The 71,469-nt window shown below is 48.9% G+C and overlaps 1 protein-coding gene across 2 annotated transcripts; it reads right to left on the minus strand.

Moving 5' to 3' along the window:
• Positions 1-1,490: 1,490 nt before the first annotated feature.
• On the minus strand, positions 1,491-42,990 carry PPP1R16B (protein phosphatase 1 regulatory subunit 16B). 2 transcript variants are annotated; one of them, XM_059827318.1, is made up of 10 exons: positions 42,744-42,990; positions 12,165-12,235; positions 10,075-10,220; positions 7,769-7,872; positions 7,334-7,458; positions 5,168-5,293; positions 4,740-4,815; positions 3,563-3,692; positions 2,618-2,786; positions 1,491-2,012 (listed from the first exon to the last, which is right to left on the minus strand). In XM_059827318.1, the coding sequence occupies exons 1-10, from the start codon at positions 42,988-42,990 to the stop codon at positions 1,491-1,493; spliced, it is 1,716 nt and encodes a 571-aa protein (XP_059683301.1). The 2 variants fall into 2 exon arrangements, with proteins under 2 accessions (XP_059683301.1, XP_059683302.1); XM_059827319.1 differs by lacking the exon at positions 5,168-5,293.
• Positions 42,991-71,469: the final 28,479 nt, after the last annotated feature.

The following is a 71,469-nucleotide window of genomic DNA, read 5'->3' on the forward strand; positions in this document are numbered from 1 at the left end:
ACAACTTGTTACCTCAACTGTGGCCAGTTCCTCAGAGCTGTCTCCCACGGGGCACTCTCCTTTCACCTCCCCCAGGTATGCAAAGCCTTAACTTGCTGAAGAGCCAGTGCCAAACACCCAGGTTATACCGTGCTGGTGTTTCTCGGGTAGTTTCTCAGAGCTAACATGAACTACACTAAAACACTGGTGTTGGTGCGCCAACCGCTCTACAGCAGAGAGGCTTTGCTAAGTACTGCATGGCGCTAGGCGATTCCCTTATACATACAGGCATTCAAGTCTTCTTCTGACAGCTACTAACCACTGCTGATGACTTCAGCATGGGAGCTGGAAAAACAGACAAAAAAATAATCTCCTGCCCTGCTACAACGTTCAACTACCAAAGCAATGATTTAGCATTTATTTATCAGCCAAAGACTGCAGGTTAACGCAAGTGTCGCTACACCTAGGGAGATCAGAAACACTTTCATGACATTTCTACATTAGTGTCGGCAAGCCTTTCCTCCTCATCCCTCCCGAGCCCCGTCGTTCTGGAAATCCAGAAAAATCAGAACGCAAAGCATACTGCCCCTAGTATCTGTGTTGAGCATACAGAGTAAATAAACAGAATCAATAGGAAAGTGAGATCAGCAAAAGTCTTTTCAGTTTTAACAAATTAAGAGTCTAAATAGTACAAATAAGTTTTTTAAATTACTTATCCCAATATAGACCTTTGTCAGTATTTTATTGCAGGAAAATTCTATTGCCGGGGCCCCTTATTGCAACATCAGTTTTAAAGCCAGTTGAGTGAAGCCTGTTCCAGGAAAAGTTCTGCTTAAAACCTGATGGCAGACTGCAGTGACGAGTTTGCATGAGCAGAACAGGACCCAGCCAGTGCACAGTTTTTGATGGTGAACTGTCATTGCAAGGAGATAACACCTTGCAAACTTCTAAAGCAAGCGCTGCATCTACACTTGCTTGTTGCTCAGGCCCTGTAAGTGTTGGATCCAGCTGTATGGAAAACAGCTCTGTCCACTCTTGCAAACCCCGTGTGGGGGTTGATCTCCCCTCCACAATATATGCATCACCCAAGAGCAAAAATTCAGGTCTGAACTGTCACCTTCCAGAAGCGTGGTGACTTACAGCAAGAGGCTCAGATGCGAAGACTTTAATTCAGATCCTTTCTTCATTCCAAGGCATCTCATGACTTCCCAAGGATGGGGAGGCAGTGCACCATACCTTCTTCCCCAGGGAGCAAGACTAGGGCGACTCTTTTTACATCATACTGATGCGTATCCCTTCCTCTCCTAAGAGCCTTGCTCCACCTGCATTACTCATTCAACTGCAATGGAAGTAATTGGCAGGGTAAAGTACAATTCAAGATGAACGAGGCCGCCGCAGTCAGGATGTCCATAACCAAATTCTCCCTTTGGAATGCAAACAACCTAGCCGCTACGATGGATCCAACCAGCCCACCCACGTCTTGTTTCCTCTGGGGTGAGAAACAGATGAGACTAGGAAATTCTGCAGCACCCATGCACCTTCTCTTCCATTTCCTCCATCGGAGCTTTGAATTTCAAGAGGGGTGGATCACCACTGGACACTGTGTAATACACTGAGGTCCCATTGGAGCTGTAGGGAGAAGTCCTGGATCCGATTAGGTGTGACTTGGCCTCACCCCCATTCTCAGCAACTCCTCCCATGCCACTGCCAAAGTGGGTGCTGAGGAAAGGGTGATTGAGGAGTTTGGCTGCAGCCCGCTGCCGCTTAAGTTCGGAGAGTGTTTGATGGTTATGCTCCTTGTAGGCATCCCAGAACTGCTGCGTGTCAGGGAGCCCGGGGTTGCCGTAGGGCAACACGTGGCCTGGATTACTGTCAGGGTCAGCGTGCATACTCCAAATGTCCCCGTTGGAAAAGGTGTACTGGTAAGTGCTGGCAGATGCCATAAGTCCATTCTGGAGGGGCATTTCAGAGTCACACTGGGTGCTTTTGTTTGCTAACTCCGGAAGGAGGGAAGAGTTCTCCAGCACTGAATTCTGTAACAAGATGACATGAAAGAAGAGCATCTTCACCTGTCCCTCATAACACAGTTCATCCCTGTGACAGCTTCCTAAGCCTGCTCACACTAAGCCCTTCCACCAGACAGGTACTGCAGCACAAACATTGAATTCACCCACTAATGGGACCCTATAATGCTGTGAGCCCCAACCAGGAGCTGGTTCCCAACCAGGAACATGGAACGTTAACTCAGAAGGACTCGCTTACAAAAGAAAATATATAGAGATAAGCATATTACTGTAACATGACAATAACTGAATTAAAAATGAATAACTGCAAAACAAGATTACATTTTTTTTGCGATTACCAGTTTGTTAGCTGTAAAGAGAAATGCGCACGCTATTTTTTTCTGAACTTCCTGGTTCACTAGGGCCACTTCTCAAAACTATGCAGCCGTGAATCCAAACAATCTTTCCATGTGAGTGGGATATCCCAGTTTATACCAAATGAGAATTTGGTCTTTTGCTTACATCTGATGGATGAGGTATAGGAATTTTTCAGCCATCCCAGGGCACCCTTTGCTATTGAACCTGCGCTACCAGCCCTCCTCGGTGACTCCCATAATACAGAAGAGATTCCTTACGGGGTCTGTATTCTCCTGGTCAGACCGAGTCTCCCCAATTTCTCCAATGAGACCCGAGTTTCTGCCTTCTTCTGCTGCCCCCAGTTGCTGCCAGACGATGGCCTCTTTCTCGCACTCCTTCCTGTAGAGGTTTGTTCGGTCCGAAAGGCTGGCCCTCCTCACCACCTTCCTGCGGGACAGGGAGAAGGGGCATCGAAGCCGTGAGCAGGACATGACATTTCCTCTTACCCTGTAGCTCTTCTCACCTCCTCCTCGCACTTCACAGCCTCTCTCACTGGAACAGAACGTGAATTTAGCTTGCTGGCACCCACGCAAAGCAAAGGCACTAGTGTGGATATTAAAGGTGGGAGGAATTTTAAGGAGTTTTAAAGTAGTACTGCAAATCTGTGTTAGATCTCATGCAGCTCACCTAATGGATCTACCCTGTAACCAGTGGAGTAAATGTAGATGGAAAGGGCCCACAGGCTGTTTAGGGAGTTTTGTGGTCTGCAGGACTGCTTTGGCGTCTAGTCATCATCGTATAAAGACCTGTGCAAACTGTGTCTGAGCCCAGTATCTTGGCCATGAGACATATTATTGAGAAGCTCAAGTTAATCCGTTTTAAGCACTGATTCTCACACACCAGTGGTTTAACAGGGTAAATTCTCACCACTTGGTCCTGTGTTTGGAGCACTTCTTAAACCACAACAGTGCAAAGCTATTTTCCCCCCAAGAAAAAACACCGCTTTCTAATGAAAGAACCACTCTTCAAAGGAGCTCTGCCTTCAGCCACCGAAAGTCAGCTTCTGCCTTTCAGAGTTCATTCAGAAAGGACAGACGGGCTGTTCTCCGCACGCTGGCCACAGGGTGCTCTGCAACCACATCTGGGTGGCCAGGGTGCTCTGCAACCACATCTGGGTGGCCACCCTAACGCACCGAGTGACCTGCAGGGAACAGCGCGCTTACCCCCGGCTGCCAGTGCTGGACGTCCTTCGACTCAGGGAGGATTTATGCCTCATCTGAGACTTCATGATCACATCGTGTTTGTGTTTCAACTCCAGAAGTAATACTTTGAATTCCTCCTCTTCACACAGATCTACAGCACACACAAACCAAGCCATTAATCAAAGGGTTCAAATGTGGTACCATTAACACCATGTTACTAAATGCACCTTCTTAGTACATACAACTACAAATGCTAGGAGGAAGAGAAGGGAGATTTAAGGAGAGCATGCTTAGGCACTTTCAACAAATTAGGGGAGGCAGAATGGTTTGGACACCTAAACCAGAGCAGAAAACAAGAACTACTGATTGTGACGGGGGCTCAGCTTTGCAATGATCCAGATGTTCAGCTAGGTTTTGTCCCATCTCTGCAGCATGTTGTGCCTTTACCCATGAAAGGGAGAGAGATATACTGACCACTGTATCAAAGCTTCAAAATGGGAGGAAAAGAAATTTCTGTAATTACCATACTGCGGCTCCCCTGAATACAGCATTTTTACTTAAGCCTCCAAAATGAAAAAGAATATAGACAAAAGCAAAGCAGATCAGGGTAGAAGACAAGAACTTTCAAAATAAGGATGCACAGATTTTTCAATTAATGCTCAGAAGACCTTTTGCCAAAAGAAAATGTGGCACAAGGTTATACTACACATGGTCAGATGCTAGCACTTTGGCATTTTTATTTCCAATCTGTTCCAAGACTTGTGTGTGCTTGTGCTTTCTCTTTCCTCCCCAACCCCTTATAGCTTACCACACTTCATTGCATCAAAGCAAAATTAAGACACCCAAGTCTTAGGGCTGCATTCAACAGCTGCTCAGGTCCAAGACTACAATGTAAGAGGAGAGAGACTCCCAAGCACAGGTACAGAGGGATAACATGAGTGGAAACACACAGGAGAAAGACTTAGTACTTGAGAAATTTCTTCTCCCTTCTTTTTATGAGCAGGAAGAAGCTTTTTCAGAAGTGACAAAGTAGGCACTTTAAAAACTTCAGTCCCAGTTAAAGTAACTGCAACTTTGATTCTAAAGACACCTGAAAAATAACGTTAATGCTTCTGAAAGCACAATGTGAAGACTCCAGCATGCTTAGGGGGAAAAGCTTTTCTTAGCGATCTCTTTTTTTTAAGCTTAGTAAACTCACCTATTGGCATCTCATCCAAAGATGTCCTGGCACTCAAACTAGCCCCATGGGACACAAGCAACTCAGCCATCTGCATCTAAAGAAAGGGAAAGAAAGGCAAGCTGACAGAGGTGTTTTGGGTAATCGCTTTCCTCCTCAAAGCTGAAAAATTGGAATCAGATAAGAAGCAATGCCATGCACACTCAACTTGCCTCAATTCTGGTACACGTGTGATGTTAAACGTTGTTCCTACCATTCAACTGCATAGACATACTCTCCCCGAACTTTTTTAGCAACAGGTTCTTTTTGGACCCCCAAGGACCTCATCTGACAATGTCCAGAGAGTCCAGCCCTAGTACAGGTTTCTTCCATTTACAGAGTACTCCACAATTTCTCCAGGCAGAAAGAAATGTCACCCTCATACATGACATTTGCAACAAAATCATTACCTGTCCCCAGAAAGCAGCAGCATGAAGAGGTTCCCAGCCGTCCCAGTCCTTAACATCCAGGCTTGCCCCCTGGTCAAGAAGGACTTCAGCTGCATGCAGATAACCATTGGCTGCAGCTATATGCAGCTAGAAGATAAGGAACAGAGCGTGAACCACCTGCAAGGACCATGAATGGTTTTATACACCAAGTTTCAGTAGAATTTCTTGGATAACGTCTGAGTCTAGATCTAGACATTTCACATTTGGCAAATGCCATCGGGTCAAAAGCAGGTTGTTCCTGTTACTAAAACTCAGTATTACCTGCATATAATTCTGTTTGGAGAGGAAAGTGCTTAACAGTTCTTAAAATAACTTACATATATGGGTTAGAAAAATAATGTCTTCATATTTTAAAACAAGGGCTTTTAAGTGCTTCCCAATCTGTAGGGAAACAGCACCATCAAAACACAAGCCTGCAATGGACAACATCATCCACTGTAAACTCTGCATTCCTCATGCCAGAAGAATGTCTCTTCTTCCCACTTAAGTGCCGTGGATGTGATTTTTTTGATCAAATTTTCAGCCTGCTTTAGTCAGGACTCCCTTCGCGCAATCGCACTTCCACTCACACCATAATTGCTTTCACCATTTGAAAATCAAAGCCATTTTAATCCTTGGCTACTTTTAGTTAAGGGAATACAATTTTTCAGATATTGGCTTCCAACTACAAACATCACTTTGGAGACATCAATAATAGTCTCTTTTAGACCCCCACGACACTTCATGTCTGTGAATATTTTCATAATTGTGGTCTGCTGTTGCATCGCTGAGCAAAACATTGACCTATGCACTACTCTGAAGGTATGAACTCCACTCAGAGCTCATCCTATTTCAGCTGTGCTGAAGAGGAGAATTAAAGCTTCTTTTCAAAAATTCCCATGTGGAGTCCACCACACAAAGTTAAACCCTCATCTGGAAATAAATTCTGATGCTTTCTGGCAATTCAGTTAATTTCTATGTAAATATTATGGCACTGGGTCATAACCTCTAGAGGCCATATGAATTAACAAGGAATCACTTGGGGGTGATATAAAAAGGGAAGCCAAGAGGTCTGCTTAAATTTTTGTATATAATCCTTGTTAAAGGGAAAAACGTGTTAAAAAAATAAGCTGCAATAAAAGCTTCAGTCATCCGAGTTTATCTTGGAAGAAGCCTGCTCTCCCTGTACACTTCTGGTATATGCTATAGGTGACAATTTAGATCAAGAAACCTGAATGCACTGCCATGGTCTGGCCATCAAACAAATGACACCAAGTGGTCTGGATATCTGTTATGTCTGGACCCAAGCATCAAATGACCAAGGTTATATGAAAGTCCCAACACGTATGACAGTGTTACTGAACTTCCTGTAAGCTGGGACTGCTGTCCACAGGGGTTTAAGACACACATTTGCAGGTGAAAAAGAAGGGAACAGGGCTAGGATTGCTTAGCCTTCTCGGTCTCTGTCACATCAGATGCCAGCTTGCTTTGCGCTGTAGGTTTGTCCTGAGTGCTTTCCTCTGCCCAGGGGCAGATGCCATCCTACATGAATAAACACAGCACTCCATTGACTCTGTATGAGCCAGATGCTATGCAAAGCAGAAAGAAGAGGAGGCAGAAAGTCTCCAGAGTGCCCAACACCAGATCCTGCTCCCATGAAAACCAGAGCACTCTCACGTCTCCTCCATGGGAGTCAGGTCAGACTACAGGACTAGCGAGAAGCAAAACGTTACTGGGAGGTCTTTCAGTCCCATTTCCTCGGAGGTCAGCATAAGTGCTATGTTCTGCAACTCTTCGTCACAGGATTTCTTGCACCTTTCTTTGGTAACAGCCACTGTCCGACAGGACCCAGGAGCTCAGCAGCCTTGCTGCAGGACCTGAGCTGCTGGACAACTGACAGAGCTCAAATGAACAAGGGCTTCGCTTCAAAAAGGGCAGGGTTAGATACTAAGTTATGTCACCTGTACTCATAGACAGAGCCTGTTCCTACGTGACAATAAACTAAAACAGGGAAAAAGATCAAAATAGTTTCCTCACTCCTCTCGGTGACTTGTACGTGTTGAGTTTGTATAACTCCTGCCACGGGGCAGGTTTCGTGACCTACGGGCTGAAGGAAGGTAAAAGTGAAGCCGCAGCAGTTTCACTCACCAGTGTAGCACCTTGGGCATCAGTCCTGTTCAGGTCTTGTCCAGTTGCAAGTATGTCATGAATGTCACAGATCATGACCTGCTCTGGAGCAGCCCGCATCTCATTGATCCTTTCCTGTGTAATTCCTGTTAAAATTCCAGTTATAGAGAGAAATGTTGGAAAGGGTCTTTGTCTCCAGTGGTTGTGTAAAATTAGACCTATGATTCCTGGTTAAAAAGACCTCACATCCTTTTCAGAGGCTATGTAGCTGAGGGGATTGACAGCTGTTCTTTTATTTAGGAATCAGAGAAACTAGATAGAATCAGGTTCCAAGAAATTATGCCATGCAGCAGCTCTCTGCTTTTCTCCAGAGGCCAATCAAGAACTGAGAAACAAGGTAATTTTTAGTACTATATTGACCCATTTTTGTATTTTACATGAAGTCAGTCTCCTTACCTTGATAGGCCATGCAAGTCTCAATGACATCCAGAGTTGGCTCGTCTTCACAGAGGTCGTACGGCATGTTGCCATCTGCATTCACTGCCAACAAGTCTGCTCCACTGCAAGGAGAAAGCAGAGTTACACAAGAAAGGACCTTAGCCATCCTAGAGCAGACGGTCCAAACACTGGGATAAATGCTTAGCAAAAACTAACTGGGGTTTAACAGTTGCCCAAATGTCACCAACATTTGTGTGAGATGAGAAAAATTTGAAGCAAAGCCAAGGAGCTATGAATGGGGAAGATAAATTCCAGAAGTGGATGAAAGGCAGCACGCTACACCTCCTTCATGGGCTGCAGGGCACATGAGCCACGGAGCCGTTCCTGTCCTCTCCTGATCCTGGCACTGGACAGACTGGCAGCTTCTCAATGATAGAAGTGATTTATTTGCTGAATTTCTGGATAACAATGCCAAGCAACTACCAGGTGCTTGTTATCTGGGCATCTGGCAGTCCTTCAATGAAAAGTTCGCAAGGACCAGAAAAGTTGGGAAAGATAGGGGCTGAATGGTGGAGGGAGCCTTCCATCTAGCCAAGGGCACGTTGGCAAAAAATAGTAATAAACAAAAATCCTGTCAACTGGTGAGTTTTTCTTTCTGATTATCCAAAAGCACTTCTCTAAGTGCTTTAGTGACCTCCGGGAGGTCACTATTTGGAAGTAAAATTGCCAGCTAAATTGATCACTGTCCCCATATTCCCACATATTAGAAAATTTCCAGCACCTTCTGAACTGTGCCATTTTAGCTAGCTGTTAAATAGTTACAGCTGAATTCTGATCTACCTTGACCGTTACCAGCCATGGAAGGGCAGCAGACAGTATCCACTTGCATTTAGATTCCTGTTTCTTTATTTATTTTTTTCCCCTCTGCCTGAGCAGAGCAAACTACATCATTGAAATTCACATTTGCAAAGCACCAGCATTAGTTTAATCAGCAAATAAAAAAGCAAGGAACTGGACATCTTTTGTGGGCTACTCCTTCTGATGGTCTCCAAGGGTTCTGGGTCCCATCACTTGTAACATTGCCTTCAAAGGCAGTGTTTAACCAGTCATTTGATATGTGACACCTCCTGTAAAGGACAACTTTGGTTGTAACAAACAAATTAAATCACCCCATTCCTCAAAAGTCCAGGGGAAGACTCTTTCTGAGCATGGGATCATGACATTAGGCTACTAGAGTCCAAATTTGCTGGCAACTACTCAACACAGGGCAGTCTATGACAACTAGGGCCATAAACTCCAGTTCCTCATCTTGCCACCCATCCCCATGACACTCCCTTATCTTCAATTAAGAGTCAGGAATGCACTATATTGTTCCACATTTGTTTGCTCCATTTTTATGCCCCCCATCCAAAATTTTCCTAATCCAAGTGGGAACGTCCTCCAAGGGATGATTGTTTGCATCCTCTGCTCCACTTCCTTCATTACACGGCCAAAGAAGAAGGGCCAAATTTTCAATGCTAGTCTCCCAGATGACGGCATCACAGGGAGAAGTCTCCCTCCCCGAGGGAGAAGCACACTCTGCTCTCCACACCGTCACTCTGGGAAATGGAGGAGAGGGCTCCACATAGAGTCAGGACTTCACAGCAGGTGCTCATTAAATGCTGCACATGGTACAGCTCAAAACACATCTGGCTTCTTCCTCCTCACCGGCAAGTCTAGGAAAGACTTGAGCTTTAGCGCCTTGGTAAAGGCAAGTGGAAGGTCCAGTGCAAGCACCCTGTGTCACACCGCTGGGCAGCAAATGCATTACAAGCAGCTAACCGGTTATTAATTAAGAGCCAGTAAGACAGGTCATGAAGTTTGCCCAAGTATTTGAGCTATACAAACATGCTGCTGTCCTCCTACATCAGTGTCTCTTTGACTATGGCTGGAAGACCTGAAGTCATGTTTAAGAGCTTGAGGGTGGATCCTGCTGGCTGCTCCTATTTCTACCCATCCAGCAAGCATGGCTCAAGAAGCACAAACACAGACACACACACGCCAGAACACAGTCAAAAAGTGGCAAATTTTGGCCCAGTCTCCAGAAGCTTCATGAAACTGAGTCATGTCACCTAGGGTTTTACTGTGTCTCCTCAGCCTTTCTGCTCTTCCTCCTCCACCCCCTTCTCCCCCAAGCAGGAAGGAGTCCCATGAATAGCCTGAAAGCAGGGAATAATCACCACCTCTGCAATCTCACAAGGTACTAAGCAGTCTCGGTTTCCATCTACAGAAGCTGTGGGTAGAATCAGATCTGCAGAAAGGGATGGACACAAAAAGGCACCTACTGCTGGATGAGGATCTTCACCAGGTTGATATGACCACATGTAGCTGCTGCATGCAACGGAGTCCACAGCTCGTTGTCCTTCGCGTTGACGTTGGCCCCGTGGTTGAGGAGAAGTTTGACTATCTCTTCATAGTTGTCTATGCAGCACTGGTGAGGAAGAAATGCAGACAGATTGGGTCTTTTAAACTTTGGGAAGATGAGGGCTCATACGTCCTCAGTTGTATCAGGGTACCTGGATGTGGAGACATACTTTATCCTGCATTGTTTGGCAACAAGCATCTCCAACAGAGTTAAACACTAAATTGAGCACAACCAGGTCAGAAAGGCACCATGCAGAACACCTACACTGGACAGACTGTTTTACAGGGCCTTCTGGACTGGGGGCAAAACCAGTAGGGAACAAGAGCAAATATGTGCACAGCTTCTGCTCCACTGGGTCTTCCATATTCAAGAGCAAACATAGCAGAAATTCAGCGTAACCAGTATAACCACATACCAAGGGATGAGCTGACAAGCTGACATTCCCTTTTCTTAGCGAAAATCCCACACACTGACATGTGATGAGTAAAAATCTTCCCAGCAGCTCACGCTACCTACCACATTTATCTGAAGAGATGCAAGTTGAATTCCCAGAATTATGAGGTACTTCAGAGGGCACCTTTCATTTCCTGAAAAAAATCAGCATCCTCGATGCATTTACACCACAGTCCCAGAGGCAGCCTGCAAGAAGGGCCTCAACCGCTTTCCTTTGGGGAAGGTGGAATTTGCTCGTTGATCCACCTTGTGCTCAATTCTTGACATGAACGTATGTGTGATAAAGACACTAAAATAAGATTCATTCTTGTGCAGGAAGCCTGTTCGTGGTCTACGCATTATTGCAGACCCACATGGGAGACTCACAGCTCAGCGCTGCAGTATGAGCTTGTAATGGGGCTGAATTACACCCCACAACAAGCATTTTAGCAGCTGAGTGACAAGGACCCTTTATGTATTTCTATTTCTGTTTACTATTTGTATATGGAAGTGAGATTAAAATCATGCCTGTCGCATGATGCAAAGTTCCCATCTCAACTCCCAAATGCACCTTTACAATAACTGATCCTTCAGTGGGGAAGGTGGGATTCTCCATGGCTTCAGCAGCTAGGGGGGAAAGCAATGAGGCTGTCAGCGTTTCTCCGTGTGCAGAATAGCATCTCTTTGGAGAGGTGGTGGTGGGGACCTTTTATTCTTCTAGGAGCCAGTTTGCATTTTTAAGCAAACATCCATCCAGCTTTGAAGAGAGCAAGCGACTTGCAGAAGAATCCAAAAGCCCAAGTCAATGGGAGCATTTACAGCAGGGACTAATGGCGAGAAAACCACGAGTCCCCGTTCCCGTTCCGCCCTCGGAGTGAGTGTGACAACTGCGCCACTGTTTCGCGGCAGCGGAGGCGGCAGCTGCCAGGCACGGCGAGTCCCACGGGCTGACTCTCCTGACGCTTTTGCACTGAAAATCAGGACTCATGAGGAGGGGTGGGGACGGGGGCCTTAGGAAGAAGAATAGAAAATCCCTTATGGGATCAGTGCAGTGGCTTTGAGGAAGGACACAGACTTACACACTACTATGGCAAGTCTATTTTACTGGCGATCAGCTGCTGCCATCTCACACAGCCTTTTGGAAGTCCCTGAGCCTGCAGGGAGCAGCAGCGGGCTCTCCAAGCATCCTGTGCATCATTTATTTAAACCAGTTTCAAATCTCATAGGTTGCCAAAGTCTCTAAATTTGAGTTAACCAGCTTTAAGAGTTTACAGCCCAGCCCTGCAAAGGTTAAAGGGTGGGAGCAATGTTGTTCACGTCTGAAATCCAGCCCCGATTCCTGAGCTCTTATTATCACTGAACAAAGCCGGGATACAGCAAGAGAAGGGTTTGAGCTCAGTTTGCTCCCCAAGAAACAGGATTGCCAGCACAACATGGTGAAGTTTCACTGCATTAACTGAGCAAGAAAATGAAATAGAAGAGCTCTCCCCCTTCACCCCGGCAGGTCTGCTCAGAGGGCAGCGGGACGGTGCGACAGTGCGGAGCGGCAGGGAGCTGCGACCTCTTCCCACGCCTCACCTGATGCAGTGCAGTTAATCCATCTTCATTGCACAGGTCTGGGCTGATGTTGCTCTTCAGCAAGTAACACACTGTACGGGAAGGAGACAGGAGGAAAGGAGTCAGATCAGTAATCCTTACACATCTCGTGCTCTCAGCTAGCCCTGGCCAGTTCAAGCCAAAGGCAACCTGCACGGTCAGGGTGTCCCAGTGCGGGCAGAGCCGCAGGAGACCTCGCAGCCAAGAGCCCAACGCTGGCGTGAACCCGCAGTCACCGCAGCGCCAGTGAGAAAAAGGCCTTCTTGGTTTTATCCAGCAGAGAGCACCAGCATACAATTTTCCCCCAACTTCCTTCCAAAGGAGACTGCTATTACAGCTATCATTTTTATAGGCTTGTGCTGGAACAATCTACATTTTTATCTTGTGCTTTGCAACATCTGAGCGTGACCTCCGCACACTGCAGCCCAGGAGAGCCCAAAGGCAAGCAGGGATTTTGGGGTCCTGAGTTACAACCGTAAGAGAGATCTCACTATGGGAGGGATAAGGTCTTGCCTCAGGAAATTATCGATCTGGGACAAGAAGCTAAATACGTTCAGGGGCCTGGCACATCTAAAATACACCGGGGTTGCTTTGGACACTTCACATGAACTGTTGGGCATTTGAAGAAAGCTTCCCAGAGGCTTTATTTTTTTTATTACTGCTTTGGAGGGGAAGGATAAGATTTATTCCATTAAAAAGCAAATTTCTGAAACACATGGAAAGCCATTAGCCCCTAGGTAAAAGATAAAGTTTGCTCTGAGGTACAGATCTTGCACGGGGTAATAGCCATAAGGCTGGCAGAGGAAGAAAATTAATAGCAACACCAGGAACTCTTCAAAATCAACACTGCTGACAGATCTCGATGATCTATACCCATCTTCTGTTGTTTACTTGCTCATTCCCTGCTTTTTCTCCAGAGATTTCCCTACCTAATGCTTTTCCTGCCTCAAATGTCACTGACAGCACAGGCACAAGCCGGAGGTTCATAATCATCTCCCTGGGGCCAGGGCAGCAACAGATATTCAAGTCCCATCTTATTTGATGGCAAGGATGCAACCATTAAGCGTAACCAGAGCTGCAAAATAAGGAACACTAACAATGCTAAAAAGGGCAATAACCATCTTCAGAGCTGGCAATCGAAAGGACTGCAAGGCCGGTCCCTCCCAAAGCATCCTGCAGCCTCTGCTTCTGCTGCTTTTGCCCGATCGTTGTCCCACTGTTAGAGGGAGTTCTTTCCCCAGCACATCAGGGCTGTCCCTGGGGACAGAGCACTTCTGGCGTCGAAAGTAGAACATGGAAAACATGTCCACAATGACATCAATGTTGACTTACGAAGCTTTGTTCAAAACATCTGGAAAATGCACTCGCAAGAAAGGCAAATAGAAACCAAAGTGAAATTTTGTTTGGAAGCCACCGGTCAGATGTTATCAAAAAGGAAAGCAAAACCAGACAGAAGTGAAATAAAACACTTTATATCACAGGATTGTTTTACCCGATTCAACGTGAATGCTGGAATTTACGTTTGCTGGAAATAATTTCAAGGCATTGACACCTGCTTGATGAAACTCATACAAAAAAGCAGAACACAACAAAGAACAAAACTCATCCCCCACCGCGGCGAGTCCAAAGAGTCTGAGTTTTTTCCAGCTCAAAGGCCAGTGCAGGAAGCCCACGCCTACACTCAGCTCACACCCCCCGACACTTGCATGCTTGACAGTAATAAGAGCGCTGAACCCCAGCCAGTATATCCAATTTAATGACTGTGCTTCTACTGTTCCTGGCCAGCCCCAAGCTCCTGCTCTCCTAATCCAAGCTGAGTGATAGGCGAGTCCTTCACCAGTGGATCTGGTTGTCTCTTATTTACTTTGGATGCTCTGCCATTAGGGTTTTAATTCAATCTCAGTCATTTAAGAGCCATTGTGTACTAATGACATGCAGCTCCATAATCATATTTTGCCTGATTATGGAGATTTGGACAAGTAGACGCTGGCAGATTAACCTTAAAAGTGCTGTCCCTCCATGGGAAGAAGCAGTAGCATAAATCCCAGTTTGTTACGGAGCATTGGGTTTTGTGTTGAAGGCTCTGCGATCATGGCTTGACAGAGCTTCTAAGCGTCCTTGAAGGGTTAAGATTCAGAGGAGGATTTATCTTACCCTAAAGCAGCTTTGAATTCTCCACTATCCCTTGCGGCAGCCCTCATGTTCGCAGTGCACCCCCCTTGGCTCCCATCTGCCCTCGGGACCGGCTGACCACAGCCCTCAAAACATTCCCCAGTATCTCCCAACACACCGAAGACTGACAACCGCAAGACACCAGAAAAGAGCACAGAAAAGCCAGGTAATGAAGCTAGGTATGGATGTGGTACCAATGAGTCCAGGCAAACATGACTTGAAGAAGAGATCAAACTCCTTTCCAACTAGTCCTAAGCTGAAATTTGCACCTCGGGGTTCAGCCAGGGAGCACAGGGCTGGGCAGCAACAAGTCCTGGCTCTTTTCTCTAAAGTCAGAGGGACGTTGCCTTCAGTATTCCTCATGCTCCAGATAACAAATCCCAACAGCTAGGCAGAATTCTCCAAGAACTGCAATTTCCTATTACATATGCCTCCTTTTACAAGTGAGGGAGACCCAGCATCCCACCAAGCTCGTAGCAGAACGCAGCCCCGATTCCTACCCACCACCCCCAGCAGCAGGGCATGGGGTGGCGAAGAGCAGCTTCCTCACCCCCCGCTCCCTGCGGGCAGACCTGCAGAGGGACATGGAGGGAGGACATGGACATCTTCCCTGTGCCCACTACCCAGGAACAGCTCCTTGCACACGGCCGGGAAGAACAAGTCCTCCTTTCTGATAAAATTCAGGAGAAATGTGCATTTGTGGGTTTTCCAGCACCTTAGGAATAGGAAAGTGGGGGCACAACTGTGACAATTGCAGTGCTGGAAGCCGGACCCTCAGCTCCAGCGCTGTGGCACTGCCACCCACCCGCTCCACTGCTTAATGCACAACATCAGGGACTGGGACCTGAGCAAGCACAGTGCTTCTCTTCAAGCCTGCCGCTGCCGCACGCCTCGCTGCAAAGCCCAACACCTTCTCCTCCCACCTCCAGGCATGAATGATGCCATACAGGTAGGAAGCGTACGCTTCAGCTCGCAAGGACGCAGATTAATCACCCGGCGCCAGCTGATCGCCTTCTGTCAGCTCAAGCCTCAGCTCACCGCTCGGGAAAGGAAGATCACACACACGGACAAGGTATAGCGTGGAAATGGGTCCTCTGCAAGCCCCCCTGCGAGCTCAGGTCACTCCCAGCCCAACAGAATGGGCTTTTTTGGGTCACGTCGACGGGTTCAGCAGGCAGCAGCCTCCACTTTAGCACTTACGATTAACTTCTTAAAGAGAGCTCAGCGCCTAAAATGCTGAGCTCTTTAAAATCTGTCCCGCTTCGCATGTAGGCGGGGGGCAGGTGGGGAGGAGAAGGGGCTGGATGCGTGGATATACTTTATTACATGTCAAGCACAAGTTGTGGGAAGCAGTTTCAAACGCATAGCAAATGAAGGAATGAAAATTATTACAATAAGAACTGGGTGAACAAATTGTTGTGAATAATTCATTGCAAATTGTATTAACTGAACAATCACTCAAATGCATTTTCCATTATTCTGCTTGCTCTGCCTATAATTGAACCTCTCACATGCCAAGATGGTGTACATTAATCTTCAATTTATATTTTATCATTCACATCTGTGCTGTGTTAAATGGAAAAAGCTCCCACAACAGCTGTGAAAATACATCCTAGGTTTTAAGTCACACTCCATCACATGTCCTGGGGCAGCCTCAGACAGATTCTCCTCCCCGAACACAACAAACCCACTTCTCAGGAGCTCCCTCTCCTCCCAAGCATGTCCAAGCCTCGCTTATTCTCCCCAAAACCTATAAATCAGGGGGAAGAAAAAAAGCACTTCAAAGGCCCTAAGGAAAATTCAATGTGGGGTAATCAGCTCTCTCACCTGAAGAGGTATGACAGCGCCATTGTTTTTCATCGATGTTACTTCCCACTGAGTTTACACTAGAAACAGCTTTCCCAGAAAAGTTCCTAAACCAGATGAAGACTTTTCCAGGGAGAAAAAATGCCTTTGTCAGTGCAGCTCCCCCTAAGTCAATAAGCTACACCATAAAATTCTGGATGCTATTACACTCCCATCTATACCCAGCATCTGCATACCTCAAGTATTAATAACTCATAAGAGAAAAAGCCAACTGAAACTGATATGGATACCAGGGAGGGGAAAAAAACCCAAACACCTTTCTGGTAGGAGGTCCTGATTCCTCCCAAAAATATGTAGTGGCAAACTGTCCATACTGGCAGGCAGGCTTAGCTGTGTGCTCCAAGTTTACATACACGCACAGGCCATTAGGTTTTAAAAATCCCAGTTTATCTTGATCCTTTGCACTCAACGATTTCTTTTTGAAAATACTTAAACTCTTCTAGTTCACTTTCTGGTTCTCAGGCCACCTTTAAAAGCTACTATTGCACTAAGTAGAATAATTCTTGTATGTTTATACCCGATTTCACTGATTAAAATGAAGTTTCACTTGGATTAAAAGATGCACGCTTTTACACATTGGTAGAAGTCACTTCCACCCAAATGTAGCTTTAGTCAAAAACCCAGCGTAGCGGAAGAAACTCTTCGCAGCATTACTTGTAGTGAGATACCGGTGGTGTCTGTGCCACATGGGTGTGTTGGCAAAGGTCTGGGAAGACTGATCCCCAGCCTGCCAGGCACGGTCCTGTGGACGGGAGCAGCTACTTCAAAGCTGCATTTTTACTGCTACGGTTTTGCAGGGGTATTTATTACACAGGAGAAACACTGCCAGGAAAACAGCATTGAAGCTATGAGCACACTGCCAACAAAGCATCCAGCTCCCTAACACAGCATACTGTGATATTCATATTTAAGAGCATATCTAAACCCTGAGCAATAACAGGATGAACTTACTCAGCCTTATCCTCCGGTCCCTGCAACGTACAACTGAGAGCCCATCCTGGTCCATTGATAAACTCTGCAGCTCCCTAAAGCTTTTTGAAAGACAAAAAAACCCCACAGAAAACACTCCACACTCAGGCAGCTTCAAACATTTAGTACACCTAAAAATAAATATGGTTCAGTTTGCCTGCTGAGCTAGCAGCCGAGACATCTCATCATGACTGATCACCAAGCTTTCTCGGGAAGGTTCAAAGCCTGTTAAGACACTTCCCACCTAGTTTATAGCTGGGCACACACAATCCTTCTAATATACCCACAATATCTGGGACGTTTGGAAAGAGGCCAGCAGAGCCCCATCTGCTTCGTGCCATACTCACACGGGCAGGGACATTTCATGCAGCTACACTCTGCCCAGGTGCTGCTTCTCTCCAGGAAAAACTATTTCTGATTTTGATGCCTCTTGCTTAAGAGGGCATACCCTTCCTTAGCCCCACGGGCCTGCTTCGCACGGCTGGCTCTTCCTGCGGAGCTTGGGGCACAGCTCGTACACAGGTTTTATTCTGACAGCAGGTGAGAGCTGTCAACAACTCATACCTTTATTTAATGCATAGGGTCCAATTCTTCCTCCCCCTCTTTGTGCCTATTTCCATCACTTTTTGCTTTATGCTTTGACCTCTATCCATCACTGCAGTACCAGAGCACCAAGAAGAATACTAGAAGGGGACAGCCGCCTACAGCTGCGTCTTGGGTGAACGGGCCACAGCCAGGCGCCCAACCCCTAGTGCATCCCACATTGTTCCTGTTCTGCATCTACAGGACTTCAAGATCTGATAAGCCACTTAGTGCTAGTGATGCTAAAGCATCTTTCTTCAATAGCTGCCATCCACCTGGGATTACTCAGGTAAGTAACAGTGTGCAAGTTACCCATCTGCAACCAGCAATGCTCAAAGGATGCAGCAGAAACAAAGCCAAAATCATTTCAATAGGGAAAATAAAAATTAGAGGATGCTGCCATATGACAAGCCTTTCTAAGGATGTAGCATCATATTCAAAAGCATCCTCATCCTCTTCTCCTGCTCAGACTAAGAGTGAAATTGCTCCACGCAGGAGGTACCAAAAACATAAAGGAAAACTGAAGTCAGAGATTATTTTCTTGGTTTCCCATTCCTCATCTGTTATTGGAAGAATAAATAAATCATTTTGGTATGGTTTTTAAACAGATGATGGGCTTTAAAAGGGATGAGTGTTTTATATAACCTCTGGGCTCAGCTGCCTTCAGCAGGATTTCTGTGGGCAGGGAGCCAGGAAAGCAGATTCCCCAATATCATTGCGACAGTGACACCTGGGCTGCCAAAGAGCCTCTTCTCTCTTTAAGAGGCATTTTGGAATAGGTATTGGAATGGTACTGATTTAAAAAGCACTAAAAAAAAAATTTAAGTCAGACTTAAGGAGGTATGGATCCAGGAGATGAAGGCCAAGTTTCCCAAGGATGACCCAGAAGCTGTAGCGATGAGCAGAGCAATGCTGGCTTTTAGGACGCGATGGCGCTCAGCAGAAGGCACTGGCAACGCGCAGAGGGAATGGTCCCACTGCAGTCGGAGCCGCACGAGCCAGTGGCCTGAGCAGGGAACACCAACAGAAAGTGAGGGATGAGGGACAGCCACGTCCTCCAGCAGCAGCTCGATAGGAACCTGCATCCCCCAATGTTGGGCACCCAAAATGTTGGGTTTGGTGGGTGCAAGCAGGCAAGCAACACATCTCGCATCCCTTCGTGTTTCAGGCAGAGTTAGACAAAGGGCACCTACAGAGTCAGTAAATGTTTGACCAGGACCTCCTGTTCTCCTACTGCTCTGGCTACTTCCAGCTTTCTTCCTACAAAAACCTCTTCTTGGAAGTCATGACAACACATGCAAATCCATTCAGACAACACAACATCAAAGCCTTTTATCTGAGTAGCACAGAGGATCCCACTTATATACCTGTTCAGAAGCTACTTTTGATGTACTGGACCAAAACCTATCTACTGAGACATGCAGCAGTCATCACCTGTGATGTCTATACTGAGCTTATTAGAAAATAAATCTTTCAGGGTACCAAAAAGGAAATGCAGCAAAAAAATTAATTGGTGTTAATAGAAATTACAGCTTAAGAAGTGTTTAGATAAAAGGGAGCAATGCTGTCAGGAGGTAAACTTTTGCAGCTGTCTGAGTACACGAAGAGCTTCCCCAGTTACATTAACACAATAACATATCAGGTGATCTGAGAAGCAGAACTGCAATACCCCCCAAGCTCCACGCTAGAGCCAGCCTGCCAGGATTTGCAAGAGGTTACTCTAATATGCTCTGTGGAGCATGAAATAGTTCATATTGCCATTTGAAAGTGTTATTAGGTTCCAGAGTCAACAGCCTCTGCCCCAGCTTGTATTTCAGGCATCCTATGGCCTCAGCTAAGCAGCTGTATATTGACCTGAACCACATGAATGTTTTTAAGAGTCTCAATTATAAAACAGGAAACTTTCTATTTAGAGTAACGGAAAAGAGGGCTTGGGGGGGGGGGGGAGGGGGGGGAATACATAGCTGCTTTTCAAGCTGCCCTGAATCAATACCAAACAATTCCCCGCAGTGAGAGCCTGCTGACCGCAGCCCAGGAGCTCACCGGCAGACCAGGCTCTCCCCCTTCTCTGCTCCTCAGCCTGCCCCACTTCAGAGACCCATTTTCGCTGTTGTGCCTCTCTAACCTTGCCCTGGTCTTTAGAGAAGCTCCAGCTGCTCTGGCTGTTTCGGTACCTTCTCCACCCTCAGCAGCATCTACTCTGACCTTGATCAGCACGTTTTGAGGTTTTTTTCCCCCCTCCGACTTTGTCTCCCTTTAGTTTGAGTACATTGGGGATGAAGATCTTTAAGAGGTACAGGACCAAATCACATCCTCGGATGTGTTCCCACGGACCACTGCATTCATGAAACAGGGTGCCACGTAGCCAAGGTCTAAGCGCCTGCATAAGGCAGACGCGCGGTGTGCCGGGACGCGCTCTGCGATGCAGCCCTCTCAAAGCCAGCTCTGTGTGACACGGCCGCAGCAGGAGCCGCTGCCAGCCCCCAGATCGCGCCCAGCCCAGGTGGGTGTCACACCATTACCCCACACGGGAGACCACAGGGGCACACCGGGAGTTAAAGTGTCATCTGCTAAAACATCACCCCCTGATCAACAGCACCGTTTCTTACTGGAAACACTGCGTTGCCGCGCAGTGCTGGAAGGGAAATGTCTATAAAAGCAGAAAGTCCTCCCCTTTCCTTTTTTTTGGTCAAATAAAGAGAGATTGTGGTTTCCTTTTAAAAAGCATACGCTACAGAAAGAAAACTTTCACACAAGTTTAGCAGCGACCTGAACTTTACCAGAGAAGCACCAGCTGATCCTTAGCAGCCCTTCTGTTTTTGCAACCTGTAATTATTCAGCAGCAAATTTTACACGATTCAGAGATTTTAATTTCAACAGAGCCTTTCATCCAGAGATCTCCGCAAGCGCTGCTGCCGTTAGCAGAGCGAGCTCCAGGCTGTCTCCCGGGATTTTACAATCACTATTCGCCTCGTTTCACAGATGTGACATCTCAGCCCAAGTTAGACCAAGACTCTGGAGGCTCAGGTTTCCTTGCCAAGGTCACAGTGACAGTCCATGGCACAGCTGTGACAGTGCCCTTGAGTCCCAGGTCCCAGTGCCGCCCTTTAAGCACAAGAAAACTCTCCTTTCCTCTCCCCCGTCCTCTCGGTTGTTCAGCCGAGAGGAACTGGGCAAAGCAGCTGAAGTCTCGACTCTTAACAGCTTCGACGGCAAACAGACTGCAGAGTGAACCTTGTATTTGACAGAGGTCAGTAACTGTGTCCATGGGTATTTTAAAAAGAGAGACCGAAGCCGTGGCTTGGCAGCACCTCTGAGCTGCTACCGCTCCCTCGGGAAGGTTTGCACCGCTCGGCTCGGACCTGTTTGCTGAGCACATCGAGGAGCTGGGCTGGGCGAGGAGAGCGAGTCGTGAGAGGTGGGGGAGCAAGGTCATCCCGAGGGCTTGCAGTGTGGCAGCACGCTTCGTTTAATTATGAATCAGGAATGATGCCATCACCAGGGTGGAGAATGAGGCACGTTTGGTCGCCAAGCCTGCATTTGACAACCATCCCTGCTCTTCACCGGCAGCCCAGCCAGGACAACCTCTTTTTTATCTCCCCTCTCGCAAGCCCAAGTCCCAGAAGTTTGCAAGTTTTTGGGGCTGATCAAATCCCACTATTCCCCCAGAGTTTCAAACCACTTCTCTTTCAATCTGCATTTCAGCGCCTATCACACACAGACAAACCACACAGTCTAGAACTTCTTTTCTGTATTAACGCAAAAGCGCATTCAATTTGCTCTCTGGGTCAAACACCTCCGATCCCAAAGCAACCCCCGATGCTGAGCGTCACCCCTGTGCATCTGCTGCCTCGCAGCGCCCGCGACAGCCCGACGCCGGCCCAGGGTGCAGAGGCAGCGGGCAGCTGTCACGGGCCACCCAGCGCCAAGTCCCACAGCTGGCGGCACGCTGCCCCTCGGTGGGACCTGGCCCGGAGGCGCGGGCGATCCTTGTACCACCGCACGGCACGCAGGGGCGTTTCCAAGAAATACCTGTGCACCCCAGCTCTCCACGCTGCAAATTTGTTTTCAACATAACCAGATTAGAAAGCCACAGGGACTGCTCTCCCAGCCCTTAGCAACCAACAAACCCTCGTCAGAGAAGTCAAGAGAGTTTATCGCTGAACATCACCATCAAAGGTATTCAGCACTGCATGGAAACCGGTTTAAGAGTTGAATCAGAAGTTAGCACCTGAGCTTGGCAGAAATGCAAGGTTTTCACAGCTACAGTAGTACTTATAATCACTGAGACAGGCCTGACAGAAGGCATATAAAGAAATCTGTGTGACGGCTGCTGTGCGCTGAGGATACTAGTCCCCCCAGCCAGGGGCTGAAGCTGGAGACCATCCACCTCATGGGCCCTGGGCCTGAGCCAGCTGAGGATGGTCTGCTCAGTAAAGATCACAGCATAAACCTGCTGCAGGTTGCTAGTCGTGCAATCCAAATTTAAGACCCGTTATCTTGAGCATCCAAGTTAATAAAAGAAAAGAAAAAAAAAGAATAGCGGACAAAAAGTTGATTTCCTTAACGTTCCCTAATTTCATTGAAGAAGGTTTGAAACCTCCTTCCATGACTCCTCAGAGAGGAGCCCTTTAAATTAGGTCAAAAGCCCTTTAAATTAGGTCAAAACAAGTGGGCACACAGTGATACAACCTGGGTCGGTCTATAAGCTGACTGTCAAGTGCTTTGCATACAGACCACCTTGTTTTAATAGCGATTTCACCTGCCCCACCACACAAAGTTGAAAACTCTCTCAAACTTCTGCTGTCCCAAGTTCTATGTGATTTCTGCTTCCCACCACCTCAAGCGGTGGAAGATGAGTGTTCCCAGGCTGGATGATGCAATACGGCTTCGCGGTTGCCGGGAGGTTAGCCTATGGGGAAGCAGCTTGAGAGCTTGACAGGTCATTTAGGCTTTTCAGAAAGGAAAAAGAAAGTCCAACTTGTTGCTTTCACCCACCCCTGACACCAAAGTGCCAGCCTCAGGTGAACTCAGAAGACAGCTTTTGCTGCCAGCTCTCCCGTGCTGAGCTTCCTGCGCTTTGATGCAGTAAAGAAAGAAACTGCACACGGGGTTGGGAGCACTTTCCTTTTTAGTGTGTGGCTCCTTCCCTTTCAAAAGCCATCTCAGTCAGCTTAAAACTTTCATCTGCAGAATACGGCTTGAATTCGGCAAAACCCTTCAGATCAGAGCTGGGCGGAGAGAGAAAACCAGCTCCCTCTCACAAACGTCGTGGCAGAGGAACAAGGATGCTCCCCACGGAGGGGAGGTCTGGGGTCCAAACCCACGGGCACAGCTCACACCGGGGATGTGAGCTCAGGACCCCCATCACTTACAATGACTGCTCTAACAGCCTTCGGGGTCAGTCTAGGAGTCTTTTACTTAATGTAAAGAGGAAAAGAGCTGAAATGCTCCTCCAGAAAGTGCTTTGCCTTAGTGCTTCAGACCAGGTCACTGATGTTTCATCCTGTTTCTGACGTGAGCACTTTAGTCTCAGCACATACAGTGGGTTTTTTAAAATTTATTTTGCTTTGGATTTACACGCTGAGTTTATCAATACTAACAAAATACATAGTTTAAACCACCAAATTAAAAAACACATAATTCCTACAGCTCTTACGCAGGTTTAAAGCATCCCATTTGTCAAAGCAGTATCTCTGGGCATTGAAGACAACTCCTCAATGCTGGGAACAAGGAGTTGCAGGCAACAGCAGGGAGCAGAGAGCGAGCACTGTATCCCACTTCTCTCCCTTCGACCCTTTGAGAGGTCTCCTGTCCTGAGATGAAAGACCCTGTCCAACTCTCCACATTAGTATTGCAAGTCAAATGCCTCCCATACCCTCTCTTCAGCAAGAGTCAGCTCAGAGGGGTTATACTTCTCCTTTCTGCAACAGTGGAGAAAAGCTCCAGTTTGCCAAAGTATATTGCATTTCCCAAGAAAACGGCAGGTTTCAAAATAACAGCCATTAAAATTCCCCATTAAGTTTTGCCATTAGCAATGGCAGGACCATTCTCCTCTCCACAGCGGTGAAAACTCTGCTCACTTCTGTATTAAAACCAGTTTTGTTAATGAACCATTTTATTCCATCCTGTCTGTTTATAAGAGAGCTCCCCCACCAGCAGATCCCTCACATCAGGGAGTTTTTCATTACATATTTAACACTACAAGAGCCCAAGCATCACGGGCCACCTTTTAGCTGTCACAAAGCAAGAAAGGTGACATCCATCTTCTGGGCTGGAATGGCAGATTGCCCCGTACTCGCTGCATCCCTTACACCTACGTACGAACAAACGGGGAGAGAGCCTCCTTACGCCCTCCTGCCACACTGCCATGGCTGCTTCTGCGCGACGGAGGAGACACGGCTGCGTGATTAAACTGCCTAAAAAACCCCCACACTTTGAACATTAAGACAAGAGGAAAGCCAGGCTCCAGCATCATCTCCCATCGATTCCGCAGTCTAATATTTTGACTCAAAAATTTATAGTAGCAACAAAATGCTTCAGTAGCTAAACCCACCTTAGTAAGTTCATTAAAGTAATTATGCTTAAGTGGCTGCTTACACTGCTCTGCTGACAGCACTAATTACAGGTTGCAGAGGTGGATCCCAGTGACAGCGCAGGAACCAGGAGTCAGTTTGAGACTCGTGCACGGTACCGGGAAGACGCGCAGTCCCATGCAACTGCTTGGGCCAGATCCAGCACTCCCCTACTTTTTCCTGCTACTAAAACCAAAATTCAGTATCTCCAGCACTGAGTATAACTGAGCAACTTTGGCAGCTTCTGGTGAAAGAACACGCATTTTTCTGCTCACCACCATCCAGCAGAAGAGGCCCGCAGCATCTTAACACTCTTTTCGAGAGCAGGTCCTTCAAGGACGGGAGTGGGGCTGCTTAGCCAGGGTGACGGGGCCCTTACAGACCATCGTGAGGACAGGAATCAAAGTGCTCTGGCTCCTGGAGACACCAGGGACCCTTTTTATCCCTTGTGAAATGAAATGGGAGGGTTGCACCCTCACTCACTAACCCAGGGGAATAACCTTCCTCACACAAGCAGTCCTGTCCTTCAAACACGGGCCGAGATCCACATGCTCAGTGGGACTTGTGCCAAGAGCACTTGTACCTGTTTTGGGAGATGCAGGAGATCTGATCCTCATTACTAGATCTCTGATCAGTTACAAGATCCCTCCTCCACTGTTTTTGGTCCTACCTTTGCCTGGAAAAAACACAGTCTTAAAAAAATTGATTTCTTTCCCAGCAGCTATTTGTAACAAATGCTTCTGAGACGTTTCCCACACTTCACAGACTGAAGCAAATCCCACTCCAAGCCTCCATTACCACCCCAGTTAGTGCTACAACAGAGAAATCCTGTTTCTTTCTGTACGTCTCATCATAAAGAATAATTCCCCGGGAAAGGAGCCCGCCAGACTGGGAGCATCCAACGAGGTCTGGATCTCACATGAGCAGCTGCAACCCGTACAGTTGTATAATGGAAACCTGACCTACAAACCTTAAACCAAATTCTAGCTATTCCCCTTTGAAAAGCGAGCACATGAAGGCTGCACGCTGCTTCTGCCCTGGCTGCTGCCAGCTCTTACAGCTGTAACCTCTGGCTTGGCTCCACGCCCCGACGGGACCATTACCTTTCCTCCGTCCGGCACACCTGGGAAGAAGGGGATCACCAGCAAAAAGCGAGTTAAAATGGGCCCTGGTTGCATAAGTTGCATAATCTGTGCAACCTCTTACTAGGGGACGGAGCACATTTTGCTGGCCAAGATCTCCAGGCATCAGCACGTACTTTCGGTTGAGGGAGACGGGAAGGAAGAGCAGGCTCTGGCGCTGCCTCTTCCACTAAACAGGGCATGAGGAGCACTGAAGCGAGGGACGGTTTCCCAACAAACATGCATCCCTCATAGATCAAATGGCCACATACGGTGCTCTGGGGACAGAACAACTGCGGGGGCTAAAAGGAGCGAGATGACGATCAGGCTTGGCATGAGGCACAGATAGTTTTCGGGACAGACCGCATTAACCTCTTCACTGCTGAAGCCTTGCTCCCCCGCAGGGCTGTTCCTCAAGAGGGTTGTTTCTCAAGACAGACCCAATAAACCAGACTGGTTTGAGGTGTTTTGCGCCTGTAATGCACAACAGCGTCAAAGAGATTAAGAAGAACATACGCACCAGGGATTTCTGGTAAATAAAACACCCATAAAAGCAGAGATGAACGCTCAGCACCCACAGGCGAGGTTCAGGCGAGGCCATCCCCACCGCACTGGAGAGGAACAAATCACGGCAGCTGTGGTCTGCAGAGTCACCGTGGGGAGGGGACAAGACGTAAGGCAAAGCCATCTCCTCTACCCCAGCACCAGCCCACCAGCACCAGTCACGAGAGCCCCGGCCAGGTGGGAATTCAGATAGACCTGAGCCGGGCAAGATGTGCAAACCCTCCCTCGGGTTTCTATTCTGCAGTAAAACTCCAAGAGCATTAGGCAGAGGTTCTTCAAGGAACTGTGGGAGGAGCAGGAGCTCTTCTAAGGAGGTCCTTACATTGTCAGCAGTTTTGAGATACTTTGCAGCCATCGGGTCCCTCCTTCCTCCACCCAGCATATTTAAATCAAGGAGTTTCTTCAGATAGTGGACTAGATTTGAACGACAAGGTTTCCCCAACCTCTTGGCCGGCAATCCCTTCCTTTTCAATATTCTCACTGGCAATCAGGAGAAATTTGCTGTTGGTGAAGCACATTCCCCAGGACTAAACCAGCAGTGAGACCCGGGCCAGGCTACGCTGACCCACTGACGGGTCCTATTTGGCCACGTTCCTGGATCAGCTCCCCCATGTCCATGTCACACAGGGTACCCTATCTCCCCTCACAGATAACACTTCCCTTTCACAAGAAAAATAGCTTGATAAAAACCGCTGACCCCTGCTCGACTTATCACAAGAGAAAAACGAAACCAGTTTGGAGTCAGGAAGGGGCTACGTGAGCCTCTTTGGAAGATGCCCCTTCGCCTCCACCTGCCTTCCCAGGCAGTCAGTTCGAGCGCGTTAAAGACAACAGGAGCACGGGGAGATACAGTTTCAACACCAGACGCAACTGCAGCGGAGAATAACTCACCAAAAACCTGATTTACTTAACGACCGTACCAGCAGCTTTGCAAAACCCGGGTGATTTCCGAGGAAGCCGGTGCCGCTCTGAGTCACGGGAAGCGCAGCGCCGCAGCCAAGCCCCGCAGCGAGGCAGGAACACTGAAATTTCCCCCAACTATTCTTATCTTGTCTCACAGTAACTCGAGGCTCGTTTTCAAAACTGGGGCCTATTCAAAGCAAACAAACAAGCCACCGCACTCACTAAACCCTGCTGCGTCCGGGAAAGCGCTGCAAATCACGTGTGTAGACAGGGTTTACATGCAGAAGCAACGAGGAACGCACATCTGCAATGATTTTATGGCGCACCAGCACAGATAACGGTTTTATGCTCCTAAAAACAGATGATTTAAATTCCAGGGTGTCACACATTTTAATCGTGAGCTAATTTTTCCTCTCTTCTATGCTCTAGCATACATCACCATTATCGAGAGAGCAGAACTCTCAAAAATCAGATTTCCTGAAGATAGAGTACAAGAAAATGATGTTTTCTATGGCAAATCAGTTCAACAGGGGCTCAGTAAAACATGATTGATAATTAGTGTTTTCTTTTTGACACCTAGTAGCAATTGTCTTCTCCTTAAATCTAGTGCATTTGCCAATTTAAAACTAATCTGTCCAAAAATGAAACAAAACATCTGGCAAAAAATTCCCAGTGAATATTGGCTAAGATTTACAAAGTTATACAGCAGAGTGTCACCTGCTACAGCATCAGACAACTCACAGTAATTCGGGTAGAGCCGAGATGGCCTTGTGGAAAGAGCCATCAGGCGAATGGAAAATGGATGGGAATAGCTAAATCAGTTTAGGTTTCCCCTAACAGGGGTAGATCAAAAGAAAACTAACTCAATTAGGAGGGAGAGAGACACTGATCCAGATTCATCGAGCAAAGCAGAACAACTATAAAGTGACGTTTATGGTTGCTTTCCTTACCAGGGTCACACAAAGCAGCCAGCATGTACCAGCGGATCTGGCCCAGATTTATGGGCTAAGGGTAGACCCTTTTAAATAAGGACATCTTCGCTCCTCCCAGCTTACTTTCCCAGTTAAGCAGCTGTCCAAAAAAAAAAAATAGGTCATCAAAAAAAAGCCCCCCCCAATTTAATTAAATAGAGTAAGCGGTGCTCGTTGCCTGTTGGCAGTACCGTTTTCCCTGTACCGGGCAGCTTGTCCTGATTACGGGTAGCTCGAAGCCGCATTGCCAGACCAAGGCTTTTGGCTCAGCCCATTTCAGACAGCGGGAAGGGCCACGCAGGAGGGATTTGGTTCAAGCGCTGGCTGTGCCCATGCGCGGGTCCCCAGGCATCCCCCTCCAAGGACACACACCGGCGTGGTTACGTGGTCCCTGATACAAGCCGGCATTCAGACTAAGGCAGGGCATGTCGGTGCTCCCCCCCGGGATGCTCGCAGTGCTGAATCTTGGGGGAATACGATGCATGCATGCCCCAGGGGCACCATGCCTGCCTTCCCAAGGGGAACCCAAGACAACTCCGGGTACCTGCACCAGCCATGGTGCTGCCAGGGCACCTGGGAACCATCACCTCCTCCAGCAAATCCCCTCCCCCGCGAGATTAGCTCACTGTTACGCTTACAAGGGACTACTTTGAGTTAAATGCGGCCACTCAGTGACTTGCTGGGCACCTGGGCTCTCACTCCACCGGTCACTTGTTAACTGCTACCTGAAAACCCTCTGCCACGCACAGCACAGCTACGGCACTTCTCATTAACACGGGGGTCAGCCGGCGCAAGCGCCTTCGCAGCGAGGCGCCCCCAGGCTGGCAGGGTAAAAAGCCCCACGGAGCCCCTCGCGCACCCACTCTCCCCAAACCCCATGGGAACGACTCACTCCCCAGGGCTGATGACAGCGCAAAAAGCTCCCCCCACCAGCAGTCTCGGAGAAGGCTGCCCTGGCCGCGTCCCCGCACGCTCCTGCCAGTTCCGCTGCTTTCCAGAGCTGTGCGCATCCCAGGGGATGCAGAAGCACAGGTACACGTTTTCTTCCCAAAGCAAACACCCCCCCCAGCCCGTGACACTTCTGCTCAGGTTAAATGCCTAAGCCCACAAGTCAGCATTTTACACGGTCGCTCTGTACACTGCAAATTGTGCCAAACCTAATGGAGTTTTTGTTGCTCCAGGACTGTCCCAGAGCCAGGGACAGGCTGCACCGCTCCCCCTGCTCCTGCATCGTCTGCATCCTGCTCTGGCAAGCAGACCTCCAACCTTCCCTTCGCCTGCCCCACAAACATTTCCACCAACAAACCCTCTCCAGTCGCAGCTCTGTCACCCTGCTTGGCTTTGCTAACAGCTCTCAGAGCTGTAACAAGACAAATTGCTCCCGTGCCAAAGCGAGACCCTCCCGTAGCACCAGGAGCAGGCAGAAGCGCAGAGCGCTCCCCAGTCCCGTGCACGGGAGGGTCTCCTGGTTCTCCTGCTTCGAAGCTGTCTCCTGTCCGCGGTGGGAAGGCAGCCTCCCACCCAGCAGCTCTGCCTCGCTGCAGGCTTCTACCACAGCTGCGGAGAATTCAGACCTCCCAACAAGAGCAAAGGGGTGTCCACAACAAAACAGCCGGTGCCCAATGTCCTGTCACATTTTAGTGAGAGATAATGAATGTAGCCAAGGTTTTGCATGAGTCTCACCAAACCTCCATGTTCATGCACAGGTCAGACACTATCTGACACCTCCCAGGGAGCTGATACTGAGTTGGATGTTATTAGGATCCAAGACAGAAACTGCTTTGGGACAGGGCAAAACTGCAAGACCAACTTTGCCCACTGCAGTGTGAATAAATCCCCTTCTCTTGCCCCCCAGCCCCAAGATCCCACGGTCTGTGGGTGACAAAGCTGTTATTTTCATCTCCCAGTTACACAGCAACCAGTGCTGGTGTCTTAACCCCTCGAATCAGTGCGCTGGATTTTGAAACGCTCTCCAGCATCCCGGCTGTGGCATCTCAGGACCTCCACGCACGGCGCTCCGTGGAGGAGCTCTCTCCAATGGCCACAGCAGAGACAGGACAGTTGGCGAACAAGGTGCCACAGTGATAAGCAGCATGTTGAAAGGAGGAGCTTTAAATAGATGTCAGCAGCTCAGCAGGCAGGTAAACAGGATCCCCTGTTTCTTTCCTGTTCCACGGCTGGAAAACCCCCAGCCCCTTCCCCTGGGAGGGGAAGGAGGAGGGTGGGGAGCCTGCGGCACCAGGGCTGGTTTCCAGAACGGAGTAAAGGCTGCCCCAGGGAGCCACTCCTCCCCCAGCCAAGAGACGAGATGTTTCCACTGCTGCTGGGAACTCCTGGTGCCGATCGGGGCAATCCCCAAGGGGGACAAACCACCATGCAGTGTATTTTAATGCTGTGGGGTAGGAGTGGGTATTGGGTTTGGGTGGCAAGGTTTTGGTAGCGGGGGAGCTACAGGGGCGGCTTCTGTGAGAAGCTGCTAGAAACTTCCCCTGTGTCCGACAGAGCCAATGCCAGCTGGATCCAAGATGGACCCACCGCTGGCCATCAGCGACAGTGGTAGCGCCTCTGGGATAACATAGTTAAGAACGGGAGAAAACAAACCCGAGCAACTGCAGCCAGAGAGAGGAGTGAGAATACGTGAGAGAATCAGCTCTGCAGTCACCAAGGTCAGTGCAGGAGGAGGAGGAGGAGGTGCTCCAGGCGCCGGAGCAGAGGTTCCCCTGCAGCCCCTGGTGAAGACCATGGCGAGGAAGGCTGTCCCCTGCACCCATGGAGGTCCACACTAGAGCAGATTTCCACCCGCAGCCCATGGAGGACCCCACACCGGAGCAGGGGGATGGACCCGAAGGAGGCTGTGACCCCGTGGAAAGCCCATGCTGGAGCAGGCTCCTGGCAGGACCTGTGGCCCCGTGGAGAGGAGCCCAGGATGGAGCAGGTTTGTTGGTGGGACTTGTGACCCCACGGGGGACCCACGCTGGAGCAGTCTGTTCCTGAAGGACTGCACCCCATGGAAGGGACCCACGCTGGAGCAGTTCGTGAAGAACTGCAGCCCATGGGAAAGACCCACGCTGGAGAAGTTGGTGGAAGACTGTCTCCCGTGGGAAGGACCCCACACTGGAGCAGGGGAAGAGTGTGAGGAGTCCTCCCCTGAGGAGGAAGGAGCAGCAGACACAGCGTGTGATGAACTGACCACAACCCCCATTCCCCGTCCCCCTGTGCCGCTGGCAGGGAGGAGGTAGAGAAAATCGAGAGTGAAGTTGACCCCGGGAAGAAGGGAGGGGTGGGGGGAAGGTGTTTTTAAGATTTGGTTTTATTTCTCATTACCCTACTCTGATTTGATTGCTAATAAATTAAACTATTTTTTTTTTTCCAAGTCAAGTCTGTTTTGCCCATGATGGTAATGGTGAGGGATCTCCCTGTCCTTATCTCGACCCACGAGCCTTTTGCTGTATCTTCTCTCCACTGTCCAGCTGAGGAAGGGAGCGATAGAGAGGCTTTGGTGGGCACCCGGCATCCAGCCAGGGTCAACCCACCACTGAGTGCTTAACTGGGTGGTCTTTATACCAGCATGCGACAGAAAGGAGCTGAGCATTTTTCAGATGGACTCTGTAATCTTAAGGAACACAAATGCATTAAGTGACCAAACCAAGCTGACTTCAGTAAAAGTTAAAATATCCAAATATCTTTAGAGATCTGTGCAAAAATCCTCAGGGATTCACAAGAAGCCCCCAGTTAACAGTAGCTGAATGTGCTCCTATCAGAGCTTGGTCCAGGAAGCAACATCATTCTGGAAGCTTTCAAATCCAAGAGACTAATAGAAGGATCAAGCAAAGCCAGATGGCCAGACCTCTGTCTCGTCACCCTTGCACTGCTCCCTCCACCTCTAGCTGCAATTCAAGCTGTCAATCCCACTTCACAGGAGGAAATTAGTCAACAAATATTGCCCTTCAGCTAGAAGACAAGTCTTTGAATGTAAGTGAAGCAAGAAATATTTCCCGTTCTTTTGTTCCCTTTAGGGTAACTGTACAGATGAACGCTGCAAATATTCCTGCTACTAAACACATGGGAAATCTCAGAGCGCTGAGCGATACGATGCAATGATGACCCAAATCTTGAATCCACGCTACAGATTCAATGCTGGCCAGTACTCAAATAACAATTTTCCTTGCTCTGAAGAGTGATGGAAAATGGCCCCAGATGAGAATAATTTGGTTTGGGGGCAGAGCAGCAGCTTGTTGATAGCTATTTCACAACCGCATGATTAAAGTTACGGAAGAATAAATTTACTATGAAAGCACACAGGGAATCCCGCTTAGATGCCCTTTAAGATGAAATTTTAAACTCTGGCCCTTCTAATAAAAACAAAATGGACTTCCAGCATCTCTCCATGACCCACTGTCACCTACCAACCCAGATACGTTGTGGTTTTGGCACAGTATCCAGCAGCAGGTTGGAAGTTGACTGGTTACAGCCTAGGCTGGAACTTCATATCACATTCAGGACTCACATCATTGTTTTGACAGCATCAGCTTTAGATGGAAAGAAAACCCTGGGATCAACTACCCGACAGCCAGGAGGATGTCACTGCAGATCCATGGGGACTGTCCTCCTTTGCTGGAGCTCTGGCTCTTTCTAATGCCTGCTATTCCAGGCTACCAAACCAAAATTTTAATTAAAAGAAGAGTCCCATTTAAGTTCCCAAGGAGCCCTGCTCTGGCCTTGCTAATTAAAGACAGACTGACAGGATCTGAAGCAAAAAAATAAACCAGGTCTGAGAAGTTTGAGAGTCACAGAAAGAGTCTGAGCTCCTAAAAGTAGGCTGAAACTCGCTGTCTGTGGGAGCACCATGTGTTGTCCAGCCTCAGGTTTCTAAGTTAGGTCCTGGTCTCTGTAGAACTGATGGAGACCCTCTGGAGAGGGTTAATCACAGCACCCCAGTTCAGATCTCACCTGTCTCCACTGACAACACATGGGAATTGAACCCAACGTTGGTAGACAGACACAGAAAGTGCTCTTCTTGCCATGTCCTCAACGTGAGTGAAATGTCTGTCCTTCACTGCAGGGGCATTGCTCCGTCCCCTCTCCAAGACGCTGAGAGCTGCTATGGATTTCCAGGTGACTTCCTTACCCCAAGCCGCTGGGCAGACCGTAGGTGTCCTGCAGTAATGAAACCTCGGTGCAGCAGAGCTGCTCCATTCCTCTGCAAGGACTGCACGCTTTCATTCGAGAATATTCTGCTGGTAAAATTTTGCTTTTATTGAAATAGATTTTTATTTTTTTTTAATATATATATATTTTTTTTTTACACATAGGATCCTTCAGATTGGGTAATTTGCAAGGCTTTGTTTGAATACACCAAGCCATTGCGTCTCACTACGTTCAAGCCTTATCATTTCAGCCAGAATGGTGCAAGTATCAGCACTGGATCTCCAACCTTTGCTGCTCTGAATCAGACCAGAGTGGAAATACTTTGAAGGTGCCAGAATCTCCCCCACCCACTCAAAATGTGGATGTTTCCAGACAGATGTAGGTGTAACACAGGACAAAATGCAAGCTGCAGGCAGATAACACTTCTCTAGGACGGAAACCATCAGCTGCAACTGGGTTAAAACAGGACTGGTGCAAACACTGAGAACGGTGTGAGAGTTTCAGGTTAATTCCTGCTCTAGTCTCCCCTTTTTAGAAACAGATGCTATAGCAGTAGTAGGAGAAAAAAAAGTGGTTTTTCTTGTTTCATGGTTGGTTTTAGGTTTTGGTTTTTGGTTTTTTTTACTAACATGATCTCTCTTGTCAGCCCAGGTAAAGGCACATAAATTGAAATAAGACTTAGGAAGCTTCCCATTGCAATTCAGAACTTGGTGCTCTTACACTCAAGACAGGACCACTGCTCTGTGCCACCTGGAAAGCAAAGCCAGGCAGAACAGATGAGACCACCAGGAAAATGGGAACTGAGATCTAGCTTGAAATCCTTGGCCAAACTGACAGATGCTACAGACTGTTATAAAATGTATACAGAGCATGAGAAACACAACCGAGCAACTAAAGCCAGTTTCCTACATGAGTAACATTTATAGCCAGTCTACCTCATGCTATCTAGGGAATCCGGAGGCCAAATTCAGCAATAAGCAGTTGCAAATTGCAGGGACCTCAGTGGAAACTGCATCCGCTTGCTAGTAGCTGCACATGGGCTCTTGTTTCCCGAATTACAAGGAGTGCAGGGTGCTTGATTGCATCTTGGCTCTTGATTACAAAGGCATCAGCAGACAGGATTAAACAGTTTGCTTCCTGGCCTATTTAGCATCCTTTAGGTGACGGGTTAGCAGGTAGGCAAGGCTTAGGAGACATTTTTAATAGTTGTGCCAGAATCTGATTTTTATTTTTTTCATTTTTTGTGAAGATATTTGCAGCCAGTGATAAGGTTTCCCAAAGATCTGGCCAGGCTCCAGAGGAAAAACCAAGTGAAAGTGTATGTAAAAGCAGCCCTGCACTAGGTTATAAGGCACTGCCTGAACCAGCTGCCATAGCAACTGCTATTAGAGAAAGAATTAGAGCATTCTTCATGGAAGTAGGAAAACTCGCAGTCAGTAACCATAAGGATGGGATGCAAAGCCAAAGAAAGGGGGATGAATACAAGCAAGTGGGGAAAATACGCAGAAGTGAACGAGAAGCCAGGCCGCTTGCACAGGTATCTGCTCTCGTGTTGCGGAGATGCCTATAAATACACTCGGATATCTAACTCCAACCTCATTAGCAAGCATTTTAGATACAGTTGATCCTGCCTTGGGGCAGAAGGTGGATTACATGACCTCCCGAGGCCCTCTCAACCTCTATTTTCCATGATTCTAGGAGGAAGAAATCTACACCAGCTGAGCTGACCTGAATCCAGAAAGGCAGGAATTTAAATCTGGAAAAAAAAAAATAGATTTAATCCACTTCTCAAGTTCTCCTTGACCAGGAGAAGGAGCAGAAAGCAGAGCCTGCAACCACAGCTTACAGCCAAGTTCCTCCTGTCTGGAAACTATATCCAAGCACTGCGTTTTCAACTGCATCAGGGTAAAGCAGGCACGGGAGGTTTAGCCTTGCAAGAAGGTTTCACCTCCAGCAATATTTATTTCCCCACCAATACTCATTTGCAAAGAAGAGGGAGTTTTTAGGTTGGGGTTTTTTTTTCCTTTTTTCAAAATACACTTGCAAACACAATGATGCTGCAAAACTCCAGGTACCAGCAAGCTCTCGAGAGTGATCAGGCTAACGTCTTACGTCCTTTTGGCAGAATTAGATTAGATATCACAACACAGCACCGCAGCGAGGCAGAGCTTTGGCTACCAGAGGTCACGGCCAAGGTGGGAAGACAGACGATATTGCACTCGGGGTTGCTGATGCTTATTACGCAGAAGATACCAGAGGTCCCCCACTGAGCTGCTATTTAGGCTCTCTGGGTTCTTGTTATTGGAGTGGGACAAAACACGCAGTTAATCGGAGCGTAGGAAATAGCACACACCTGGAAGGCAGCCAGGCAGGCAAGAAACACGTTGCCTGCGAGAAACCCCATGTCACAGCCCCCCTGAGCGAGGAGCTGGCTGGGCTGTAGCATCAGCCCTTCCACACCATTATCCCACTGAGCAGGCAGCCAGGCGTGCTGCTTTCAGTGCTTGATCCGACCCATATCCATGGCCATCGCTGCACTACCGTGCCTTGGACCCACTGGTGCAGATGGCAGGCAGTGATCCCCCCCGGGGCAATCACAAGGACAACCAAGCTGGGAAGTTACCGGCTAGAAAAAGCCACTGATGTATCAGCAAGTATTATCAGGCTCAGATTGGGAAGTTCTGGCTTTGACATTTGGCAGCCTGTAGATATCAGAAAATAAGCAGCCATCCAAGGCTGCTTCCACGTCATTGGAAGCAGAGCAGCCAGGACAGGGAAGGGAAAGGTTAAACGCCAGCAATTTAGCACTTGATTGTACGTACGAACATCCGCTGGTTGAATTAAGGTCCCATCAATAATCTGCCTTTGGCTGACAAAAGTCCTGACGTTCCCGGCCATTGCATCCTGAGCTCTCCCCGCTGTGATTTGGCCGGGCAGGGTTTGCGGAGCAGATGGTGACCTTACATATCCTACCTGCTGCACCTTGCATGCACAACCCTGAGAGTTTCAGCCTTTACTCCCCATTGCCCAGACGTCCTTTCGAGAGGGAACACTCCTTACTCACAGTTGCATTAAGAAGAAACCATCAACAATACAAATAAACCAAAAAAATGCCCAGTTTGCATTTAGGGGTACGTGCAACCAAGGAGACACCGGTTCCGAGTTTCCCCTCCAAAACACATCGTAGCCAAATTTTAGAAGCCGATTAAGTGATTTAAGCCACTTCTAGTAAGAAACAAAACCTGGGATTGGCAACAGTCATTGGCCAATCCCTGTTTGATTTAACACACCTTGAATCCAGACAGACCACCCTTACTAGAGGGACAAGTAGTTTGAATCCAATGTTTATTCATTATCTTGTAATACTATTAAAAGAGACATAAGAAATATTTTCAGTGGTTTCAGAAATGGTAGAAGCTGGCACACCTGTAAAAGCCAGAAACCAAAACGATGTGAAACCAACCCAGTTGCCATCACGCAAGCTGAGAACGTGCGCTCTGCCAAAACAAGGTGCGAGCGGAAAGATGTGCCCATGGAGGTGGGAGTGGGCAGCCGGGCCTGCAAGGGCGTGTTTAAATTTTCATCAAAAAAAATTCCAGCCAGGAGCCCTACATCACCGTTTCTTAGCAAGGACAGTCAGAGCGCATTTGTGGGCACGTTCTCAGTTCTTGTTTTAGTCAAGAAAAGCAACTGCTCACTGCCGGGGCGCAGGAGGGAGACCGCTTGTGCTATCAGCCTTGCTGTGAATCGAGAAGCTCGAAAGATGCAGAATTTCTGGGCCGTAGGTATGGAAAGAGTCTGTTTCCCAACTCGCACGTCTTGAAACAGCAAGCAGCAATGCTCAGTGCATGCAACAGCCAGCGCCCCAAGAACGGGCACCCCGATCCTTCGGAAAGGGATTAAGAAGAAGCTTGACCCACTGAAACCAAAGCTCTTCTACAACAGCTGGTGTCACATTTTATAAAATACATGCTGAAGTTAAGGAAATATTTTATTATTTAAAAAATGATTTTAAAAAAAGTATTTCTGATCACACTTTTTTGTTTAAAGAAAGGGTTTGAAACAAAATGTTTAAGGTTGACTCCAGATTTGGGGAGGGAGAGGGCTTCATCCCAGGAAAACCTGAGATGGACTTTCAGCATTAATCTCCAAACAGAAAAGTTGGTATTTTAAGCTCTTATGGAAGTGGAAATAATTTTCCCACTTGATTAAAATTCCAGGAAGTCAGGAAAAAAAAAAATATTATTTACTCATTATGACAACAGAGAAAGTTGCATATTCAATATTGCTCGTGCTCCCAGATGCCATCTAGTTAGCTGCCATATGCAAGCCACCCTGCACTGGCATCGCACCCAGATTGCATGAAAAAGCCAAGTTAAATGTGGCCAAATATGTGAATCTGCTTTTGGAAGACACACCAACCACCATTAACAAAATTAACAAAATCCATCATTGCCAAGAGCTCCCATGCACAGCTTCCCAAAGAGGATGGCTTTCATTTCCACACATATGGGGTTTAAAACTCAAGAAAAGCCTTTATTATTGAACAGAAACTTTAATTTCTGACTCGAGTCATTCCCCAAATACCCAGATATACACTTAGACTGCTGGCGATAAAAGATTTTTTTTTTCAGAGCCCTTCAAAGGGCACGAAACCCAGGAGAAAAATCTTCTCAGACAGATGAATGCACTTGCTCATAGACATGGACGCAGAAACTCCATGTAAAAAGCTTCAGGAGACTAATAATGTGGGTGGAAAATTAAGGCACCTCGTAAAAGGTTCTTAGTAACAAGGGAACAGATCACATCGACTTGGAAAGGTTAAAGAAAGCAATTTATAGACACTAATTAGGGCCTCTTTTTAAAGTGCCTTTGCACATGACAAGGTTGGTTTTATTCCAGAAAGGTGCAAAGGGAGCGCGGTAGGAGCTGCCTGGGGATGGCTCCTGAAAGGGTTTACCATGCTCATCATTACCGCACATTTACAAGAGATTTAAGGGGCGGCATGAAGGGAAACGTGGGGGATGTATTTATATAAATAAGCTGTGCAATACTTATACCCTCCCCGGGGAAATCTTCTCCACGCTGGCACAGGACCCAGTGAGCCCCAGGCTTGCACCCGCTGCTCTAACGGTAACCGTTTTGCTGGGTGCCAAGTCCAAGGTCATCAAACCCGAGTTTCCATTCACTTTCTGGCTCGACAGCTGTAAGGATCTGCATGGTTAAACTTCTGCAGAAATGCTGTTTTATGCAACGCTCTGGCTCTGACAACGTTTTGCTTGCAGGATGAAATGCCAGAAGGTGGGAGCTGAAGGACTTTGCAGCGACGCTTCCCGGCGCCGTGGCCGGGGGGGCAGCGGGTGCCCGCGGGGAGGCAGCTCTCATCCGAGGGCGGGAGAAACCAGGGCATCTCCAGTGCCGCTGGAAGGTGAGTCGGTCCTTTGGGGGCTTTATTTCTCTGTTGGTTCACTGAAGGGAACTCAGCTCACCCCCCAGCTAACGCCAACACCTCCAGCTTCTGCCATCCAAGTGGGAGCTCCCCCTGCAAACGGGCCGGGTGTGCAAAGGGACTTCCAGGCAGCAAATGCCACACGTCTGTACAGGCTGCCACTTTACCCACCTCTGGGATCTCTTTTTTCGATTTACAGAACACCAGCTCCTCTCCCCACACTCTGGGGCTGCTTTTATAGGAGCTCAGCGATGTAGAAAGACCTGGACACGACAGCCCTGCAGCAGCCGGGGCTGCTTTCGGGGACGAGGTGCCGCCCTGGGACCAGCGGGACCAGCCTCCTCCCCACCGTTTCAGTCCATCACCTTGCAGGACGGCCTCGAAGGGCCACAGCCTTCAGCAGCCCTCACAATTTCTTTGCAATTAGTACGGTAGCTTATAAAGCATTGCTTTATTGCATTATAAAGCAACTCTCCTTCGTGGCCATTAGAACAGCCCAGAGGTTGTACACCACACTGCCGCTCCCTGTAAGCTCTGTATGGAGTGAGCGTTCTCCCCTTTGCACCGTCCCCCTGCAACCAGCTCAGATCGTGCCTAGAGCTGGGTGAGGGCTTGAACGTATTTCCACTTCCAACGGTGATTGTGCGTGATGCCCCTCTGAGCACGCCCTTCCCAGCTCCTCCGCAGGGAAGAGCGGAGCCGGTCCAGTGTGGCAACTGGGAATGCTCTGCTCTCACCTTTGAGCTCACCCATGAGCTGCCTGCAAATATCTCAGCTTTCCAAACCGAAGGTCCCGGCCAGCACACTGCCGCCCAGGGGGACCGCTGCCCTCGGTCTGGGGTCACTGCCCGTCGCCTAACTTCTCCCCAGCGCCACTGTCTGCTCCCATCTGCCACCGGCGTGTTTGCGGTGTGCTCCCTACCCTGGTTCTGTCAGCAGAGATCCAAAGGAGCTTTTAATAGCAGCTTGTTTGTTAAATCTGGGGTAATTTGACAGATCTGTTGCAGAAGATGTGAGCAACAAGCAGGTAGGAGCCATCACCCCTTCACAGCTCCTGCCCACGCCAGGGCTGACGCTCCCTGGGAGCTTTGCCTTTGGTCCTGCTTCACCACCACGCCGAGACACAGCAGTTCTGCAATGCACCCAGTCACCTGTGGACTCCTCGGCGGTAGATGAACCTGGATTTCTTACATGGGAAAGAAGTCCTCTTCTCCGAGGCTGTCACATTTGCAGAGCCAGAGGGGTCCCAGGCTAGGTGGGAAGCCCGCGTGGCTCAGCCCGGTGGCTGTGCCATCGATGGCAGAAGGAAACGGGGACAAGGGAAGGTGCTGCAGATACCCACAAGCTGAGCAAAACAAGCGCTGCTCTTTCTATTACACCTGGGCAAGGCGCAGGCAAAGGACAGTGAAGGCAGCATGTCCAGGTCCTCAGGGACACGGGGCTGCTCCCTGAAGAGCGGGGCAGGGCTTTGCACCCACCGGCTCCATCCTACAGCGCTCGACCCACCGTCTCCGTCAGGAGCTTACACCACAGCACATGGCTCCTTCCCGACAAAGAGCCAACACGCCATCCAGCTCCGCTTTCTTTTCCCCCGATTTCATTGCACGGTGCCTGCTACCATCCCTTCTCCCACTTCGGGAGTGAGAATGTTAAAAATAAATACGAAAGTACAGAAAAGTAACAAAGAATGGAAATGGCACGCCCGCTCAGAGGTAGCTCGGAGGTGACGCCTGCCAGGCGCACCCCCGGCTCTCCAGCCTTCCTCACGCTAACTTCTCAACCTCTTCATCATTTATATTTCACCTCCCCCTCCACTTCCCACATGGAAACAAAAGATGATTCATACACCAAAATAATCACCTAGGACCTCCAAAAGCCCACGAATTCCCTCACTTTGGCCTAGGGCACTCGATAAGGAATTTTTCCCGTTTGGCATCTGGGTTTGACTCTGCCCCCTCCTTCCCTTTACACTGGTCCCTCAGCACAGAGAGGGCAGGGCAGGGACAGAACCTGCCCACACACTATTTTTAGGACTTAAATTAATTGACCACAAAACAAATTGAATTAAAAAACTTGAGGCATCTGAAAAATCCAGCTACGCAGGGGAAGCACCTGTGGCACCGGGGACACTGGCCCTGCCCTCTCCGGCGGGTGGAGAGGTTGATTTTCCACCGAGCAGGGAAGTGCCTTTATCACGTTTGGTGTAACCAGCATCGCATCGGAAAGAGCGACTGATGGTTAAAGCCCGCTATCTGGGCTCGCCTACGGAAAGAGGTCAACATAATTATAGTACCAAGAAAGACCCGCAGTGAGGGATTTTCCCTTAGAGGAGGAAAAGAGTGAGGCTGTGAGCTGAAAGCTCAACTCCTGCACTCCAACAGCAAAGTATCTGTGTCCACGTGCAGTGCGAGACGGTCATCCAGAGGACCTCTGACACCAGCACGGTAATGCCGCTGCCTGCACCCACGCCAGCCCCGCCTGCCCGCTGCCATCAGGGTGCACAACTACCCTCCGCCAGCGCCGTGTTTGCAAACACCTCCGCCTTTGTGCATCTCACGCAAAATAAAAAAGCATTTTTAAGGCAGACGGTGAAGGAGCTTTCCTCCTTCCAAACTGACCCCCTCTACCCAGATCCAATGCTAGAAAGCAAAGCTACAAGGTTGGACCTCTCGCAGACCCCTTGGCCCCATCATACCCTCCAGCCCAAGCGCTGAGCAAAGACACCACTGGTGCACGAAGAGAGGAACAATGAAACGCTCGTTATCCACCCCAGCGCGGTGACCCGTCACTTACATGTGGGCAGTTGAGTATAAAACCCAAAGCCATACCCTGCCAAGTACCTGCCAGCACAGGCAGAGGTGATACAAGTCATAAATCTGTCGTCTCGGGCAACACCAACAGACACAATTCCACAGTAGGGCTCTAGCTGGCTTCGCTGCTGGGGCTCTCCTAGAAGACTAGAACAGCTCAGAGTGACAAACGCAGGTTCAGCGGAGCAAAGCACTGGAAGCAACTGTTAAACCTTTAAAGCAAGGAAGAAACAAATAAAAGCCCACGGTTTCCAGGGCTTTATCACAGGTCTGCTCTCCCAGAGAGAGGCTACAAACGCACGCAAAACCACGGACACACAGCAGGGCTTGGCAAACGCTGCTAACGCACCGCCCAGGCAGGCACCGCTGCCCACCAAAGTGCTCCATTTCCAAACAGGTGTAAAGTGTGCACTGGTGGGACACCGGAACAAGTTACGGCGCACAAAAGGCCTTCTCAGAAACAGGGACATGACTTTGGGGAGATTCCTCACAAGACAAGACAAGGTCCTTGCCTTCCACCCCCATACCAGGCAAGTATATACTGCTTCTTGCAAAAGATGCTGGAAATTAGAGCAACATTCACTAGCAGAGATGCAACTCAACTGGCCAGGTTTCCTAAGCATCTCCCTTGTCTCTGCCATGCCGAGGGATCAGGGAGATCACACCGATTTCGCTATCTGGCAGAGCGGCAACCCCAAAGGCTGCTCCAGGTCTCCTCTGAGAAATGTTTTTCCTTCTCTGCAGAGAAGTAAGCTCTGGCTGCCCAGAACTTACAGGTTTTTCCCTGTGCTGTGCTGAGGCTAATGGGGATTGACTTTTAAACTTTTTTTTTTTTCCCTCCCTTCAGATTTTGAAGCAAAAGCAAAGCACTTTGATTCACTTTGAAATGGTGCAATTAAACCAATTTCTGAACAATCTGGAGTTCTATTCTGTAGGAAGCATTAAGCAAAGCCATGCTTTTCAGTATTCTGAATAGGGAAAAAATTCATATATCCTTGTAGCTCTCAATCCATCCCTCCAAGCAGGGAAGCTGAAAAGATTTACACTGACATGTAAATCCCTGTGACAGACTTCTATAAAACCACTAAAAGAGGCACACCCAGAAGGCAAAGAACTGTTTCAACACCTTCTGTAAGTAGAAAGTGTGAAAAGAGGTGAAAGCCGCCTCCCTCTCCCCAAATCTTGGTCACAACTCCTGCCCTATCCTGGCATTCGTGCGCCCACTCCTGATGTCAATCTAGGTAACGCTGGTGTCACACAGTGCTTTGGGACGCCCACAGCTATATCAGAGATGGCAACACTCTAGAGACCAACAGCACATCAAGGGCAGTCCAGTCCACGGATGCCAACACAGATGCCTCTGCACACCACAGCGCTACACGGACCTCACACGCAGCCAGACAAAGAAATTGCCAGATACAAGTGCCATACCTTCTTCCAAGTCGTTCCTCAGAGAAGCCTCCAGCAGAGCAACGCTGGCTTCAAAAGACACTTTCTTTCGGTTAACAGCATTTCTCTTCTTTTCATGCTTCCGCTTCTTGTGCTGCATCTCCTTCTCATACTGCGCCCATTTCTTCAGCTGCTGAGCCCTCCGCTTCTGGGCTGCCCGCAGCCTCTCCAGCGTGGGCACCTTATCCAGCAGCTGCAGCTCTGTCAGGAGGTCCACGTGGGCATCCATCGCTTCTGCCGAGAGAGAGGGGGTGAAGGAAGTCCCAGCGGGAAACGATGTCCCACCACAGGTCCTCTGGATCGCAGACGCCTGTTGCTATACCAGCATCTTGAGGCTGAGCTGGAAAGGGCCCATCGCAGTGTCCGATGAGAATATGGTGGAAACCTAAAATGAGGAGGAAAGTGTGAGGCATCAAGTCTCATCACAGCAGGCAACACCTACCACCTCAAAAGATGGCTCACTTAATTGCATTTTAATTGCTTGGTTGTTCTCACTGGCCTTTGTGAGTCCACCCCTCTCCCACTGTAAATACGCAAGCAAAACACTCTTGATTAAGCTGTAGTTTTAGCGTGCAGTTCATTCGTGTCTATAGTTCAAGGTAGCCCTCCTTTATGGCCAGAAGAAAGTCTTAACGAGCAAAGATCTTCCATAGCATTCAACATCATTCCTCAGACAACTCAGGAGAGATTCAAGCACTGAGGCACGTCCTTCTCTCCAGCTGGCCCCTTCTGGCATAACCATCTCCCCTCGCTACAGGCATCCCCAACACCGCAGCCAGGACCGCGCTGCACTGATGCATGCCAGCAGCCGCCTCCCTGGAGCACCTTGGTCTGAGCTGCGGGACACAGGGCAGAGGGGACCAAGTCTACAGCGGCAGAGCCCAGGGCAGCCACAGACACCAGACAAGGCCATCCCACCACAAATAACCCAGAAACTAGAGCCTGGAGACGCGTAGGGCTCCCTGTCTCACACCCCGAGGCCAGGCAGGTTTTCCCAGAGGAGCTCGACCCACCAGGAGCATCATCTGCGCTCTTCTACTTCATCCATCGACCCCCTCTCACCCCAGCCCTAGCCAAGGGCAGGCAGATAGGGCATGGCTCCCAGGGAGGTATTACTAACACTTAAACCACCTCAGCTACTTAAAGACACTGAGTTTTGTGTCCGTTTCTCTCTTCCTTCAGGTTTTTTCTTCACCACATACTAGCTCATTCTGGTTTTGCTGTACGGGCTCCACAAGCACAGCAACGAGAGCAGTTAAATCACAGCCCCAGACTCTCAGTGTGACAACGACATCAGAGACCTCGGAGCAGCGCTACCCGCAGAGCGATCAACCAGGGGACCCATGGGCAGCCGCCCGATTGCCTGCTGCACAGAAAGAGAAGTGCCCCAGATTTAAGGAGTGGTCCAACAGGGAAAGGTGCATTTGAAATAAAGCCAATGTCACGAGCAAATTGAACGAGTCCTTTCCCAACAGCCCGTACAGAGCACATCGAATGGCAAGGTGAGCGTGCCAAATCCAGGTAAGCCGCAAACAACCACGTATGAGATGAGAGCTCTTATGGTTCAGCCAGCTTGGGAAAAAAAAAGAGTTGATGGGGAAGGGAGACTGTGGAGAGCTTAAATATTCACAAGCACCTGAGAAAGCTCCAACAGGGCAGCTGAAGCCATTCCTTGCTCAACTCTCCTCCTCCAAAAGAGAGGAAGTAACGATCTCATAAGCAATGAATGCAAAGCATCTATGGGAAAAATAACAGAAGAAAGGTAGCGAGACCCAGGTGAGAGACGTGGTGAGGATACCAAACCCTACCCTATCCAGCCAAGCCAGGAGAAGCCACCGTTCATCCCTCTTCCGAGAGCAAAGCAGCCCAATCCAGCAGGCATTACTCTGAGGAGCTGCAGGGAAATGTCCATGCCATGCAGCACATCCACCACGACCCTGCAAAATTCACTGGGACGAGACATCCACCCCTTCCAAACATCGCTACAGACCTTCCACAGGGCTTTGACCTTACCTATAAATATCTCGGCAGACTGACAGCGAGGCACGCCATTTCCTCCGTGAGATAAGTGGTTTGAGAACTGAAAACAAACTCAGCCAGAGCACACAGGCAGGTCCCGGGCAGTCACTTTATCCAGTAAATGGCCAACAGAAGGCCAAGGGCAGCTTCAGCTGCACCTGCAAACCTTATTTTGAGGGTTTCAGGATAGACCTGAACAAAAAAAAAAAACCCTGTTCCATCCCGTAAGAGCTTAAGATTGCAAAAAAATGCTTTAGTTCCACATAGGAACAAACCCAAATCCTTGCAAAGTGTTTCATAAGAGAGATACTATCTAGAAATTCAAACACTTGCTTGAGATGGAAAATATCATCTCATGACTTCACGGCACGCCACTGGAAAGTGAGGGAAGCGTGCCACAGCTCCTGCATGGCACGAGAGCCCCGCGCAGCTCTCCCTGACCCCTGCCCGCAGCCCCCAACGCGCCGGGACTCACCACAGCCCCCAGAAACCCTGCCGACAAGAGCAGCGTAAATGCAGCCCACTTTCCAAAAAGCTTTTATTTTGGGGCAGACGCATTTTTCGAGCGCAGGCACTTTGCTAGAAAACTCTTCACCGCCTCGCGTGAACTCGGCTCCGCACAGCGTGGCTCCTGCCCCTTGCAGGCATTCCTGGGAAGGTATCTTTTTTGGCGATCTCCGCTCCAGTAACACAGACTGCGGATCTGAAGCCCCGTTTACAATACCTCGAAGGAGGGGAGATAAGGGCAGGAAATGCCTCCTGGCATACCACACGCGGCACTCCCACCCTGCTCCTTTTCCAGGCCACTTCTGCCATTGTTTGCTGAAAGATGAACAAATATTTCCCAAAACGCACCTGAAGTAGAAACGAGGACCTAATTCTGCAGGTTTATTAAAGCAAATTAACCTTATTTCAGCGTTTCCCTGTTTACCCAAAAAAAGCTGGGAGCTTTCTTGGTGGTATTAGGACTGCACCTTGGAAGGAGCAACAGGACATTGATTCATAAGGAGAGGAGAAGTGTGGCTTGCTCTGCTTGCCCACGTTTCAGCTTTCCTGCATGCAGCTCGTCCTCCAGCAGCTCCTCTGCTCTCACAACAGAACAAAAGGGAGATTTGAGTGGCCTACAGAGGGGAGTAAAATGGAGAGGGGAGATCCACGAACACCAAGAGACATCTTCTGGAAGTACCAGACACCAGCGGGCTCCTCAAACCAACCAGCAAATGAACCTCTAAAGGAGCAGAGAGGTCACCCTGAGAGGTCTTCCTGAAGGAGACACAGCTCAACTTCTCCCAGACTTAGGCACAAGTCCCCTAGCACCCTCCACGGACCCCGGAGCCTCCGAAAGACTTTGGCTCCATCACTCCAGCCTGCCTCTTTTCGGATGACCTAGTTTCTTCCCTGTACCAAAAAAATGGCACATTGACTTCTCATTGCACGAACTAGTCAGTCTAACTACAGCACAGTTTCAGGCCCCAGCATTTGTTTACCTGCAAAGCAACACAGAAGCTGGCTGCATGGGTGCCTGTGGTTTGCAAGGCACCGCATTTTGGTTTCTGTTTTATTTAAAGAAGAGGGGAAAAAAAAAAAAATGCCGTTCCTCGTGTTTGACTGAGCTGAGTTTCCATGAGCTCAGCAGATCTGCCTGCCGCCGTGCCGAGCACGGCCTCCCAGACACACGCGGCCCCGCGGGGACAACGGGCAACTCTATTTCAGGGGCCAAAAGGAAGGCGAGACTCTCGCTATTGTATTGCGCTCGTGCCATCGCTGTCCTCTCGGCACCGCGGCAGAGAAAGACCTGCTCCAACCGTGTCAAAGATCAGGCCCTACAAAGGACACACAAGTGTTGGCAAACACAATTGTTTTTTAAAAAAAAAAGTTTGCATTTCCTGTACATTTTGTCTCACCTTAGTACAAGAGCCGTCTCACTAAGCTCAAAAGGACTTTTGGGGCACTGGTTTCTCACTTGCAATGCAAGAAGAGACGACGGTTCTGTGAAGTGAGAATTTACCGAGTCAGTGGTTGCAACAAGCTGCCTACCCCCTACCACCAACCCTGCCCCAGGGGCCCTTCGTCTCCTATGCACACACTTCTTCCCATTTCACATTTAGAGTGGGCGCTTGCACCCCGCAAAGGAGAAAACCGAGTGTGCACTTATTTTCCTGTTCCAGCACACACTCAAGAGCTGCCCCCCTCGACCTCCCTACAAAGCGTTCAACTTGCAGACACTTTGCCATAACGTTGCTGAGGCTGGAGCTGGATCCATTAAAACAGCCACGTTGCTGAGTGATGCTGGAGAGCCTCCTCATCTCCCCACCAGGTGATGAAGCTGGAGCTAAGACCTGCAAATCCTCCGTCACATCTCCCCAAGGCACTACTTAAAGCACAGCATGACACCGAAGCAGAACACAAACACTACAAGAGCCCTTCACTTAAGTGTCCTCAATTGACTTCAGTTTTATTCCACTTAAAAAAAAAAAATAAACACAAACCATGGAAGAGCAACCCTTGAATGGGACACCTTGAAATTAAATAGAAGAATTCTCTAGTTGCTGAATTAAGTTGTGCATCTTTCAAGCAGAGGTAAAATTCAAGACTCGGGTATGTGAGCAGCCACTTCTGAAGCCACGGAGATCACTCTCATTCACTGGATTGCTTGAGGGGAGGCACCTGCAGGATCGGGCCCAGCCGCTTAGATGAAGTGTCTGTGTTTGCAGCATAAAGTCAAGTCAGTGGCATGAAGAGCGACAGAAATAGCCCTCTCCTCCCCACCCCAAGCTAATCTTCTCTCAGCTGGAACTGGAAACCAAGCACGAAAGCCTATAGCAGGGATCTGAGCGCATGAGCAGCCTGCGGAGGCGGTGGCTGCCCAATGTATTTTTTTCATTAAGAGTCAACTCCTGCACCATGGCAAGGTGAGGAATTGCCAGATTTACCCCTTCCACTTCCTACGAGGGCCAAGGCCAATCTGTGCTGATCCTGCCCCACGAAATGCTAGATGACCAGTCCGTCACAGCCCTTTTGCTGAACCCATCCTCCAGCAACGAGCACCAATGAAGAATTCACAGGCTTCTCTTTCAGGCATCACCTTCAGGATTGTCACTCCCTGGTGATACAAAGCGGCCGAAGACGCACGTTCTGTATTGCTGGTCCTGCTGTTGGCCAGGTCTGGGGGAAGCAGCAGAGCAGCTCTTCATCGCTTGCTCCCAGATGAGGGGAAGAGCTCACTGGCAGCCCAGCGGCCGCAACACCATCCAGAGACAGCCAGAAAGCCACTGAGAGAAGGAGGTGATGGATTACGGGGCAGGCAGAAGCAGCAGGGAAAGAAGGGCACAGGAGTTCAACTGTCCCCCAGGGAGAACAAGGCAGGGGACGCAGGGGGGCTGCCCAAAGCGTGGCTGAGGTCCATTCCCTCCCTCCCCGCAGCCCAGACCGGGGGTGAGAAGGGCAGCAGCATCCCCTTCCCACCCTCCCCAGAGGAACACGCTCCAAGTCATTTCCTAAACCGTGTCACTGCCGAGCACATAACTGCACCGGCTCTGCCAAGGCGCTCCCCACCCCACCGCCGTCCCGCAAGCTGCTCCCTGCGGCAATCTGCAATACCTTCGGGAAGGTGGGAAACCAAACCCCTCTTCTGGTCTGCTGATGGGAACAGCGAGCCCTGTTCTGGATCAAGAGCTCTTGGGGTTTGTAGGGTTTTGGGGCTTTTTTTGTGTTTTTAATTAGTACAGGCTGCATCAATACAAGAGTGTCTTTCGTGCTATGAAGACCGTAGCTTAGAACCAGGGTTTCTTTCCTTATTATAACCGCTTCTCTCACCTCCTGCCTTTTGGAAAAACATTTCATTACAGCATCGTCAACAAGGTCACTGCATCACGCCCTACCACCCAACCACCCAAACTGCGATAGCGTTACACACCTACAACAGGGGAGTCAGCCACTGGGTCTCCAGATGAAGACAGAGAGAGGCTCAGATACCACCAGCGACCATACAGCAAACTGGGAAGGGGAGTTCAAATCACAAGAGACACGCCTGCCCCTCCGAGGAATCACGGCCCCAAAACACTCGGTTTTGCCCGCAATGCTACAGGACAATCACATTTCCTACAAAGCCCAGGGGAGGAGGAGGAAAGAATGCCTGCAGCGAAAGGCTGCAGCGGTAAGCAATTAAAAATGCAGCATTTCCAGCCTCCTGAAGGGTTTCCTTTCTTTTCTGAAACTGGAATTTTTATTTCTCTAATATCACACCCTGCCAGATGGGTTGTGCCATCTCCCTTGTCTGGATCTCTGCGCAACGACTGCGACGCAGGTGGGCACTGACCACCATCTCCTCCGGGACGTCAGAGCTAATAGCAAAGCTGAAGTCGGAAACCTGCCGCTGGTAGCACACACACCCTGAACGCAGCCCAAGGCAGCGCATTAAACAACGCCTTGACATACACCTAAGCCAGTATTTTCAAAATAATATGCAACAAACCCTTGTCCAGAGGTCAAGAGCATCCACTGATGAACAGACGAATACAGAACAAGGTCACTTGCCTGATTTCAGGCAGCAAACTCGCTGCAGGAGCTACACCACCACCTCAGGATTATTATTTCTAGTCCTGTGCTCCAGCAGTGAGGTACCGGTGAAACCCTACTCGTCCCTCGGTGCTACTCTAACAGCTCTAGCTATTGCTTCTGGTAGCAAATTCTTCTTGCACGCACCACGTGATTCTCCCTGCACCCTGCTGCGAGCCCCACAGCACCCCCAGGTTAACCACACGGAGGAATGAAAATGCTGAAAATTGTTGCCGCATGATTTAATTTCACTGGTATCTTAGAAGCAAACAGCCCTTTCCTCACTCAGGGCTTCTGCAGCATTTTAAGCAGCAGATGCTCAGCGCTACCAAATGAATGGTTCCTCCTGAAGGAATGAAGGGGAAAGAGGCAGAAAACATCACTTTAAAAAAAAGAAAAAAAAAAAAAAAGGTATTTCAGCCAAGACCCCTTGGGGAACACAACTCCTACAGTCTGCCCTGGAATGCTGGTGAGGAAGAGCAGGTACAGCAGTCTTCTGGGTGGGAGATCTCATCAGAAATCAGGAATTTCGGGAGAGATTCTTGGCTTTCCCACAGGTTTCTTGTATGCAAAGTAGTAACTTAATCTGTGCCCTAATTACCTTCTTAAAGTGAAGATACTCTTTTACCCATCTGCTGCAAAGGAAGTTTCATTGCTGCTTGATGCAAAGGTGAGTTTGGGGCTGAAGGTGCATCAACGCAAGTTATTTTTCTAGCTTAATGGAAAGCTCAAATTTAAAGCTAAATTCTTCCCCGGAGAATTAAAAACATTTTGGTTTGGCCACTTTACCTCTAAGTTCCAGATAATCTCTCCCTCTTCAATGAGCTCCTTCCTAGCAGTGGGAATGAAATACGAGCAAGAAGAAAAAAGCAAAACAGCAAGTCAAAAAATCTCTTTGGAGCCAGTGCTGGTAATCAAAAATTTTAAGTAAGTGCCTCATTCCTTTCTCCTCCCAACTGTTCCACTCCTAACAATATTGGCAGTTGTTTGAGGAAAGCCCCTTGGTATTTTCACTATATATTTCCTGCAAACACCCAAAACAGCACAATATACATTGTTTTACCTATCAATATTTCAACGTGCGCTTACTTTCTTTGCTTCCTTAGTAAAAGGCCTTCTGCGCCAAGCAGTCCTCCCCCACATCAGCGTGCTTGGAAACACGCTGCACTTCCCCGTGGCACCTCAGCGACGAGCAAAACAAATCCGGTGCTGGTCCCCAGACGTATAGACGCTGGCCATTAAGCTCTATCAATAGCCAGAGAGCTGAGTCTTTGGGTTCATCGGACACGGCCGCAGCCACGGAGGGCTTTGCTTTAGCAGGACGCGAGCCCAAGCGCAGCTTACACGCGTGATTTAGGTTAAAGCCAGACCAACTCGGCGCTTGCTTCCCTCCACGTGGTTCTCGTGCAAAGCTGCTCCGTAAGCCCAATTCCCAGTGCAAGGCAGCAGGACTCAGAGGCGTTTCAGAAAACCTTAATCTAGTAGCTCCATAGAGCAAATGCTTTTTTCCATGTCTGCTCCACGCAGCTCTCTCAAGACTGCCACTTTTCTGCATTAAACTGTCCTTGCCTGGGTAGGTTTTCAAATTCAGAACTTTTATGTGGATCGTTTTTATGTTCCCTACAAATCTGGGGTTTTTCCTCCCCTCTGCATCTTTATTCCCTAGCATCCTACTTACCAACCAGGCTGCCGAGGCGAGGCAGCCGAGCTCCGCTCTCGCTGCCTCTCCCTCCTCACCCACGGGCAGAACGGGCTCTTCCAGCCCCCGGTTTGAGCCGTAGCTCCGGACCAGGTGCTGGGTGCACCTTCGAGGGTGCCTTGGAGCTGCAGAAACTGCTCAACCCTCTTTTGCTTTCCGAGGGTGAAACCTGGGGGTTGCCTCCTGCTTTCGGGTCGGTGGGTGAATCGGGAACACCAGACACCCTGGGCTGCTGGCCACCAGCTCGCCCCACAGAGAAGGGAGAGGGACAGGTCAGTTAGTTTGAACTTGAAAATCTAACTGTGATTTTGAATCAAGTTAAAAGTCAGAAACTAAGTTCGGGGCTCAATTTCAAACTACACACCAAGACAAGCCGTCCCCTTTTAACCTACTGCAATAGAGAAAACTGTTCAACAGCCCATAAATCTGCAGAGAGCACGCACTAAGTGCACCGATTCATTTTTTTTCCTTAGCTGAGGACTATTTACATCAAACCATGAGCAAAGCTCTCCCCTCTGCTCCCCACTGACTGTACCCGAGACAGGCTGGAGGCAGCACATAGCGAAGACGATGCTTGAAGACAAGGAAATTTTATTCTTTAAGAATTCACTACATGCCACTCCCCTCTCCCCTTTGCTCTCCCAAAGAAAAGTATCTGCTAACAAAATTTATCATCTCTAGCATCAGAGGAGCAGCAGGATCCCTGCCCTTAGGCAAAGAAAGAAAGATCAGAACGAGATTTCTGTGCAAACATGAACCGAATCCCAACTTCCCTCGCACGAGAGCAGCCCCATCTTCCGAGCCAGGCAGTTAAATATTGAAGGAAAGGCATGCAGCAGCTCTGATTATGTGGAACAAAAATTAATTGAGGGCATAAGCCTCTGATTCGGCTCTCCATTTATTTTTTCCACAGCACATTATATGCGAGTGTGGGTTGCAATGCAGCCACCTGCAGGGAAAGCAGCCCCAACCCATGCGTGACAGTGATATTGCCTCCTTTTATTTGTTTTTCTGGTTAAAGCTTCTGTTTTTTATCAGCCCTGCAACAGACAGATGTGGGGAGTCTTCCAAAACTGCATCCCCCTTCCTGACATTTTAAACTACACATTTAGAGATCTGTAATTTGAAAAACGGTAACAATTTTTTCCCCAAAACAGGCTTTAAAATAAGACATGGGAAAAAAACAAAGCTAATTTCCAACAGAATCTCAAAAACACCATTGCAAGAGCCCACACCCTTCCCTTAAGATATAAATTAAAGCCCTATTTGCCCGCACCCCAGTCTTTAACAGAAATCCTTCCATTGTTTAAAGCCACTTACACACATTTTGGCCCATGAAAAAAAAAATCCTGGGAACAGCCCTATTCTGGCATAGCAACACGCTAGATAAGTGCCTGCATTTTCCATTTACACCTCCTAGGCACCTCAAGCCGTGCCAGCACGGGATGTTTCAGCGGCAGGGCTTTTGCAGGCTCTCAGCTATTGACAGGGATGTGCCTTTCCCAGCGGATAACTGCACGAGTGGGCATCCCACCCACCCCCATACAGCCCCCCAGTGCTGTTCCCTTCTGCAGTAGGCTGGGGGACACAGCATCCCCCCGGGAGTTACCATCCGATGGGACTACATTCCTCTATTTTTAATTTTTTTCTGGTTTCTTTGCCACCAGAAGAGAATCCTGCCTTGCTCTTCTCTTTCCAAGGCAAAGGCGTCATTCTGCCAGCTTTATGGCACCGTGGGGACACTGCCAGCAGCTAACAAAGCCACCACAACGATCAGATGGGAGGAAGGGATGACGCATGTTGGGTTCACACTGAGAGATGATGCTGGTAGACAAGACTTGTCACTGTACATCCATACTAGAGTTTGCTATACCAACATTGACATCAAGAGGTAACTACTTCCAAGCTGGACACCTAGACCATAGCACACCACGATCCAAGGTCAGGTCCAGCGGGATGCATCAGCCCACGCAGAAGGTAGGAGAGGTTCCCCAGACTACCAGACCACAGGAGCAAATACCACGTAGCCCACTAGCACCAGGCATTTGTCTCTGGCCATGGGACAGATGTCACCAGCTAGGCACAACCACCACCCAACTCAGAGCACGCAGGTGCCAGAGCCAAACGTGCCAAACCGCCTGCCGCGGCACGAAGAGAGGTTTTGAGAGGCTGGCAAGAAGCGCTGCTGTCAGGATGATGCGGTGCTTTGTGGCGGGCTTGAATGTGACTAGAAGGATTTGAAAGTGTTTGCTACACACCTGACAGGAGGAATATTGATTTTGTGGGAGATTTAAGAGAGGATGCTCTTCCCAACAATCTGATTTATCCTTTTTAAATAGCAGTTGTATTTCATTATTGGTGATAAAATGCTTTCAACTCTAATGCTTATGGACACTATTGAGTATATCTATAACTGTTCCAATAATCCTCAAAAGATCTCAACCAAATAACACAAAAAGGTGCCCTCTGACCCATCCTGCATCCATCAGGGAGCCTGTACGTCTACTCAGGATGGTGTTGCCCACCTGCCTCTGCGGTGCAGGGACCAGCGGGTGCCCATGGGCTCTGCTGGGAGAGCAAAGAGGCGAGACTTTGGGAAAAATGAATTATCTATGCTACAGTGTGGGACGTTTTGCGCCATATGGCTCAAACATCTGGATTTGTTGTCTAAGGCACGGCCCTTATACCTTGGTGAACTCCGCAATGACTTACTTATTCCACTGCTAAACCACGCACATGTCAGCCCTCCACTCCAAAAAATTCATCCTCCGGTCCACCTAGCCTCTGCAGGTCAAGGTCAGCCACCAGCATGCAAGAAGGGGGCCCCGAGGCTGCTGATCCGACACAAACAGACCTGCAGCACAGCGGGTCAGGCTTCCCTGCAGCACGCTGACAAGCAGCATCATATAGTTGCTATAGGGTACCAGTATCAGCCCATTCACAGCAGCAAAGATCAGCACCACCAGAAACTGTTACCGCAGGGCAATCGAGACTGTTTTCCCTTGAAGCCTGCAGGAGTATTTTTAAATGCATCTTCTAGAAAGTTGAATCATAGTACTTCAAGAGGACAAATGCTCCTTAAAATGCAGATCAGCAGAAACCGTGCACGGGAAGCAAGGTGCTGCCGGCGAGCCCTGGCTGAGGAAAAGCATCTCCGCCAACGGCCCCACCACTGCCTCTCACTTCCACCTCTGTCCAAGCCCGACTCCAGAGCAACTTGCCTTATCTTAGATGCAAACCGTCAGATTGAAACAAAATGTTTTGCTAGCAATATGCTAGCAAAATGTTAGCACAGCTTTCTGCAGTGCCAACATCACCAGTTTCAGTCTTAAATCAGACGCTCAGAGCAGCTTGCCACTGCCTTGCTTGTGAGGCAGATTTTATGTTTCTAAAGTACCTTATTTTTAGGCGCAGTTATCAACCCGCGCATCACCATACATGCCCTACTTTCTGCGTTTTCTGCATCTACTCTTGGCCACAGTCAGAGACAGTACATTGGCTTGACTTGCTGCTCTGACAAGGCAGTTGCTCTGACATTCAGTTTCATCAAATATTTACCACTTCTTAGTTTGAAAATATGGTTTTGGATACTTTACATTAACTTGCCTGGGAACATGGCACCAGAACTACTGGTACTGCTCTCCTCCTCATCAGTCTAGTTCTTGGTTTGCTTCTGCCATTTCTGGGATTACAAGCACTAAGGGCTCTGCTACCACAGGCCAAGGAGAACCAAGGTCCCTCTCCTCGTCCAGCCACAAGCACAAGGTTTAACCATCCTTCTCTGCTGTCTCGATGTGCAGCCATGTCTGGATGTGCAAACAGCCAGACCTGCCCAAGGGGAGAGACTCTTTCCAAAGATATAGAGATTTAAGGGCCAGAACTCAGCTGGGAAGAACGGCTGCTCTTAAGTGAGACTTTCTGGAGGGTTTCCTGGGCACAGGTACCCACCCTGCCATTCGGTACGTACCTCAGCCAAGTATTTGTTCCAAGAAGCAGTTTTATTTGGATGGCAGAAAAATCAGTGTTCTGGTAGTGAAAGTCAAATTCAGGTAGCAGGGGCATCTTAAAGCCAAAAATCTGATCTGATCCTGCAGATGGTGGAGATGGCCCTTCTGCATCCCGCTGACAGACCTCCAGCACAGCTCCCACCAGCTGCTTTGGTGGGATAAGCATGTCAGCAAGCAAAGCCCACCCAGTACAAAGCCCCTCTCCATTTCACATACCAAATGAACTCTTGCTCAAGACCTCAGTAGTAAAAAGCCAAGCCCTACACAAATCCCCAGATCTCCGCTTAGCACCGTAAAGTAGAGAAAACGATGGTGGGTGTTACTAGACACTCCACAGCCAGCGCGGGGCTCACGCCTTCCTTGGTCTGTCTCTGATGGGTATTTGACCTTGGAGCTGCTGAGCAAGTAATCAAGCAGAATTTGTGCCTGTGAAATGCTGCCAACATCCAATACTGCCACACGGAGCCACTGTAGAGCAATGCCCCATACTTGGGGTTTTTCCATACGGATCATTAGAGATGCCATGACTATGCCATAACGTCACACAGAGCAGCTGGGACAAAATTAAGGCAACTGGCACCAATGAGTGAAGCTGCGCATGTCCAACCTTCCCTCCTGGGCTGTCCCCTCTCTTCTCTTCCAGAAATAGCCAACCTGCACCTCCTGCCCCTTCCAGCTCAAGGGCAAAGCATCAAGATGTAGGGTGCTGAGCAGCCCCTCACCTACAGAGCAGAGGCAAGAGGTAATGAGCAAACTCACAAGGGAGGTCTCTTGTCAACACAGGGTGAGAGAAAAGGAGGGGAAAATTGCTGCCAGCTTGTTTGTGTGCACTTAGGATGGCATTTCCAACCCTGTAATTGTTGCATAATGAATTTAGCAATGGAGTTCAAGAGCTATGATTCATTCAGGCCAAAAAAACATGAGTCAGCCCCCAAAGAATCATGAGATGTTAAAATTATATACATTTAACTTCAGCTTGACAAATCCAAAGGAGCAGTGTAACAGCAGAGTGTCTCAGCACAACTCAAAACATCATGCAAATATCCCCACTCCTCCTCCCAGCCAACGCAAGACGAGAGCAGCACGAGAGCAGCGCCTAGCTCAGCTGTGGCGAATAATTTACGCCTGCCACCTATGCTCAGCTCGAGTTATCAGCCCCAGCTCCGAAAAGGCACCTGATGCTGCCTCTTACCTAGTGCTCACGCTGACTCACGGAGAAAGGCGATATGGTCCCATCCAGCCTGAGAAAAGATCTTTGCGCAATCTTGCTGTGGACCTCTGGGGGGGACGAGCACTTGGGATGCTCGCTTCACTGCGCGCGACCAGCACAACAGCCGGACAGAGGGCAGGGGAGGAGAGCAGAGGTGGTTGCGGGGAGCTGGCAGCCAGGCTGTACAGCAAGCCACAGAGGCGGGCGTGGGGAGAGAGTGCAGATCTCTGCAAGGGATCCAGCAAGAAACAAGGCAGATTTATTACAGAAAAGGATGCCTAAGTTAAGGAGCGCGTGCGGATTGCCGGGAGGTGATGCAGAGAAGACGTCGGGAAAAATAAGATGTTTTCCTAGCTCTGCTGGGTGATCTTGCTTAAGTCGTGCCCTGTATTCTGTGCTTACGGAGCTTGCATATATGGAAAGAAGAGTTATTTTGAAGTGAGATAGGGTGCGAATTCAAAGCAGAACAACTATTCTGGGTTAACTCCCCAGGTGGCTTCTTATTCTAGAGTGGCAGTACCTTTTTCTAGTTTAATTCACTTTAAAAATAGATTAGGCCAATGGTTCTGATCTGCAAGGCCATGGTAGCTGGCCTGCCGCTTTTAGAGCATCCTTAATTAGGGCCTGGGTATGGGGACATGGGGGGCTCCAGGATGCAGATTTGGAAGCATTACATTAACCTAAGCCAGGAAAGAAACAACCGCCTGCAGGAGGGTCTGCAGAGAGCAGCTCGGGCAGGACCTGCTCACAGCAGCTCTTCCCGCAGCAGGCACACGGGGACACACCTCGGCGGGGGGACAGCCCATGCAACCCACTCTGCCAGCCGTGGACCAAATAGCACTAGAAGAAAACCACAATCTGCACTTTGCACGCAACCGAAAGCCTTCTTATAAAGCCATTTTTGTTTGAGGTTCATTTGAATTTACCGTTTATCAAGCTGCCATTTAGCCTCATTAATCACAGCCTATCAAGCTCTTTCAAATGCAAACATAGAAAAGCACCCAGCAACTGCACTTCTCCGTTTATCCTTCTCCTGCTGGAATTATGGAAGGCTACGAAGCAGGAATGCCAACCCACCTGTCTCCTGCTTTTCAACCACTTCCCATGGGATGAAATCAGCTGACTACTCTGGAAAAAACCACACTGATCTCTTTCCCTGCCAGCTAGCAACATTCAAGGCTAGCAAACAGCATGTCATGCAGGAGAAAGAGCATCCTTGTGAAAGTCAAGGGGAGAGGCAGATACGTGGCTCCCGGCAGCACCAGTACCGGCATCAGCAGGCGGATGCTGTCTCCGGAAGCAGGGGTGGCCAAGCCACCTTTGTCAAAGGCTTTGCATTTCCTACCTGGGTCTCTAGAGCCAGAGATCTTGCACCTCACCTAAGCCACGTCAAACGATACACCGTTTGTTTGCTTTGTACGGGTATTAAGGCTTAGCCTTCCTCAAGCTATTTTTTTTTTCCTTGGTGCCTACATGGCTGTTAACCCCAGTATTGACACGCTTCTGTGAGACTTGCAAGGAAAAGATCCATTAGGAAGAAACACATTGCTCTGAAAGTAGTATTTGCCCCAGCTAGCAAAGGTGCTGAGGGGTGCCGCCGAGTTCGGACTCAGTCCAGTATCATCGATTCTCACCAATGAATGCTTTCCTGCTTTGCCATGAAATGCAGGGCGCAGCGTTCACCCCTCTCACCTCCTTTCTCTCCTGAAGTTTGACAGTTTTTTTCCACTGCCCTTCATCTGTGCTCTTTGCTCAAGCAAAGTGCAGCGCTACCCGCCAAAGTGGGAACTCTCCTGATTTCAGAGGGGAAGGGGCAGGCAGCGGGGGTTCACACCCACTCTTACCAGTCCCTTACACTGCTGCCAGCAGCGAGGCACGCTGCGCTCCACGCCGAGCCCGCCGCCAAGCAGGACCTGGGGTAGGAGTGGGCTTTGGCTTACTCAGAGCTGGAGCCTGATTTCTGCTGGATACCACAGTTCCCCTGCACCTCCACCCCAGCCAGCAAAGCACCCGGGCTCTGCTGTCCTTTCAGGAGTACCACCTTCAAAAAAAAAATATATATTTATATATATAAAGAAAAAACATCTTGGCCAGCAAAAAGTGACAGTCTACAAATGAACATGCCCTGAACAAGACTTTGGCGAGCGGCACAGCTGGTGTCGACCGGCGGCAGCGCAGGCAGAACGGTGCTGTCGAGATGAATGAGCAAGGGAGCACGTGGAAAAGAGATGAGGAGAGACAAGTAGACTAATAGAAGACGACAGATTTCTAGTAAGATTGCGATAAGCCTCTTTAAACTTTCCTAAAGGATGAGCCAGCTGGCAAGGCCATCCTAGGAGGTGGTGTAACTTGACTAACAGCCTTGCAAAAAGCCAACAGCTGACCCCTTTCACACATCCCGGCTCACTCCTGCAGCTCTTTAAGCAAGGAGGGCTGAACGCGCCGTGCCTGGATGCTTCTACACCAGCACTCGCCTGCAATTATAGCCCTCTTTGCAGAGAAGCCGCCAGCCCTGAACTATTTTCAACAAGCAAACAAGCAGCGAGGTCGGGCTGACCGTTAGCGCCGGCAGAGCACGTCGTGCCGCTCTCCCCGGCCCCGATCAGCCGTACAGCACCGTTTGCTGCCCACGCGGGTGCTAATCCTGAGCCACGTTCCCAGCTGCCGGGCACCTTTGGAGAGAGGCAAGTCGCTCCTGAGAAGGGCTTTGTCAAGGTGATGAGCGGGGCCCCTGTGTCATGCTTTCGCCTCCTTCCTAAGTTCAGCTCCGCTGGGATCCCCGGCAGAGCCAAGTCCCCCAAAAACATTACACCCCAGTGAGCAGTTTCACCTTCTGAGGAGGAAGAGGAGAGGGCTATTCACAGGGGAAGGCAAGCTTGAAATGTTAAGATTTTTATACTTTAAGGGATGATACCTTCAAAACCTACTGGAGGTGGAGCAGATACCATGCACAGGTACGGCTAACAGAAAGAGTTTACCATGTCCCCTTTCCAATGCCTCAGCAAAACCCCATAAGCATTTGAAACTGGAGATATCACCTACGGCAGCGGAAGGTTTCAGAGTGAAGAACAGCAGCAGCCAGTTTGTTTGACATCAGGCAAGTTTTTCTTCTTAGGCCAATTAGCTGGTGATATAATTTGCCCACTAAGGTCACTGAATCATCATTCAGCAGTTTCAAAGGAGACAAGATGAACTGCAGAACGATTTTCCCCCTCTAGTTCAGCGAGTGATTCAAAATGCAGTTAATGATAGTGGTTCGTAAGTATCTGGCAGAGGATTTGAGAGGGCGATTTATTGCCCGAAAAGAGATTGACCTCTTTCACGCCAAAGACACGAAGCCTGTGAAGATGTAGGACCCGATTTTGCTATCTTAATTCACAACCATTAAATACCCGAGAGCTGCCAAACTTGAGGCAGACATAGGTAAAAAGCAAAAAGGAGCAGCAGACCCAAAAACAGGCTAAGGAAGGTCACATTAAAACCCACTTTGTCACCAGCGGGCAGGAGACCTTTTAGGGATGGGGATAAGAAAGGAGTAACAACCCCAGGAGACTTTTAGCACAAACCCTGCATTTTCATGAGTTTATATAAGATAAAAAAGAGACATCCCCTCATCCACAAAGGCTTCATTATTTGTCAACCTCAGGCTCCGTAACCAGTAAACACTGGTTGATGTTTTTCTTCTTACTGGATGAAATGTGCCTAGAGGCAACGGGCATTTTATAAATTATTAAACCAAGGGAAAATAAGGTTCCAACAAAGTGGCTGCAGAAGCACCGAGAGGCCGGTACAATTGGTACCAGCACACGCACACAGAGTCATTTTTCCTGCAACGACGGACTCAACAAGAAGACATTGTTAGAAATGGGCAGCCTGGACACGTGGTCTTGATGGCAAAAAGAAGACGCAGTATCTTAGCGTTTCATCACATCCATCTGAAGTGCAACACTTTAAACCTTATTTTTCTTATGAAATAGTCACTTATGTTTTCCAGTCAGAAGGAAAATAAACACTTTTTTTTTTTAACCTCGGAAGAGATCTCAGGACATGAAGCAAAACCCATAAAAATAATGCAATAAGAGTATTTTCAATATCACCCACAGCTTTTGATCCAACCCATAGCGTAGAGATTAAACAAGGAAGGGAAAAACATAAATGAGAAAGTGTTCTTCATGTTCAGGATTTAATACATTGCATCTTTCACAACAAACACGATCCCCCTCCAGATCGAAGTCAGTTCCAGCCAGAAAAACCCCTTCTGCATAACGGCGCTCGGCCCTTCCATCTGTGAAGGAGCACTTAGCAGTAACGGCAGGGCTCAGGACACCCACGTCGCGGAGGGCTGGGTCAAGGCGAGGGCTGGGGCAGCCCAGGCAGCCGCTTCTCCCGAGGTTCCCTCAGCATTTGTTAGGGGACACAGAAGGGCTCAAACCCAGAGGGTGGGTTTCTCCCCAGGTTTGTGAGCCCTCTGCTTTCCCTGATAATTGGTGAGGAGCCACTTTCTCTGCTACTCCACTGTAGCTTGAAGCATCCTCCTCCTCCTTGAGCAGTTATCACAGTGCAGAAAAGATCTTTTAACAATAAATAAGCAAAGATATAGCCATGAATTGTTGGCTTGTCAACAGAGTCAACCAAAAGCATCTCTACCACCACTGACACCTCAGCCCCTGGAGCTGGAGAAGGGGCTGAAGTTCAGGCTGAAGTTCACCTGGTCTGCCACGACCCAAAGGAAACTCTGTCCGAGAAGGACCTTCACCACCTCACAGCCAAACCAGCACTTACAATCCTGATGCCACATCAGGAATTACAGTTGCTTATATGTATGCTACCTCTGGCATATCTCTTCCACACCCAAATCATGCCAAAAAGGAGAGGATTTCTAAACGCAGTAAGGAGAACCCATTCACGAACAACACAGGAAATTCCCATCTTCAGTATTTTGGGTTTTGCGTGATGACCTACAGTACAAACGCAGACTTAGACGCTAACGCCAATCATTCAACGGAGTAAAAACCACCTTGAAGGGGTAACTGCCTCCTCATCATCAGCCGCATCCAAGAGGAGGTGAGCCACCCTGGCCGGGGGATCCGCCGGGTGCCTGCTGCCACCCGGGGGGGCAGCGGACCCCATCATTTCAGTGACTCTCGCCAGCCCGGTCTGGGATGGCACAGGGCTGGAGTTACCGAAACTCCGCGGCGTGATTGCGGCCGCTGCCCTGGCCGCGGCGGGGACCCCGCGGAGCGCTCCGCGGCCCTGGCCGCGCCCCGCGGGGGGAGGACACGCAAACCGCTCCCCGGGGGAAGGGGAGCGGGGAGCCCCGGGGGAAAGGGGAGCGGGGTGCCCCCGGGGGGAAGGGGAGCGGGGTGCCCCCGGGGGAAGGGGGAGCGGGGTGCCCCCGGGGGAAGGGGAGCGGGGAGCCCCCGGGGGAAAGGGGAGCGGGGTGCCCCCGGGGGAAGGGGAGCGGGGAGCCCCCGGGGGAAAGGGGAGCGGGGTCCCCCAGCGCCGCGCCCGCAGCATCCCGCTCCCCGCGCTGCCGCCCCCCGTCCCCGCACTCACCCGCCGCAGCTCCGCACGGCGCAGCGGGCCCGGCCGCCGCGCTCCCGCCGCCCGGCAGGCAGGCAGGCAGGCAGGCAGGCACCAGGCAGCCCCGGCCCCCGCCCGCCTCCGGCTCCGGCTCCGGCCGCAGCTCCGCCCCGAGGTGGGGCCGCGGAGGGGGCGCGGCCGCGGAGGGGGCGCGGAGCCGGCGCGCCGCAGCCCGCCCCTCCGCCCGCCCCGGCAGGTGGAAGGCGCGGAGCGGGGGAGCATCCCCGGGGGTGCTGCAAGAGCGGCTTGTGCGGAGCGTCCTCCCGCCCGCCGGGGGGGGAGGGCCCTTGCGAAGCCAGGGCTTGGCCGCATCTGGGCGGGCGGCGCTGCTTGTGTAGCGGGGGGGGGGGGTTAATGAAAATAAAGAAAGAAATACTAAAAAAAAGGTCTGCAAGTTTTGGTGGAGGGTCGCAGCCACGCCTCGCCCTCCCTGAGGCTGCCGAGTGTGGCTGTAGATAAGATCTGCCCTGATTCTGGCTGGGCGCAAGATGCGGGGTGCTGCTGCCTGCGCTGAAGCTGGAAGGCCCGGGGAGGATATCCGGGTTAGAAACCATTTTGCCCTTTTTCAGCATAAATAGCCGAGCCCAGCAGCAGGTTCCTGTTTGCCACAGAGCGAGTCGATGCTAGGGATGGGGTCCCAGAGTATTTTTTAGGAGAAACTAAAAGCCACCTCCAACGCAATGTAGCATTCACGTCAGGCTCTTAAAGCACAGTGACTGATGCAGAAGACAAATGCCATTCCTGAAGTATGCCTCATGCCCATTTTACAGACAGACAAAGAGAGGCAGATAAGAGTCTTTGCCAGGAGTCAAAGCCCGGCACCGGAGCTGGGCGAGGAGCCAAGAAGCCTCCTGGGCCAGGGAGCGGCTCTCGGGAGCCCACACTCACCCCTGCACGGGCTGGGAGCGGAGCAGGGAGGATTCCTCATGCTGCTGTCAGATATTGTGTCTGGGATCGGTTGGCTTTTCCAGGGCGAAATAGGTTTCAGAAGGTTTGGAGGATTAATCACCATGGGCCCTATTTCTCCTTGGGAAAGGGCCTCCGCCCAGACCTAACAGATCAACGGGGAGAGAGCTCCGAGCAGCGAGCTGTGGGGTTTCATTAAAACGTTCTAGCTCAACAATTGCCTTTTGGTTTGAAAGGTGACTCGCTCCTTTGAACAGGACAATGTGGGTAAGTGTTTACGGGTAATAAACCTGGGTCTTTGCAACTGTACCTGAGTGTGGGAGAGCAGCCGGAGCGTGAGAGTCTGTTTGAGGTGGGAGTTTACTCTGATGAGCATCTGGGAGCTCTGTCCAGAATTCACATATTACTGCTGCAACGCGGCAGAACTGTGTTTTAAGAGTCATCAAGTGACCCATGGAGAAGCACCTTAAATGTACAAACTTGTCTTATTGCTGCATTTGTACATGCAAAAATCTGGAAAACAAAGCTGATGAGAAGAAAGTACATCCATGTCCTCCTCCTCACAGGATCCGCAGAGGTGTAAGTGCAGGATGGAAGGAATGGGAAAATTTTTAGCCACGTTAAAGGTTAGTTACGGATCTGCGACTAGACTTAGATCCTCACCAGCTAGAGACCTTGGCAGCCCTGGGCTGCGCAGAGTGGAGGAGGCTTTCCAAAGCACAAATCTGGCAGCCAGAGCCTTAGCCCAGGGCGCTGGAGAGCCGAGCAGCTTTGGACCAGTCTCTGAAGTTCATAATTCAGTTGTCTGTTTATTTAAAATGTGTTGTAAGCACAGCTGCTTTTTGAGGCACGCATGGTAATGATGGGGGGAGTCACACAAATAAACTGGCTCCGCGCCAGACCAGTGAGTCAGCGTGAAGAACTGAAATGCATCTTAACAGTTAGAGGATCAAAAAAAAAAAAAAAAGAGACTCATTTTCTGTTCAAATTTGGGTATGAGCATTGTCATTGGGAAGATAAGGCCAGCTACCACGTCAGCAGGCTCTTGCAGTGCCCAGAGCCCAGGAACGGAGAAGGTGGAGATCTTGAGGGCAGAGGGAGGGATGAGCACATTGGAGACAGCCCGCAGGCATCTGCATCATCCTCATTTTTGCTGGCAAATCAAACCTCTTGCTTCGGTTGCCAACACAAAGATGTGGAGCTAGAATAGAAATACAGTTTGTTTGGGTTTTAATGCAGTCAAAATTCACTGCATCAAGTTTTCTTTTTTGTACAAATTAAAACATTATAAACATTTAGGTTTTAAGAAAAAAAAGCTATGTTTGAAGTGAAGTTTCTTAAAAAACACTACTAAAACATCCAGCATTTTCAAAGACCCAGTTCCTAGCATCTCCACCTCATCCAGTGTTCAATCCAATATCACAGGTAGTTTTGGTCCCTCAAATTCCTTTCTTTAGCAAGTTCACTCCTGGCTGGAAAGATTTCACCTGGCTCTAAGAACAGGATTTTTCTCTCTCGCTTTTATAACAAATAAATTACTCAGTGGTTAGACTAGATGCTGGCAACCAAGTGAGTCTCCTGGATTAAAAAAAATAGGTAGAAAGCTGCAGTAATTGAAGGACACTGAGCAGACCCCATAACTCGGGCGCACAGGAGCTGCCAGTCTTGGTCTGTGCTGGGAGTGTAAGCACATAGAAGTGCAGGGACAGTAAAAATCACATCCTTGTTCTGCAGGCGTACAGAGCGCGTGTGCTTGTGATTGCTGCTTCATCGTATGCTCGCGTGGTGACAGCTTGTCAAAACAGAACCCAGCTGAGCGTAGGTAGGCTGCAGCGGGAGCCGAGTGCCGTAGGAAGAGCTGTGCCAGCGGCCCCATGCACGAGCTGAAGGTGCTGCCCCGTTTTTCTTCTCTCCTCTTCAGTTTACGCTTCCATCTCTGCAGTTTTAATTCCCTGGCAAAGTTTTCTTTCCATGATCTTTCAAGGTCTCCTGATGTATTTTATTCGAGCTGAGTTGCTGTCACTAGGAAGCAAGGCTGATGGCAAGCAAGTAGACCATGTCCATACTTAAACCTACTGGAAACGAGCACAAGCCTCTGCAAAGCAGAGGAGCAACCTACTCTCCGGTGTCTGCACGGCAGAGCACCGCTGGGCAACGCTCGTGGGCTACGTCTGGCAGCACAGTAAGGGCTGGGGAGAAGAAACAAGCCATGAGACAAGAAGTGAAGGCAGAAGTTGGTCACGGTCGGTGAACATGGGCTGCTTCGAGCACCGGGGCTTGCCCAGTGCAGGAGGTAAAGCCAACTGGGCAGGGGAGGCACGGAAAGCACTGGGATGGTACAGGAGATGAAGGTGGGAGAGGTGGAGATGGGGAAAGAGAAGGAAATGGGCAATCTCGCAGTCTTAATGGTGAGGGCAAGAGGTTTCAGAGATAGTGGGAGGATATCAGTGGCGCGGCACAAGGGGAATCATGCGATGGTGGCAGGGGAGGAGTGATTCAGCTGTGGGGTGTGGGTTGTCTAGAAGGAAGCAACGAAGGACAAGAAAAGGAACCGATGCTCAAACCAGAGGGTTGCCAGTGGTGAAACACTATCTTAGAGAAAGATACATGAGCAAAACCACTGACATCAGTTATTCTCTGTAAAAAACAGCCAACCAGCAAACAAACAACAGATTCAAGGGCTTGGAAAGTGCTAGAGTCATGGGAAGGGTCTCAAATGTCTTACAGAAGGGCACATGGAATAACCAGGGCCTGACTGAAAAAAGAAAAATAGAGGAAGGAAATCGCCAAGAGAAGAGAGGACACAGGAGGACACCAAGGGAAAACTGAAAGTGGCAGCAGAAATGTGGGACTAATAATGAGATAGAGGAGTAGATCTGGGATATTCATGCTGATTTCAGTAGAAGGCCATAAGAGGAAATCAAAGATTAGATGAAGAATAAACCAGGAGGCAAAGGGGAGCGTGCACAAGTCTCGCTCCAAGGTGGTACAGCAGAGAGAACAAGTGCTGTAGCAAGAGAAGTCAAAAGCAACTCATCTTTCACACTTGAGCATCAAATCAGTAAAAAACAGCTTTGCAAAGGCTGGCAGGAGGGGCCTCAACCTTGGGGACCATTACTCCATCTGCGCTAGGAAAGCCTATGCCAAACTGGGCATGAGCCTGTAAACTGGCACAATGACTTCCCAACAGTCCAACAAGTTATCCAAGTGCATCCTCACTGCTACAGAAAAATTAAGACTTGGGATGGCACCAATGGCAGTTTATACTTTGTAAATATACTAAAAGAAGATAAAACATTAATTGATCAACCCCCAATATTTGTACAACTCATCTTTATCAAAAGGTGGCACTCATTCCTCCTCTTTTCTGTAGGCACAAAGGCCGGCTCTCCACGTGCAAAGCGTTCAGTACCAGCTCCAGCAGCAGCACTGACCCAAAGCAATGCTGCAGCAGTGGCATCCAGGACTTTCCCAGAAGAAGGGCCATTTGCAAACACAAAAACCAGGAGCAGGTTTGGAGAGTAAACCTCTCCCAAAGCAAAAAGAGCCAGGACCAGGTTGACCTACAGAAGATTTCATGCCTCAACAGGAAAGAAATATTACAGACTGGTGGGCAAAGATCCACGGCTTGCAAGGTTACGAGTTAAAATCCCTGTGGTTAGGAGCTGGCCGCCAGCCCGGTGCCAAGTGTGAAACTGCGTTCCCGTTATTAATGGCATGCTCGTCCTCCGCCTTCAGCTGGAGAAATGGGCACCTCTCGCCTCACCTTGCCACTGATGCCTGTAGCGGGAGCTTCCATTAGAGGCACTTGCAGTGCCGTTGTGTCCGGTGAGCACGCCCACAGGGTCGCTTGAGCACTTGGCGTGAAATCCTATGGGGGCTTGCTTTTGGGGGGGGTTAGAGGGAAGGGGAGGTTTGCTTTGGTGGTGGTTTCCTCCTCCCAACTCCATGGCGACAAGCCAGAATTATGCTGCAGCAGAGCAGAGTCCACCAAAGCAGCAGCAGACCTTCAATAACAGTGGCTTTAATCCCACAGTTAATCCCTACATCTTTTCTAATGCTTAAGGGCCCCTGCTGTGGCCTCCCTCCTGCTGCAGCAGAGAAACATGTGGGGTAGGTGCCATCTCCAGCGGTTTTTGGGACAAGACCACCTGGACAGCACAGCATTTCCTTCTGCCTGCGGTTTGGGGGCTGAAAACCTTTTACGTTATCACAGCTCTGCATCTTGTTTCTTCCCTCCGATCCTCGGATGGCAGTTAGTGCCTGTTACGTACCTTCTTCACAGCAGGCTGGGAAGATTAATTAGAAAGATTGTCTCAAGGTGCAAACTTTGCATCTGGCAGGAAATTTTGAAGGTCAGAAATAAGCTGGTTTAACTCAATGTCTTTGTGCCTGCGAGAAGCTTTGAGGGGAAGACGTTTTAAGGGCTAGATACAACTCACAGTCAAGACATAAAAGCAAGGCACACTTTTGGTACTGCACAAGCTCTTTGTAGTAACATTAGCAATAGATGCTGTCTTAGGGAGTTTAAAATGACAGGGAAGGAGGGGGACCCCCAAAAACACCCTCCTGTGCCAAAAGGACTCTGAATCAGAAGCAAGGCCCTCTGCTACCTGAAAACAGGCATTTCTGGACAGCCCTAGGGTCAGTGCTGAAGGCTTTTAGGAAGAAAAGATCACATTAGGCAAAGCAAGATGCACTGGACGTTACTGAAGGATGGTTTAGCTTTTACATAAGACAACGTTATTTTATTTGCAGCCACATCCGCTCTCTTCCCTTGACTGAAATAAGCCATCACTCCTGATAGCGTCCTTGAATTTCTTAGTTTCTGGCCTTGAAAAAGTCATCCAGCCTATAATTCACTTGTGGCACAGGGGTGATCCTTCACCTGTATTTCACAAAGCTGATAGAAATTTGGAAAATAATTGCCACGCTCCCATTCTCCAGCCTGGGGGCTACACCTGGAGAAAGCAAAGACTTGCACAGAAACCCAGAGTCAAGAATGGCCCTGCCCCGGGCTAGCAAGTTTGGTACATCAGCAAAATGGGGTCTATACCATCCTAAGAAACACCTGCAGTACTACACATTTCTCTAACCTCTGGCTTCTTTAATCTGTGAAAAAAAGCAAATGTATGGGAATAGTCCAGACCCAATTATATACCCCTAGATCACAGGAGCATAACAGCATTATTAAGTCTGGTGGTAAATACAAAGTGTGACACTGATTTTGAAAGCAAATGTCAATTTTGCAGAGGGTTGTGCTTGTTAGAGGGAAGGTCAGAGCACTACCAGAGGAGAAACATGACATTTTCTACCCAACTATCACATACTGGTCCCATTAAAGGGCCTTCCACCTTCTATTGGACACCCGTTGATTGGCAATTAATTCAAATATCTCCTGCGCACTATACTTGAAACTCATCAGTGCTTTGTCATCATCTGCGAGCTTTCTTCCCAGTTTAAGCAAATATTGTACGATAATCTGATTTACACTAAGTGCACAGAATGTTTAGCCATAAAATTCTCCGTGGCATTCAGGTATTTGACAAGCTGAAGTGTTTAAGGGTGTGCCTGGCATTTCTGTTAGATATACAACTGTTTAATGTATTTTTGAATCCAATCTCAGAGAGAAACTTGGCCTCAGAGCCCTTTGGAACAGAGAAACTGCAAACAGGTTCCCTGAATCACAGCCCTAAGCCCTTGGTTTGGGCAGGCACTTGCATCACGTAACTCTTGAGATGAACCAGCCATGCTACGTCTTGAAGCCAGCTCAGGGCCCCAGTTCTGCTGCCCAAGGAGCTTCATCTTCTGCTTTCCAGATGAGTTTATTCATGAGCAGTTTCTCTCCATCCATTCACATAGCTCTGGGGCTTTCACTCGGGTCCTGCTCCTCTCTTGAGAGCAACCACCCACTGTTGGTTTCCTGGACCAGCACCCCAAAAAGCAGCCCATGAATGGCCAGCATCACCCCCCATGACTCCGAGCAAGTCCTTACATCAACGTTCCAAATAGCTGTACCTGGCTGGTCTGACTGCAGAGATGCTCTGAGTTCATCAGGTCTTGACCATCTGTGAAGCAAAAGGGCACAAGGAGACTTTTACTGCTGGAGCTGCTGCTCCGAGCCCTGGGCAGCACACGCGCCTGCCGTAGGGAAACGGAGCCCCTGACAGCTCATGCATCTTTAATGATGCTGCTCAGCAGAGTACACATTTGATAGCTGAAGGCATAAAAGCCTCCCCACGAGCAGGAGTGTTAGAAGCCTTTGTCCATCTTTCATGGCCAGATCTAGTTTCTACAGTCAATGAAAGTCCCCCTGGTAGTTTTAGCAGGACTGGACTCGGGGCCTGAGCAGCTACATGCAAGGAAAGCTCGGAGGTACAGCTGTGAGAATCAGGGACCGCGTTATAGGGATTGTAACACAGATATTCCATGTTTAGGACTTTCTCTGCCATAAAAAGGGTGGCTTTATTGGTCAGATGCCCTGACAGCAATGTTACTGTACAGATGCAAGAGACTGTTGTAGCAGCACTTGGATAACCATTGGTTATGACCTCGGCGGTATCAGAGTCCGGCCCATCACACGTCCAGTGTTTCCAAATGAGGATACAATACCCTTTGCTCTTTAAATCCATAAAGGAACATTTAAATAATCAGCAATTAAGAACAGTGAGAACTAGGCAACACCAACAGACACATCAGGAGGCACCAGAAGCTCAGCCCTTTATCAAAGTTAGTTGACATTAGAAATACAGTCTCAAGGTTAAGGTATCCAGCCTTAATTGTATATTCAGTATTACACAACTCGCAGCACTAAAGTAACACCGGGATTTCTTTTTTCCCCCGAGGCTATTGAGATCTGGTTTAATGATGTATCGAGACAACCGAACAGAGCAGGAGAACATACGCAGAACAAACACTATGCGTAAACAGTTATGGCAACGCACAAGTCACTCCTGCCATGAGCTTGGGTTTTATATTGCAGCGTCCCAGACTTTTCCCGAGCTTTTAGCAAAGCAGATGAATGCTTTCTCCTTTCTTAGTGCACTCAGCAGTCAGTCCAGGCATGGCTCTGCATCTATTGCAGGTCAAGGTTTTTCTAATGGCTTTCATATGTATTCCAGTTAACTAGCTTTGTTAATGTTATAGAATAAATGAAAGACCACGTTTCCATTGAGATCCTGATGAGTAAACAAAAATCAAGACCACAGCTGTAACAAGAAAAGCGCTGATGACAATGTACACTGAGCTACAATATTTACAATGAGAAAAATTGTTTCTAATCAATATTATTTGGAAGTTTCCAGCTCTGAGAGCTCAAGTGCTTATTAAGTGTCTGGTTCCCAGTTGTACCAGCTAGTCTGATAACAGACATTACTTTCCTACAGAATTGGTCTTTCTAATATGTTTTGACACAAGGATGAACTTACAGGAAAAATAAATACTAAGAAAAAAAGGAATAAAGAGGAAGATGATGGCTGTTTCACAGGTGAGTTTTGTTCACATGCTCCTCTGTTTCCTAAGAAATAAAACTGTTGCTTCCGAGTTCCAATTAGAAGATTTGCTGTCTGATCAGGCAGATCGCAGAAGGCTTCATTGAGTTTTTACCGACATCCCGTGTCCTCTCTCCCTGCAGGGCACTGCTGCTGCTTGTTTAAGAGTAACAGAGTTTAACCATGCAGTTGTTCAGCTGCTATAAAGGTGACTGTATGGATGAAAACTCACACAGCAGGGATAAAGTTATCAAAACCGAGCCTTTGCTACTTACATTACATAAACACCTGCAACATAAACACCTAATTCAGTCTGATAGCATTAGAGATGTTGACTCATTAGCAAGGACATAAACAGAGAGCTACCACACTGCTCGAGTTCCCGGGAAAACAGAAGTGTAGAAGGGAAGATGGCATTATAGAAATATAAAAGGGCATTGGGTAAAGTTATTACAAAGCACGAGACACTTCTGAATTTTGATAACTGCTTAGCATTTAATTTCTCTTTTTTTAATTCCACCCACAGGCAAAGGAATAACGCTCTGACTTTTGAAATAAGCCCTCTCTTGAATGCTCAGTGCAGAATCCCAGCAGAGTTCATGGTGTAATGACTCAGTGCTGGTTACCAGCAGAACTCAAACTGGGGACTTGCGGCACTAAGCACACCCCGAAGGGAAGGGGTTGGCTCGCAGCAGTACCTGGTTGCCCTACAAGCCTAACTAAACTACTCTACTCTAAACCCACTCATTTTCTAAGGGTTTTTGAGAAGGATTATTCCAGAGAAGGAAAGAAGGAGGAATTTATGATGCTTAATCTGAGTAGTCTTCATTTAAGGAGCTACAGTATTTTCATACTCACAAGAGAAATACAACTCTGCAGATTCTCTACTTAGAGTTTAGGGAAGAATTTGGGACTGCTCTCTCCCTGACTGGCTTACAGAGGGCTGGAGTGTGGACAAGGTGTTCCTCGGTTTGGTAAGATGCTTTGGCTTCCGTGTTAAGTTGCTCCCAAGGGGCACTTGCGGTGGTTAAAGTGGGAGACTTCTAGTCTGCCTTGTGCTGACCGACCTCTACATCCAGGTTTGCCAGCTTGGGATGAAGGCTCTCAAAAAGCAGCCACTGAAGCCTTCAGGTGTGGTGGATTAAAGTGCCCAGCTCTTCCTCAGAAGCCCCTACTCAGCATTTCAGAGCACTAAATAACATATAACACAAGAAGCTATAGCTAAGCTTCTTGGGTA

This window comes from Gavia stellata, chromosome 20, assembly GCF_030936135.1.
Source record: "Gavia stellata isolate bGavSte3 chromosome 20, bGavSte3.hap2, whole genome shotgun sequence".
Lineage (NCBI taxonomy): Eukaryota > Metazoa > Chordata > Aves > Gaviiformes > Gaviidae > Gavia > Gavia stellata.

Excerpts from the sequence above, each read along its gene's own strand:
- PPP1R16B (XM_059827318.1), bottom strand. The coding sequence starts at position 42,990 with ATGGATGCCCACGTGGACCTCCTGACAGAGCTGCAGCTGCTGGATAAG. Across the intron at positions 12,236-42,743 it reads GAGGAACGACTTGGAAGAAG|TGTGTTACTTGCTGAAGAGC; the intron begins GTATGGCACTTG and ends CTTCCCGTACAG. Across the intron at positions 4,816-5,167 it reads CTGCTGCTTTCTGGGGACAG|ATGCAGATGGCTGAGTTGCT; the intron begins GTAATGATTTTG and ends CCCTTTCTTTAG.